General features: G+C 44.8%; 1 protein-coding gene and 1 long non-coding RNA gene across 3 annotated transcripts; both read left to right on the top strand.

The window, feature by feature from the left end:
• The first annotated feature begins 352 nt into the window (after window positions 1-352).
• Window positions 353-43,544, top strand: VPS45 (vacuolar protein sorting 45). 2 transcript variants are annotated; one of them, XM_087397352.1, is made up of 13 exons: window positions 353-586; window positions 862-1,057; window positions 1,137-1,216; window positions 17,002-17,229; window positions 17,428-17,553; window positions 29,018-29,098; window positions 29,512-29,653; window positions 29,763-29,944; window positions 41,598-41,753; window positions 41,848-41,955; window positions 42,446-42,567; window positions 42,671-42,802; window positions 42,912-43,544. In XM_087397352.1, exons 1-13 carry the CDS (start codon window positions 497-499, stop codon window positions 42,964-42,966), a joined length of 1,698 nt encoding a protein of 565 aa, XP_087253478.1. In that variant the 5' UTR covers window positions 353-496; the 3' UTR covers window positions 42,967-43,544. The 2 variants fall into 2 exon arrangements, 1 of the variants encoding a protein (XP_087253478.1); XR_015543541.1 differs by lacking the exon at window positions 42,446-42,567.
• Window positions 43,545-58,341: 14,797 nt separating this feature from the next.
• Window positions 58,342-58,958, top strand: LOC147884582 (uncharacterized). Its single transcript, XR_015543528.1, has 2 exons — window positions 58,342-58,420; window positions 58,543-58,958. It is a non-coding gene; the product is annotated as an uncharacterized LOC147884582 (long non-coding RNA).
• The last annotated feature ends 1,990 nt before the right edge of the window (window positions 58,959-60,948 follow it).

Raw genomic sequence — 60,948 nt, 5'->3', positions numbered from 1 at the left:
AGTTCTGTGTTTTCTTTTGCTTTTGCATATTCTAAATTCTTCTTTTTCTATTTGTGTGCCGAGGTGTTCGCAAGAAGGGAATGCTTAAACACATACGCCATTTGGTCGAGCCTGCTATTGTCAGCTTAGTTTATAGTCAGGTATTTTTCAAACACTGGCCTATCATCCTTTCTTCATCGTAAATTTATAATCAACATATTATAGATTACTCTCCTTATTCATTCGCCTTAGGCAGCCTACCGCACCCTAGTTCACCCATAGGGCAGGCCATAATGACAAAAGTCATTGAACTTGTTTTTAAAAAGTCCCATGTTCCCACAAAATTAGCAATAAGGCCATAAAAGACTTTGCCTGTTTGCGTTTGCCTTTTTGCCAAAGTCGTTTCACCAACCCAAGATGCCATTTTAAAATCGCCCAATTTGCGATCCGAATTGCAAGATCTTCCCGGATCCGTCCTTTTTTCGTGACGCCCATTTGCGCATTGCCTCCATTCGCCATGGTGCTTGTCTCTGCAGTGAAGGATTATATCAGTCGTATGCTTAGTGACATTGCTGGCATGAAAGTTCTCATCCTAGATTCTCACACGGTATTTCCGATGCTCTGTCTGCGATATTTGCAGCTTGCATAAATAGTGTAAGCTGAAAATAAAGACCATCAATCGCAGGGCAGATAGCGTTTTAAATTCGTATTTAACGTCCAGTTCCAACGTTCGCAGTTGGGCTGGGACTGGCTTTTACAAAGCTTTTTGGATGTACAGCGATCTAGATAGTGCATAACGATGGGTGATTAATAACCCGACATCACGATTTGACATTGCGTGGATACTGAGTCGATTTCTTTTTCTCAAATTATGCGTCACAGGTGAGCATTATAAGCGTTGTTTTTAGTCAATCGGAGTTACTTCAGAAGGAAGTCTTTCTTGTAGAAACTATTGACTCTGCAGCCAGGGAGTCCATGACGCATTTGAAGGCAGTATGCTTCCTCCGAGCCACGGCAGAAAATATTCAGCACTTGAAAAGAGTGTTGAATAGCCCACGATTTGGGGAATACCACTTATGTGAGTAGGGCGCTTGGTTATACATTTGTAGCTCGACTTACCATAGGTAGATCCCTGAATAACAAGCTGGGTTTTGCAGACTTCTCGAACGTCTTGAAGAATTCGTACATACAAATTCTCGGGGATGCTGATGAACATGAAGCAGTACAACAAGTTCAGGTAAACTTGTGCGAGCTCTTTCGTTAGGGTGCCTTCTAGCAAGCAACTTCAATCAAATTGCATTACACCGTATGGAAGGTAACTTACAAATATTGCTCTGCTCACGAAATAATCTAGATTTTCGCCATTTTGTTTTCATAAGGGGTAACTATCACCAGTGTCTCAAGGTGACCTAGCCTGTAGGGGAAAGAAGGCAACGTACATGGCAGGGATTCTGGTATTTATTTGTGAGGTCATCATGGAGTGTCGTCAGGCTACATACCGTTTAGGCATTCTGTGACTCTAGCGGATTGTCCTTCAACCTTTTAAAAAATGAACGTCATGGTCATCAACCCATTTTATCCCATTTTATCCAAAATTACAACGAGATTGTGACCAATTGAGATGGGCCAAGTTAGGGAAGGGATATGTTGCCCTCTATGCTGGAACGTCGGTGTTTTTGTGTACTGTTTTAGGATGCTGAGGCAAAATCAGAAATAGACCTTGGCCAAGATCTTGTATGTGGTGTTTAAGAGAGATTGGGCACCACTGTCGAGAATGTCAGTTCGATTACCTCCCTTCGGGATAACACAAATTCATCCGTGTTGAGATTGAGGTAGCTGGCCTGAGTCAAAAATCTGCTATAAGGCCAATTGTGACAGGATAACAAGATGCTTCTGGGGAGAGACCATCCTCCTCGGGGCATTTCTGCACCAGGAGGACCTTGAGGGCCACAAAAAGCTCCCCATCAGTAAAAGGGTCTCTAACTGATCATGTGTAGAGAAACTATCGAGGATGTGTGTGCCCACACCTCCTTGCTGGCTACCCTCACCTACGGAGTCTCCTCCTTTGCTTGGAAGAGTTGGCAGTAGAAAGCGGTGGACATCTCTACTAGGACTCTTAGCTGCTAGTCTCATCTCTCAACCTCTGAAGTTGTGCTCCGGTTGAACATGGACTGGTACTTTGAAACAAATGCATTGTCATATTGACCCCTTGCCATACCCAACAAGCTCACGAGGACGATGAATGGTATGAGTACTCTGCTTGTTTGGCCATGGTCTCCTGTAGGTTTCAGCAAGGCAGTTCTGCTCTTGCGCCCTCAGCCTTTCTATCGATACCAAATCTCACCTGAAGGCTGAGAGCTTTCTCTCTGATCTGGAGAGCCTGCCTGCGGCTCAAGGCCTGGGCTTGCAACTTTCCACTCCTCCTTTGGATTGTTTTTGTTGTCCTAGGAGCCCACCCCATTCCGTGGGTGGGCATCCTCAGCAAGCCAAATCTAGGCTATAGCGTGTTGGACCTCCTCCTCCTGTTGGAGCATGTCCTCAATCCTGAGTCCTTGTGGGCGGAGCCCGGCGGAGCCCTTGGCCGTGGCTGCTCCAAGTGTAGAGGAATGGCGGAGTTTATCGTGCCCACTAGAATGTGTTGGAGGTCAATGTCCCCACGTTTGAGCCCAAATGTGAGGACACGGGGGCCTTGGACCATGAGGGGGAGGTGATTTGGGGGGGCTGTGTGGGCTGCTACATGCGCAGCAGGGCAAAAGGCCAGCACTTGGGAGGCCATATATTTAGGCCTACCCAAGGGGGTTGGCCCAGCCAACCAACTTACCAAGGCTGGTTAGCCCAGCTAACCATCTGGTCGCCCCACTAGGGCGAAACCGACCTGCTGGTCGGTTATTTCAAGGGGGCAGCCAGCCCCTATATAAAACCCCCCTCCCCCCTCAGTTTTGCATCAGCCATTGAAGCCTACAAGGCAGCGCGGAGCAGGGGGCATCCTCAGTCTTTTGTCCAGCCCCTTTGCTGGTTATTTGGTGCTCACCTCGGAGCTTATTTTGCCCACTATTTGGTGGAGGAATATGATCTGAGTTCTCTCTTTTTTTCTCTCTCTTGTACACACTGTCTATTCTCTACTGTTTAAGTGTGGTCTTCATCAGTGAGTTGCATCATTAAGTGTGAGAGACGGAGCTGATCCTATTCCGCAGATGGTGAGTGAGACTTTCCTCCAACATGGTATCAGAGCCAAACTGCAGCTCTAGGCTTCACATTGAAGGAAGGAGTGCCTCTACATGAAGGCGACCCCGATTCAACTTAGTTTTGCACGAGAGTTCTGTCATATTCTACTACGGCAAGAGTTATTTGCAGACTTGCTGTGTGTTGCTTTAGTCAGATGCCGAACTCCACAACCTCTTCAGCCACTGCTCTTCCTTTCTCCTCCTCCACTCATATTCCTTCTTTTACTTTCCCTGACTTTGAAGAGTCTGGGAAACTAGACAGGACCAATTATCCCATCTGGAAAGTGAAGATCTGGAGTGGCTCAGAAGTTGTGGAAGCTCACAATAGGAACGGAGGCGAAGTCAGAGGACCAATTTGATGGCAAAGGGAGGATTCTTTTGCATGTAGATGCTCAACTCGAAGCATGAGAGGATAAAAAAGCCCAAGCCCTTGCGTTGATCATAGGGACAGACATGGATTTAGTTATTCCTCACATCCAGATGGTAGATACGTCAGCAGAGGCGTGGACCACTCGGAAGGATCTATATAAGACATGCTGCAACGTCTCGTATTCTGACTCTTCAACATCAGCTCTTGGATGAGAGAGATTCTGTTAATGACCACTTGACGAAAGTCGCCTCTTACTTTTGAAGAGCTTGGACCCTTATTGCTGGAGGAGGAGCCATGGCAGAAATTGTCCAACAAAGAGGGGGACAAAGCAATTCTGGCAAAAGACAAACCTGGCACGGGCAAGTCTAAAGACTCAGGCTGAAGGCGCAGAGAAAAGAAAAAGGTTAAGTGCTTCTACTGTGAAACTCGGCCATTACGCAAAGGACTGATGAAAGAAGAAGGCAGACTTGAACTGGAGAGGGAGTCCAAGAACAAGGGGAAGCCAAAGACAGATTCAGCCAATGTCAGTGCAAAGTGAGCTCTTCTTACTCATTGAGCATTGTTCTTCTTATGCAGTGAGTGAGGGCAAGGAGGGCTGGTATGTGGCCAGTGGGGCTTTGAAACACTTGTCCAACAAAAGAGAGTGGTTCAAAATTAGGAAGGTGCTCATCTCGATTCAAAGGTGATTGTGGGGGATAGTTGGACATGTCCTATGAAGGGTATAGGCAGCATACCATTAACTTCAACCTCGGGAGATGAAAAGGTGATTTCTGGTGTACTTTATGTGTTTAATCTTTGTTAAAATTTGCTCTTGATGAGTTAGATGGACAAGCACAAGATGTCGGTACTGTTTGAAGATTAGCAGGTCACTATCAGATACAAGGAGACTGGGCAGGTGGTGGCTCAAGGAGTCCAGGGCGAGGACAATGGACTATACCGACTTACACGATCCCGCAAGATCTGACCGTATCACTAACCTAGAATCTCGTCCTCAATCCAACCAGAATCATAGCGCAGGCGCCTCAATCCTCCCGACCACCCCTGAGCACGTGGGCTACAACTCGACTCATCCATAGGCCCGTATCTAACCCAGGCATCCCATACTACCTGAGCCCGTTCAGAGGACCCTCGATACACCACCTATGATCCGCCATGTAGATGGCCAGAGTCCCGGCCTGGGTCCAAGCCCCATCCATCAGTTGAGGAGCGCTCAACTGAACTCCACAATAGCACTGGCCTTCCCTGTATATAGAAAGAAACCCGCTATAGATAGCACAATGCTATGAATGGCTCCCTCCATATAAAGCGAGCACTATATATGAAGCAATCTCGGCTAAAAATAGCCATCCAGTCCTATGCTATCCCGTAGCCCACGTTACCTTGCTATCCAACCCTAGGTACACCATGCACATGACATCGACTCAATGCCTTAATAGTACATGGGGACCATGGACGCTCGAAGTGGTGGCATGAGAGAGTTGGACATGTCAACTATGGCACTTTGACAGAGATGCCGAAGTCAAGCATGGTGGATGGACTTCCATTGATTGCATGCATTGACAGAGTTTGCAGAGCTTGCTTGGAGGGCAAGCAACATCGGGAGAAATTCCCACAGGAGGCCACATCAAGGGATTGCTGGAGTTGGTTCATTTCGACATATGCATGCCCATGTCAAGGAACTCGTTTGCAGGTTCACGTTATTCTTTGCTATTAATTGATGATTTCAGTCGTAGGACTTGGGATTTATTTCTTGGCCAAGAAATCTCAAGCTTTCGAGAAATTCAAAGAATGGAAGGTTAAGGTAGGAAAGGAGACAAGGAAGGATGTCAAAGCTTTTCGCATTGATCGAAGGGGGGAGTTCACCTCCACTGCACTCAATACTTCCACTGTGTTCAATACTTTTTGCAAGAAGCATGGAATTCAGCTTACCACAGCCCGCACATCTTAGCAAAATGGAGTTGCTGAACGGAAGCACCGACAGTCACAAAGATGGGTTTGACCATGTTGACAGGAAAGAACCTCTTGAAAGCTTATTGGGGTGAAACCGTGAACATTGCCATTCACATTCTCAGCGTGATCAAGACCAAGGCTGTTGAAGACATGACTCCCTATGAAGCATACTATGGTAATAAACCGACCATTCTCATTCCAAAATTTTTGGTTTCGTCATCGTACATGTGCACAAGGATGAAAGGACAAAGTTGGATTCCAAGAGCAGGAGGTGTATCTTCGTCGGGTATAGTGAAGAATCCAAGGCATACGGCCTCTTCTACTTGGTGAAACGATAGATACTCATCAGCAGGGACATGTTCTTTGAGGAGACAGAGCCTTAGCTAGAAGAGGAGATCCAAGAAGTTCCCATTGTACCCTTGCCAAAGTTAACCATTTAAGAAGTAAAGGAGGCTGAAGACTGCGAGGAGACAAAGGCAGAGCTGGATGTGCCAAAGCCACCTTTGAAGACAACTTCCTTGGAAAAGAAGTTACCAACGTGGTGATTGAGATCCTTGCAAGACTCTCGGGTCACGGACATCCACGAGTCTAGTTCTGGAGTTCGGAGGTCTCAGCGCAATATGTCTACTCCCTCTGCAAACTTCGCCATGGTGGCTTAGATGGATGAACCTAGATCCTTTGAGGAGGCAAAGGATATTCCAGAGTGACAAGCTGCCATGAAGGCAAAGATGGATGCTATTCCGAAGAATGACATATGGGACTTGGTGGACAAACCCTACAAGCGGAAGGTAATTGGTACCAAGTGGGTATGAACATAAGTTCAAGTCTGATGATAGCTTGGACAAGTATAAAGCTAGGCTGGTGGTAAAAGGGTGCGCTTAGGCGGAGGGTCTCGTCTTCGATGAGACATTTGCCCTGATAGCTTGGATGGTGACTATTCAGACTGATATAGCCTTGGCTGCCCATCATGGATGGCCGATATTCCAGATGGATGTAAAATTAGCATTCTTGAACAAGACCCTGGAGGAGGAGGTATGCCACTAGGCTTTCATGTTCTAGGTTTTGCTTCCAAGGTATGCATATTAAAGAAGGCATTGTACGGGCTGAAATAGACCCCGAGAGCATGGTACTAGCAGATCGACGATTTTTTCTCCAAGATTGGGTTGGCTCAAAGTCCTTCAGATGCCAATCTTTATCTTTTTTCTGAGGGGAGGAAGAGGTTGGTATTGATCTTGTACGTGGATGATTTGACATTTACAGGAGAACACAAGGAAAAGATCTCTATTGTCAAAACGCTTCTGATGGAGGAGTTTGAAATGACCGATCTAGGAACTCTACTTGGGATTGCGGTCAAGCTGAGTAAGGGCAGCATATTCATCTCGCAAGAGAAATATTGTTGGGACTTACTCAAACGGTTCCAGATGGAGGACTATAAGGCGGCGGTGACCCCCATGGAGATTGGGCTGAAACTACGTGTACATGATTCATCTCAGCTGGTGGATGCTAGTAAGTATAGGAGGATGGTGGGTAGCCTGCTCTACCTAACAACACCAGGGTAGATATCTCCTATGCTATAGGGCTGCTCTGTCAATTTTTTGCCCAACCCAGGCAAAATCATTGGAGGGTGGTGAGGTACATGAAGGGCACATACACCTATGGCATCACATATACCACAGGGGTGGAGTTGGGTGGTTTTTGTGATTTTGATTGGGCACGTGACTCGGATTTCAGGTGATTGACCATGGGCTATTGTTTTGTGCTTGCATCAGGGGCCATCTCATGGCAAAGCAAGAAACAACCCTCAGTTACCCTTTCATCTACAGAGGTAGAGTACAGAGCTGTGTGCACAGCAACGTGCTAGACATTGTGGCTCAAATGGATTCTAGAGGATATGGACGTGCTTTAGGAGAAGGCCATGCTAGCATTTTAGCTATAGATTGAGCACAAGGGAGAGAATCCACGTAACAGGAAGACTCACAGATGAAGACTTTGTGTATACAAGGTTCATACCACTTGTATTTCAGCCTTAAGAAAGACTCTCTTGGGCTTCTTTAAATAGAGCCAAGAGTTCCACCAAGTGAGATAAGGTACCCACTTGGTTGTACAATATCCATACACTTGTTTCTATCCAAGCCCACAAGTACAAGGGGCAAGTTTCATGTGAGCCTATCCATGAAACCCATGTGCCCATGTGTTTAATAATGAGAATGCCATGTGATCACACCACTCACCATTTCACTCTAGTGAATGTTACAAAGCACAACTCTCAACACCCTCTCTCAATGTAACTTTTGGGAAGAGTTACATTGGCTTACATAGAGCTTGCTGTCAAAGTGGCAAGTATTTCACAACAGTGTAATAGACAATGTATTACAAGAGATTTTCATTGGATGGTGATTGTGTTACCATATTGCTGTCTTCCTTTTTAGTGTTGCATTCACGGGATAGATGACCAAGTTCCCCGCATTTGCCACATCTCTTTTTCTTTGGGTCCTTGATATAACATTTTGACTCAGTATGACCTTTCTTTTTTTAGAAAGAGCATTTTAGAGTCTTTGTCATAATCAAGGCTCCATTTGGAGTTGAAGTAGATGCCCCCTTGCTTCTTTGCCTCTCTTTTCTTCACCAAGTAGTGAAGATATCACATTTTCCAATGATAGATTAGGAACATTTTTTAATGTTGTTACCAAGGCTTGGATAAACTTTTGAAACAGCCTTAAGCAACACAGCGGTGGCATCTTCTTCATCAACCTTGGCATTAATTGATGAGAGTTGTACCATTAATCTTGTCATTTTGAGATGAATGTGCCCAAATCTTCACCACTTTTAAAATCTAATCCAAAGAATTCAATCTTCAAGGAGATTTTGGAGCTTTTACCTCGAGCGCCATATAACTTTTCAAGCTCGTCCCATTTTGCCTTTGCCGTTTTGAGTTCATCCACATGATGAATGACACTTTTATGGAGATATCTCATGATAATGGATTGCGCTCGCTCATCATCTTCCACCTCATTAAGTTTAGAAGGATCAATTGCCTTTGTGCCGGTAACATACGGCCAAAGACCTTTATACCTGAGGCAATATTTGACCTTCACGCCAAGAATGAAATCCTTTGCCCGAGAATTTTTCAATGTCGGTGTAGACTTTTTCGATGGGAGAGTATGAAGTAGAAATAGAACATAGAGCAGTTTAGAGAGCACCACAACTTTGGGTGCCAAAGCTAAGAAGTAAGCTGGTCAACTCATAGGTTGACTGACATTAGGGCCTTAGCTTAAGTCAATGTTGGTGTAGACTTTTTCCATGGGAGAGCATGAAGTAGAAATAGAACATAAGAGCAGTTAAGAGAGCACAACTTTGGGTGCCAAAGCTAAGAAGTAAGCTGTTCAACTCATAGGTTGACTGACATTAGGGCCTTAGCTTATGACTTAAAGGCCAAAAGAATTAAGGGACACGTGGCAGTACATAAAGCAATCTTCTTCAACCTTAAATTGTCAAGGTTTTATGGAGAAGGAAGGAAAAACGGAGCCGTGCGTTACGTGAAGAATTCGCAGGAGCCCACAGCTGCCACGAACCAGAGATTGGAGGCTGCAAGAAAGGGTTTTGGACCCTTCCGCACTCACTGGAACAGCTCTAAATGTGGTTTCAAACACATGGCTATTTTCGCGATTCATCTTCTCTGCTTTCACGTTTGGCTCCTCTATTGGTCTTGCCTTTGACTTTTCTGCCCTTAAACGCCTTCTCTCAGACTGCTCAAGCACTTGCTAAGGTGAGCAAGATTGAAAAATTGCTTGCTGCAATATTACTTGCATTCTGATGCTGCTGTCGGCCATGGTTGAACGCTCTGCTTGCTGAGAGAACTAACTCGATGTTTGCAGCTTCTCTTATTCTGTGCTTCAGCTGCTCTTCTGATCGCTTGGCTGCTCCACTGGGCACATCTGCCTACTAGTGCTTGACTTTGGCTCCCTACGTTGCTGGGCTTTATTGCTTTGTTTTGTTCAGCTAAGCACTGCTCTTGCTTGCTTTGTTACTATCTTGCTTTGGACACTTTTGCTACACTACATTCCTGATTTGAGCAAGAAGGCAACAACCAAGCTTGTAGGCAACAGTAGATAGAGTAGACGGCTGGAGCTAAATGAGTGACAGGACCAGAAGGAATTATTTCCATGGAGGCTCGAAAGAGGAGCAGGCTGCCCCAATCATAACCTCAACTAGCAATGGGTGAGGAAATAAGCTGCAGATTTTAGCCTTAGAAGGCTCTCATACCATGTTGGCATGTTAGCTAGAGATTGAGCACAAGGGAAGCTAGAAGCGAGAGAAGGTAGAGATGCAGAGAGAATCCACGTAACAAGAAGACTCGTGTATACAAAGGTTCATACCACTTGTATTTCAGCCTTAAGAAAGACTCTCTTGGGCTTCTTTAAATAGAGCCAAGGGTTCCACAAAGTGAGATAAGGTACCCACTTGGATGTACAATATCCATACACATGTTTCTATCCAAGACCACAAGTACAAGGGACAAGTTCCATGTGAGCCTATCCATGAAACCCATGTGCCTATGTGTTTCATAATGAGAATGCCATGTGATCACACCACCCACTATTTCACCCTAGTGAATGTTACAAAGCACAATTCTCAACAAGCTACAGTGGTTATGTGCGACAACGAGAGTTGCATTGCCATCGCAATAATGCCGTGTTCCATGCTCGGACAAAGGACATCGAAGTCCATTACCACTTTGTTTGAGAGCTCATCATGAATGGCATGATCGAGCTTACGTACTGTTTGACCACCGATAACCTATCGATGATACATTAACGAAGGCACTCCCACGGGGCAGATGGAACACCTCATTCGACGTATGGGGATTGGCCCACAATTGCGTCATTGAGAGGGGGTGTTGGAGGTGAATGTTCCTACTTGTGAGCCACCATATGAGGAGGACATGGGTGCATTGGACCATGAGGGGGAAGGGGGGGGGGGGGGGGGCTGCTAGATGCATAGCAGCAAGGCAAAAGGCCAGCCCTTGGGAGGCCATGTTTATAGGCCTACCCAAGGGGGTCGGCCCAGCCAGCCAAGGTTGGTTGTCCTAGCCAACCAGGCTGGTCCGCGAGCCAACCGCTTGGTTGGCCCACTAGGGCAAAACCGACCTTATTTCAAGGGGGCAGCCAGCCCCTATATAAAGCCTCCTCCCCCCTTAGTTTTGCATCAGCCATTGAAGCCTACAAGGCAGCGTGGAGTAGGAGTTATTCAATAGAGCCCTCAGTCTTTTTTTCAAAGAAAGGAACCTTCTATTAATGCTTGAAAGACTTCATACAAAACAGCAGCCCCGAAGATGTTGAGTATGGAAAAAACCGGAAAAGGTTGAAAGAAAAGACTAGCCTGTTGCAGAGAAACCCAGCTCAATGCCTAGGGGATCTCTGGTACTGGGGCTAACAGTCAGGTGGGGAGACTATACAACCAGCAAATCCCTCGTGGAGCGAAGATGTAGAAAACTCTTGCAGGCCAAGCCTTGCAGAATCGAACACGCCTCTCCATAGTGGCCCTAGAGCCTGGAGTCCCACGCTCCCAGGTGGAGCGTAGAGTGTAGATGATATTCTGCTAGATGGCGACCAGGGTAGCCGAGGGTGGAACCGAATGCTCACCCATCACGAGACTGTAGCGAGCCACCCAAATCTTCCACGCACTGATACTGGCTACCACCTCCCAAACGCTGTCCTCCGGAGGAGGAGGAGGAGCTAGGCTATCAGGAGGGACTGCCTCATGGAGCGCTATCCTCTGAATGCTCTGACCTGGATCCGGTAGGTTGGGGAGATCTCATCAATCTGGAAGGCGTGTCCTCCCTCAGTCAACCAGGCCACCATCCCCCAGGTGTAGTCCCTCTGAAGACTCTACATACAAGTCATGATCCTGAGGGCTCCCATCCAGATCCTCGCTGCGCTACGACAGCTCCAAAGGCAGAAACTAGTAGAGCAACAATGGCACTGCCCCTCCTCCAACCACGGTCCGATGGGCAAGCCTCCATGGGTGGCCAGCGAGACGAACTAGGATATCTTCCTTGGCCGCAAACTGAACCATAACCACGTTCAAAACCTGGAACGGACATCTCAGGGCACTCTCTGGGCCACCCAATGCCTCTCCCTCAAGGGGGTCCACCTCGAAGAGTTCATTTGAAGCCTTCTGCCAATCTGTGTGGTGTAGGAAAAGAAGGGCACCTCGTCCACCTGCTCAGCGAGGCTGCCCCTGGAGGCGCAGAACCACTCTCCCAGATCCCATTGGACCTCCCTCAAGGGTCTACCCTCCCACAACCAAAGGCGCCATGTGGGGGCATCTTGCTCTGATATTTACCTCTCGGGCCACAAGACATAGTTACCAAGGAACGGCGTTCCGACATGCGGAACATCTGGAACGCCGTTCTAGGTAGCAAGCCGGAACCGAAACGGCCCTGGAACGTTAAATTTTTTTTTTGGCACTTTGAAAATTTCAAATGGGTAATTTAGAGCTTGCATATAAAGTTTAAAGCTGTAGAATGTTAGTTTCTTTCATTTTCTAACATAGTTTTAAGCCATATGATGACGTGTCGTGCGTTCCGGTTCCCGTTCCCCTGTTTCCTCTTCCTGGGACGTGCCCATTCCGACACCCGAATTTCTGGAACGTTCCTGTTCCTTGGTAACTATGCCACAAGACCAGCTGGAGTCATCCTTTCTGTTTGAAAGAGCTGGCTGTAAAAACCTGTGGTCAGGTCTAAAATCTCTTGCGGGTCATTGTGCATGATGCCCTGCGGGTCTCGAAGATGTTGCAGTTGTGTGCCTACCGATCGGGGCCTAGTGGTATGAAAAAACTGCTTCGTCATCTTGTCCCCCTGCTGTACCCATTGGGCTCGGGAAGAGTGATAGGAGAACTCAGCCCGCCGAATCTCCGTGTCCTGAAGCTCAAGGCGAGCGCTCTCGAACCCGTCGCTAAGCCTCTGACCTGCTCCTTGAGCCGCTCTATGGAGGCGAGGTCTCTCCTCAAAGCCCGCTCGCACTCTTGAAGAGTCCTCCGCCTAAGGGCGTGAGCTTGCAACTCCTCACTGCTCCTCCAGATCGCATCGGCCACCCACGAAGCCCAAGGAGCTCACACAATATGCGTGTGGGGTGTGGAATCACAAACTTCTTAAACTTATGTGCATAGATGTGCAAGCCAGTAAATGGACAATGCTTAGAGACAATTATAGAAGCAACACTTTATATTTCCGTACGTCCACAAAGTAGGACATGATACAATACCAACAGGCTCTCCTACTAGATGTCGAGCACTTCTAGATCTCTGAGCCCGCATGCTCCACCTTGAGCAAATGTAGACTAGAGTGATCCTCTCCACCTTGCTGAAGGGAGAGCAGGGGCTGAAGAGGTTGTAGCGGTCGACATCTCTGCTGTTATACCACATAGCAAAGTCAACCAAACTCAATTTTCAGTAGACCAGAACTCTGAATGCACCTGACTGAACCTGAGTCATCCTCCTTCTTGTAAGGGCACTGTCCTCCAGTCGTGCAAGTCGATTCCCAAGAGCTTTTGAATCAGGGTCGTCCTTCGGCAAGGTCCCTGCCTTCAGGCTCCCACACTTGTGAGCCTCCTACTTGGGCTCTGATACCATGTTAGAAATTACCCAACAGAGGGTACGCACAGTGGAAGACTGATAGTAATGCCCAAGAGCTCACACTGTGCGTGTGTGGGGTGTGGAATCACAAACTTCTTAAACTAATGTGCATATATGTGCAAGCCAGTAAATAGACAATGCTAAGAGACAAATATAGAAGCAACACTTTATATTTCCGTCCGTCCACAAACTAGGACATGATACAATACCAACAGGTTCTCCTACTGGATGTCGAGCATTTCTAGATCTCTGAGCGTGCTCCATCTCGAACAAATGTAGACTCTCTATCTAGAGTGATCCTCTCCACCTTGCCGTCTGGAAACCAGCCTAGGTGGGCAGCCCTTCTCAACTTAGTCTACAGCTTCTCTGTACCTCCTTCACCTCCTGGATATAGGCCCAAGGTAGGTCTAGTGCTGCTCCTATCTGTTGGCTGAAGTGCTGCTGCAGAAGATGATAAATGAGGGCATGGAAGCCCTCCTTTTATAGCCCCCAAGGGCTGCTGACAAAAACCGACCAGCCTGGCTCAATTTGGCCAACCAGACTGGCCGACCTGGTTTGTCACAAAACTGACTTGGTTGGCTGGTCCAACCAGCCCTATATAAGGGCCCTAGCCAGGCCCTTTTGGGCTGCTGCTAGGCTGCCCTTTTGTTGCTGCTGGAGACCCTCTTGCAGGCTTCATACCTGCCCACAGACCCCCGCCATGCAGCCATACTGCAGCCGTACAGGTCCGCGCCCTGTTCAGGACCTGTTGCAGGCAATAACCCTGCGCACAAGCCTGCCCAAACAGGTCGCCATGCTGCGCTTCCAATTGTGCCCTGTTTCACCATTGTACAGCCTCTGCCAGGCCCTTCCTTGGCACTTGGATTCCATAGCTTTGTGCTGCCCACATGACAGCTCATGTGCTGCCCATGTGGCAGCCCCATTCTCTCCCCATGTGGCAGTCTATACTTCCCTAGGTCTACCTCCCCCATGCTCTCCTCATATGGGAGGGCTTACAGATGGGGAGGTGACATATAACCTTAGCTAGTTATTTGGTGCTCACCTTGGAGCTTGTTTTGCCCACTATTTGGTGGAGGAATATAATCTGTTTTCTCTCTCTTGTATACGCTGTCCATTCTCTACTGTTCAAGTGAGGTCTTCATCAGTAAGCTGTGTCATTGAGAGTGAGAGACGGAGCTGATCCTATTCTACTGAGGTTTTGAGGATTGAGTGAGTCTTTCCTCCATTTCCAACAGATTGCCAGTGGACCCCCCTTATGCTAAGCGCAATCCATGACAGAGAATCTGTGAAGTCTTTCCTACAGATAATCATGGTATCGCTGAAGGAGAAAGAAAGGCTGCTTGGAAGCTGGGTAAACTCAAGTTCCCGCCAAGCTTCATGACCTTGGATGTTGAATATAAGCAGCTCTCAAATGTCTCGCTCGGCCATTGGCATGATTGAGAGCATCTCCTTGCTTGTCCTCCTCAAACCTTACATTGTTGAAATCTCCTCCAACATCCAAGAGTCCACATCAGGGAGATTGTTCATGAGCTGTTGCTAGAAGGGCCTCCAGCATGATGTTGCATAAATATTGACAATCCCTATGTGGAGATACCTTAGCAGGATGCTCATCCACATTGCTCGGCTCCCTATCAGCTCTCCTTGGTCAAAGGCCTCTAAGTCCAAGGCTTGTCCAATAGAAATACAAATTCCAACACTACGGCCCATTGTCATGGACCAAATGTTGAAACCTTCTAAAAATCCAGTTGAAGGTCTGCGGAGACCATACCTTATGACCTGCTTCTACGAAGAGGAAACCTCAGGCCAGGTGGAACTTGCTGCTTAGGCCCCCAGCACACTGCCTTTCTGCAAACCTGCGAACTACATTGGAAACATTGATGTAGTTCCATAGCCTAACCCTCCAGAACTCCTCATATAAGGGCTGTCCTGCAATGAGATTGTGCGTTGACATTGAAGAGGAGGAAGCCGAGGTTGTGAAGTTAGTTGGGTGTCGAGCGGGGTGAAACACATCTTGGATACTTGAACTTACAGAATTAGGCCATTCCTGATTTTGAAGGTGGGACAGCTGGCCGGGCATCAGTCAGTTGGAGAATGGCTTTCTTATCTGTGAAGTGGGACTTGGAGGTGCAAGAGTAGTGGGAGTTTGGACCTGATAATAAGGACATCTTTGAAATTGTTTCGGTGTTGTAGCAAAAAGTGCCAGCATGAGGGAGACGACGAGAGAGACATGACAAAGGCCAGCTAGATGTTGGCCAGTGTCTATATAGGGTTGTGGGCCATACGTGGGCTCTGCTAGTACAGGACGAAGCCAACCTGCTGGTCGGCCTATAGCAGACTGGTTGGTCGAGCCTGTGGGCCCAATAGGCCATCGAGTAAGTGTAGAGCGGGGGATGCAGACCAGCCCCTCCCTGATAAATAGAGGCCATAGCCCTCTAAGCCACAGCAAGCCATTTACAGGAGAGCTCATGACAGGGGAAGGAAGGCGGACTTGTAGCAGCAGCACACTGCCCTGCCCTATTTTTGTACTAGGCTAAGCAGTAGAGTGCAGTAGATGCGAGGTGCGCTGGAAAGCGCTTTTGTTTTAAAGTTGTTTTACTTGCAGCAATATATTTGCATAGTTTTTGGCTGTCTACTTTGCTGTACTTTGTGTGTACACCTCATATAAGAGATCGTGAGAATTGCTCTGCGTAGTCTAACATGGTATTAGAGCTCTGACTGGTGCATGCTTGGATATTCTAATAAGATTGCCCAACCAACGATCCACAGGCTGTCCTAAATCTACATGGCAGTGACCTCCATGCTAGCTTAAAATAGCGCACAACTTGAGGTTTGCCCTATTGTGCGGTTCTCTTTATCTAACTTTATTGCATGTATTTGTGAATAACCAGCTTCCTCAAGAATGCAAATGTGTGCAATGCATGCAGAATTTGAATGCCAGTTGGCCCTCCAATGGGGAAGAGCGCCCTCGTGAGAGTCATTTTTCGACCTACATGCAAGGTGTGTGTGAGATGGCGAATGAATGCAATGTGAATGAAGAATGCTACATGAGATTCACAATGAAAGGGTGATACCCTTTCATTAATGTCCCTTGAGATCACTCAAGTTCCATCTTCCCATTTACACCTACCCTTAGCCTATGACCCATGCATCTACCATTCAATGCACCTTAATGCACCCTTCCCTTCCTATTGCCCCTAGGACCTAGACACGTGTGTGCACATTTTTATTAATAGAATAAGTATCACATGTCTAAATTCGATGCCGTCTGAAGTAGTGGCTCGAGCTCGACTAGTCCTATCTACTCAGATGATCCACCGCCATAACGAATCGGTCGGTGTCCATCATAAATACAAATACATGTTACACCATTGGTGTATAATATATAATAATGTTTTAATGTCTACTAATCACGGATTAGTGATTTCTCTTGTCATGACAGTATTTGAGTGCTCTAATTATGTACACTACAGTGACCTTGGGAAAACTGGCTTGTTTCCATATTATTAATTGTTCTTTGACGTGAGTACATCTGCAATGACATTGTTGTCAGCGTGCAGAAGGGCACAATGTGTGTTAGCTAGCCTTGAAAAAATTGACTTCCATCACAATCAAATATGCTGTTTCAGAATAAAGCATATTTTAGGTTTTGACAATACGAGACAAATTTGTTTCCTATGCTAAATAGTGTTTTGTTAATAAACTTCAAATTATTGGCGACTTTGACTTGTGGTCTCAGAGGAGCAAGCAAATGGAGATTGTATCCTTTGTGAGAAAGCTTTGCTTTGCTTTTGTGTGGAGAGCCAACTCTGATCATTATTAATGGTTGACAGGTGATGCTTGCAGGAGTTTTATGCGGACTTTGTTGCCATTGATCCATACCATTTTACTCTAAATCTCCCATCAAATTATGTGTATATGCTGCCAACAGTTGCCGATCCTCAGAGTATGCAGCAAGTATGTGATAGAATGGTAGAGGGTATATCAGCTGTCTTTCTAGCTCTGAAGAGGCGTCCTATCATTCGATATCAACGGAGCTCGGAAATCTCACGGAGGGTGGCTCAAGATGTGGCTGTAAGCTTCCTTTGATTCTCTGATATATCTTTGTAATAAAATTCATTGTGGCTCCCCCTAATATTTGTTAGCAACTATTTTTGTTCAGTATATCTTTTGGTTGTCTTATGATTATGAATATGCATCAACCTACACCATTGACCGGATAACTGACCTTAGATTGTTTTTGACTTTTGTTGAATTTGGACTTTTCTGCAGAGACTTATGTACGAAGAGGAAAGTGCATTGTTTGATTTCAGGCGAACAGAAATATCGCCACTACTGCTGGTAGTTGATAGAAGAGACGACCCTGTTACACCTTTACTCAACCAATGGACGTATCAGGTTCTCTCTCTCTCTCTCTCTCTCTCTCTCTCTCTCTCTCTCTCTCAGCTGTCCCACTCTGGGACAGCTATGAATGTACATTCTTCTTAATGCAAAGTTTTCTTTACAAAAAGAAAAAGAAAAAGTCTGTGTGTGTGTGAGAGAGGATGCTATTCACCAAGACGTGCTGAAGGGTGAGCACCCCACCCCTCCCCTATCAATGTAAACTACTGCAGCTGCCAAGGGCTCTCCTCTAGGGCTGTTGGGTTTCACACAGGAACCCTCTCAATAAAGCATCATACAGAGATCATCCACAGAACTGATCTGTTGCAAGGTTACTTGTGCAAATCCAAGTATTAATATACTGAGGGACAAGTGGTTAAAATGCGAATTGATGAATATAGCAAAATCAGCAACTGAGACATGATATATGCAAAACAGTGCAGCTATTTCCTTGCAAGAAAAATGCACACTATTCTACAACAGCTTGACCTGCAAACTTCAGAGAGCAAGCTCTTTGCAAAGCATACAGATCTATCATTTTGGAGGTGTAGCAGACAATATTGTAGCTCCAAAGGATAATTTTGAGATTAAAGGGCAGCTGGGCCCTCATGGAACTAGTATAAAGGGTAAGTATGGCCCTATTCGAAGAGAATGGATGCAGAATGTTTAATGTAGAAGGCATGAGGAGAAGGTTCAAAGAGGGCAACACCGTAAGAAGGCAGTAAGAAGCAGTGGTAGAACAAATGACCAGCCACACACAAGAAGACTCTTTCGAACCACACGTAAAAGGTCACAATATTGGGTAACATGGTGAACAAAGTAGAGAAGGTAGCCTTGCATATCATAGAGCTGTATCAGGTGAAGAAAAAGAAGAGATTGAGGCAATTTCAGTGAACTCTCACTTTGCCTATCATAGAGTTGTATCTGGTGGAGTGCCAAAGGAAGGAGAAAAAAATGATTCAGACGTGCTTGGTCAACTTTGAAGGTCATGAGATACAAAAAAAATCTTAAAGACAATGCAGTTTGGTTCAATGAAGATGTGACAGGGAATAATACAGCAATAGAATGACAGAGTTGGACAAGCTAAGGGCTGCTGACAAACAAGGGAAAAGTGCGGGCATGATAGATATTCTAGAGAACGAGATATGAGGTCCTGAAGGCCCTCCTTTTATAGGCCTAGGGCCTGCTTACAAAAACCGACCAGCCTTGCCCATTCTGGCCGACCAGTCTATGGCTGGTCCAGCCCTCTAAGGGCTCTCAAAACCGGGCCCTTTGGCCCGCTCTTCTAGGCCTCCAATCAAGGCAAGGGCGCAGCCCTATATAAGGCATGCCACTGCCCACTAGCAGCCCCCCTTTGCTGCTCCACCTGGCCTCCATGTGGCCGGCCCAATCTGCTGGTCTGCCCCGCCCTTCTGCGCCATCTTCTCTGCCAGACAGCCCACCACGCAGGCAACTCCAGCCTGCTCATGCCACCACGTGTGCGCCTCTTTTGCAGGCCCATGGCCTGCCCTTTGCCGGCGCCTTTTGGCCTGCCATGATGCTCCTCTGTCAGCCTGCTGTGTGCTGCCCACATGGCAGCCTGTTTGCTGCCCATGTGGCAGCCCCTGTGGCTGTCCTGACCTTGTGAGGTGGTGCCCATGTGGCAGCCCCCTCTCTCCTTTTCTCTTGGGCACATGCTTGAGGTTTCCCTCCCCCACGCTCCTCTCATATGGGGGCTTACAGATGGGGAGGTGACCTTTCCAGCATTAAGATGGATGGTTTTGAAAAGGCATACATCTAGAAGAAAAAGGATGACATAGGAGTCAAAAGGATGCAAAGGAATCACAAGCTACATCCGAGAAAGATAGATAAAGAAAGTGTATTAAAGTCTTCAGAAGACCGATGGGTCTATGAGCTGATAGAAAACCTGATACAATCAAGCAGAAGGTGGAGCCACTAAAACGGGCATCATCACCCATGTTGACTGCTAAGTCCTAGGTAGTACATAGTCGTATCATAATTGATGAGATCATCATCATCCTCATCATCATCAGCATAATCACCATCATCATGTCAATCGTCATCACCAGGTCATGCCAATGCAACACAATGTGGGGACCTCACAAGGGTGTAAGAAGTTAGGGGAGGATCGAAGGGGGGCGAGGCTGTGCTGATGTGTAGCTAATGATGGACCGCTAGCGATTGTTGATGAGTGTTGCCCGCCTCGTTCTCCTAGTTGTGACTGTACTCTTGACAAGGGCTATGGTAACCCTTATGGGTCGTGTTTCAGGTTTGAACATGGATGGGAGGTTGCTCAATGTGATATGTGTGTCCGTCCACTGTCAAGTATGGTGCGACTCAGGTTCTAGGTCTCTACTGCGCCTGCTATTTGTGATCGTGCGGTCCGTGTGGTTCGATTGAAAGAACTTTGTGATCTTGATGTGGGACGGGTTCGACGGTAAGCCCAAGGTCTGTCTCTGTGTCTTGAGTAAAAACTCTCTGTATCGAACTACCTCATGAGTGAAGGCGGCGAGGCACCCCTGGTTTGGATATGAGAGAAGCCTGGAAACGGGTCCGAAACTGTCCCTAAAGAGACAGTGATATTGACCGCGGATCTCGTAGTATATGGGGCATTCAAGTGCGAAATGCTCCTTTGACTCATCCTCCAGCCGATCACATAACACGCATAGGTGGCTCTTCTCGGGTATCCTCTCAGCTCGTCCACTCTCGATACGCAGTCGATGTGATGAGACTTGAAATTGTCCGATAAAGATCCCAGTGAATGTGGTAAGTGGATCTGGGTGTACTCTGGCAGGACTATGAAGCCCTCCTCAGAGATGCGTAGGCAGTTGTTTCTATAGAAGCTGAGCTTCACTAGAAGCTCTCTTGGTTCCAACCACTCTCGGTTCCAACCAGGTCCTGAATGTGTGTAGCTATAGGAGATCCTCTCGAATGACCTAGCTGACCTCGTGGTACCCGAGTGGGATAGATGGAGCATCTAGGCTGTACTGAAAGGGGGGCAGTCTATCCATGTGGAGCCTCGATCTCTCAAACCACCTACGAGTCTGTGCATGCCAACCTCTCGTCTCCATCCGCGAGGCCCATGGATGAGGATAGGGCCAGCCATGGCAGCCTATGTCGCCCCAATGTGCAAGATCCGTACCGTCTGGCGTGGTCTAGATAAGTAATGGTCTGAAATGCTGCATCTAATTGTAGTGGAAAAGCGGCAAAGTCGGCCTGAATGATATTAGGGATGGGAGAAGCTAGTAATACTTTGGTTGTTTATTAGAAACAGAGAGGGAAGGTGTGCCATGTGGCTTGCTACTTTGCGCCCCCCAATCCTTCATTTGTGGAGATGAGTGGCAGCACCTGCCTGTGAGCCCCCTTTGTGGGGACAATAGGGCTGCCTAGGGTGTTGTATGGTGTTATTATGCTCAGATTTAGAGCAGTTGCCAGGGCTGGGTAGAACTCGCTGTTTGAGTTATTTTCAGGGACATGAAGCCCTATGTGTAGGTGCAGCCAAGGCTGCTGGAGGCTGCAGTAGGCCGTATTTGGTAAGCTAGCGAGACCGTGTCTATGGAGAAGGCGTGGCCCGCCTCTGTAAGCCAAGCTGCCATACCCCACGTGAAATCTATCTGCGTGCTCTGAAGCCGTGCCATTATCCGAAGCGCTCCGAGCTAGATCCTCTGAGCTAGTGGGCAGCTCCATAAGCATTGAGGAATGGTCTCCATAGCTCCGACTGTACATCTGTGGTAGCTGCCATCCACCCGCATCTGCTCAAGCCACGGGCCCACTATGAGACCATCGTGTGTGACCATCCAAAAGAAATAGGATATCTTCCGTGGACACAGGCTAGGGCCCAAAATTTGGATCTAACCTCTTCGGGCACTTCTTGTGCACTCCAGTGTCTCTCCCGCGAAGGGGTCCAGGCCATTGCGTCCATCTGGATGCGACGTCCTATTCGCGTGGTGTATGAGAAGAAAGGCACCTCCTCCACTCTCTCTGAGAGACTTGCTCTGACCGGCCATAACCACTGTTCGATGTCCCACTGTATCTCGTTGAGAGCGCATCCCTCCCATAACCAAAGTCTCCAATGGGGGGCATCTAGGTCTGTGATGCAGGAAGGGTCGATCGACCACTCCTTGCCCAAATGTGCCACTACTTTGACCCTCTGCCAACCCACCTGGCCTAACACCCCGTCTATCTCTTGATCCCCTATGGTCCAGGGCTGCAGTAGTCCGCCCGGTCTCACATCATAGAACTGCGCGCTCGTGGGACTGGCGATTGTGGGCACAATTGAATCCTCAGAGGTACACCCGTCCTAGAGAATTGTCCTAGCCAGTGTGCCGGAGTGAAAACGTGCAGTCCCTTCCTAGGAGTCCGAAATAGCTGCCTTTATCTCCACCATCCTCTGGTCGGCCCCTTTTAGATGAGAAAGGACCTCCAATCGTGCCTCTGCCTCTGCTGGGAGTCTAGACCATGTCCGCAGGGAGCGCGAGCCGGGCGGTTGTTTCACTGTGCCTAGCCAATGTGTAGCCGTTGCCCTAGCATCAAACCATCCTGGTCTTTGACATCCGGGTGCCAGATAAGCGGCTGGCGTGCAAACTCCTCCGCGTATCGGGGGTTGACTCGGATGAGACCTTTTGAGATCCGCTGCCCCTCAAGAGACTCCTCATCAGGGGTGAGCCCTTCCTCGTGAGAGGGGCCTCCAAAAAGATCCACCTGTGGGACGGCTGCCACTGACCACCTGTGCAGGGGGTGTTCCTCAAGAGACCGCGTTGCAGGAGAAGTTTCCAGGGCTCCATGCCTGGAGTGAGACCCCTAACTATCAACTTGCCCAATAGGGCTCTGCTCTGCATCTCTGGATCTATAATACCCAGGCCTCCCTGTGCCTGTGGTAGTATCACTGTCTGCCATGTAACTCTAGCTCTGGTGTTGCGAGTGCCATCTGATCTTGCCCAAAGGAAGTTATGCACCAAGTGTCTCAATTGTCCCATGCAACCCCTGTGAAAACACCAGCAAGAGGCTATGTACCAGGTTCTGTCCAACAGGACCTGGTTAGCCACCAAGGCCCTGCTTGCTAGAGAGAGTTTGGCTGAGCTCCAGTAAAGAAGCTTGCGCCTCACGCTCTCAAGGATTGAGGCTATTTGTTGCTCTGCGGAGATGTCAATGTCCACACGGCATCCCAAGTACCTCGTCGACTGGCCACTTGGGATCCACCTGAAGCCTACCAATGCACCCCACCAAAGAATCTCCTGGGACTCCTCAGTTATTGAAAGAAAACCGACTGATTTGCCCGAAGTTGATCCTTGCCCCTGAGGCGGTGCAATAAACCTCAAGAGCCCCCCTGACCATATCCAGGCTCTCCTCCGAACCCTCCACATACAAGGCCGTATCATCTATGAACTCCGAGTCCAGAAGCTCCTCCCCCTGTCTGATTGGTAGCCTCATCCCTCTGAGGCCAACCATCTGCGACCTTAGGAAATAGCTCAATGCCTCCGCGAGAAAGAGAAAGAGGAAGGGAGCCAGTGGGCAGCCCTGTCTCACGGAGCGGGTAAGCGGGAAGGCCTCCCCGGTGAACCCACCAATCAACATCTGACTGGAACTTCTTGCATACAAGGCGGAGACCCCTTTGATCCACTTGTCTGAGAAGCCTAATCTCTGCATCGTACCTCCAAGAAGGACCACTCTACCCGATCGTAGGCCTTCTTAAAATCCAGCAGCAGGATCGCAAGGGGCTGTGCCTCCTCCTTGGCCCAGTCCAACGCCTCCCAAAAGGTGAAGATGTTTTCGAGGATGCTACGCTCCTAGACAAAACCTGTCTGCGTGTCGTGGATGATGTCGACTCAAGACCTTGGCTAAGATCTTGTATGCGGTGTCTAACAGAGTGATTGGTCTCCACTGTCGAATGTCTGAGCGGTCCCCTCCCTTCAGGATCAAAGAAATCCAGCCTCTGCTTAGGGACGATGGGAGTGCTCCTGAGTCAAAGATGTCCTGAAAGGCCAGCCAAAGGGGGGTGCGCACAAAGGGCCAAAAGCTCCCGAAGAAGATTGGGGACAGCCCATTCTCCCCTGGGCACTTTTGAGTCGGAAGTGCCTTGAGAGCTTCCCGAAGCTCGTCATCTGTGAAGGGAGAATCCAACTGGCTGCTCATGCCCTGAGAGACCACAAGTGGGACATGCTCCCATACCGCCTCGTGTTTGTCTTCTTCGAACTCAAGATTGTTGAAGTCCCCTCCAACAATCCACTAGTCTACATCCAGGAGACAATCGGTCAAGCGCCTCCAGAAGGCTGGACGCTGCTGCCTACAAGCTGGGGCATACACGTTCAGGATCCCAATCTTGGAACCTCCCATCCAGACTGCTTTACTTGTAATGAGCTCCCCTTGGTCATACACCTTTGATGCAACCGCCTGCGAGACTGAAATGCAAACCCCTCCACTCCTTCCCAGTGTGGGAGACTAGATCTCCGGGCCTCTCCCAGGGAGGAGGTGGCGTCTACGTTTGATGTCTGAGGCATAAAACATATGCTCCCGTACCAAAAGGAAATCCATTGCCCTACCAACCACTGGTCTCTGTAACTCCTGGCGAAGTAACAAGTGCTAGGGTTGCTGACGTGCCCAATCATGGAGTCCGTGCACGTTCCAACTCATGGGGAGGCGGGGGGTGGTGGAAAACAAGGCTCTCCTGTGCGAAGGAGCTTGCACTACAACTTCTGACTTTTGTGACTTCGCCGGTGGTTTGGAGGGGGAGTAGTCCAAATCCACTCGGCGTCAAACTAGTGGCGTAATTGGCTCGATGCCTACCTTGATGGCCCATTGCATCAAGAAGGAGGCCTCGACTCCAAGCCTATCTGCGCAATGCTGTAGCGTCTAGTATGATGCCTGCTTAAGTTGAACCTCAAGACCTAGGCGAAGCACACAAATAGCTGCTCCTAAGTCTCATCTATCTGTAGAAAAACCCAATTGAAAAGTGGCGCTCTTCCCATGGGAGACCCACAGTTCCCTCCCCTGCGGGCCTAACCACTCCTAGGAAGGGCGAGAGGCAGGCGGGGGGGGGGGGAGGAGGCTGCTGTAAGGGGGGGACCGGGGGGGCCGAGAAGGAGAGGCGGGCGGGGGGGTGGGAGGTGAGAGTAACAACATCTGGGGGGAGGGGGAATAGGATCAGGGGGGGGCAACGGGGGGGCCACCTCGGAAGGAGGGGGCGGGGGAGGCGGAGGGACCTTCGGAGCCGACTCTGTTGGGGCTCTAGACTCCCGCTGAACGGGAACCTGGGTACTCTGCTCTGCTGTCACTTGCGGGTCCAAGGGGAGATCAAAAAAGGTCTCCTCCTCCTCCGTCTGTGTTCGGTCCGAGGACTCCGCTGGCACCTTCCCCTTTCCCTTCCCTGTGTCCTGGGAAGAAGAAGTCTGCGCCTTCTTGCGCTGTTTAAGTCTGACTCTCCTTCTTTTGTTTTTCCGAGCTGATTTGGAGGGCTTCTTTTTCTCCACCTTGGTCCAAGTCCCTTGGGAGGGCTCGACCCAAGGTGTCGAGTCTGCTGTTGCCTCGCCTGTTGCTGGGGCTTGGACGGCTTTGAGCCTCCCTATGCTCCTGTCTCTGGTGAGGGGCCCTGCCCACCAAACAGTCCTGTGCTAAGTGACCAATCTCTCTACACCGAAGACACTGCCCGGGCAAGCCATAGATCTCCACACGTTGTTTGAACTCACCTCCATCTAAGGTTTCCAAGAGGATCTCTTGTGGGAGGGACTCTAGATGCTCTGCGATAACCCGAAGATGGGGGACCCCGTCGTCTACCACTACTGAAACCGCTATTTGTGGCGGAGATGCTAGAACTGTGCCAAAACAATTCCCTATGGAAGGAAGAATAGATCTGTACTCCTGCGAAAGCCCCGAGAAGCAGAGCGTCACTGGGAATCGTGGCACGCGATGAGTCGAATCCATGTCCTCGACTGTGAAGCCATGGTACCAAGGAAGGAGGTAGACGACGTGAGGGCCTACTAGGATAGGGATCTACTCAACAAGGGAGGTTGTGGTGTCGGGGGAGTTCAGTTGCATGAGGAAGACTCCTCTCCCATAGATTGTGACCTCCTGGATGTGATGAGCCCCTAGGGCTAAGCTCACCTGAAGCCAATCCCTGTTTCCTTGACGGGGTGAGCCCAACAATGTGACCCACCAGGGCCTGTCTTGCAAAGCCTCTACTTCACACTTGACCTGCTGCTTGTCTTATGGAGAGAGCATAATCTTAACCACCGTGGGGGTTGAAGGTGCTGCCATGTGAACCCTTCTTGCCAGGCCAAGGGTTGCTGTCAAGGTTAGTTCTTTTGAGAAACAAACACTACCCTCCAAGTAGTGCTAGAGCTATGAAGCTAAAGCTGCCTTGCCCTTTTGCTATGCAAAGGCGTGCAACTTTTGTCCTCAGCAAATCTCAGAATTTCTGCTGATTTTTTGACAGTAGAACGACTGACAGATGGGTGGAATCTGAAGGAAAAAATTGACTCTGCAACTGTCTCTTCCTTCCTTCCTTTTTTTTGTTTTTTGTTTTTTTGCGACAGTAACTAGATGAGTAACCGACTTGTTACACTAACTAGACTGATTGGCTCTGGTCTGGTTAGTCTAGAACTGAGCTCTAACCAGATTGATCCCAGTCTAGTTACACTAACCAAATTGGTCTGATTAGGTCAGACTAACTAGACCAAGGTCAAGCTAACTAGAGCAAGGGTAGGCTAACTGGACCAAGGTTAGGCGAGTCTTGGGTGTTAGCAGAAGAGATCTCGACTGATGGAGAATGCTCAGGATGGCGAGTTGCTGCGAGGGAGCTTGCTAGGCTTGCTAGGTGCAAGCGATGCCCTTTGAAGCCTTGGTCGAAGGAATTGTTGGTGTTTTGGAACCCGTACGTTGCAGCATCACCAGCCCTCAAGCTAATAGCCCGGGCGACGAGCTTCTGGGCAAGCTTGGCAACGACAAGCAGGGCGACCTTGCAACTCGTCTTGGTGGACAACTGCTAGATCTTGGTCTTAGTGCCTTCAGGAATTGAACCGGCACCACCTACTTCACCCACACACAACCACATGTAGAAGGCTTCTGCAAGAAATCACTGGAGGAGGGTGGCGATCTCGGAAGGCGACGTCGCAAGGCAAAGCAAACGCTGTGTAGAGGGACGCTCGGCCCTTCTAGTTTTCAGATTTTGCTTGCTCTATGTGCCTGAGCCCACAATACCTTTGCCTCATGGCCTGCGCCACATTAACACGCATGTGTGTGACAGATCTGGCCTCATGGGTGTCATGTAGCCATCGTCAATCGACTTTCATCACGAAAGGGAGAAACGTTTCGTTATCTAGGACCTGAGCTGCCTTTCGTGACGCCAAACCAAGCCTTTACGGCAAATGAAGCATGACCCAGGGCACTGGACCAGAGAGCACCGATGAGGTGCGTGGATAGGAGCAGTGTAGAACGCCATTTAATCGTCAGTGGTCATCCATAGCACCGGAGCTCGATTGGCTTCACGTCCATCACGAATCCCATCGGAATCCTAGCTCTCCAAGTCTTCGTCAAGGAACATCTTCCTCTTCAGTCCTCAGGTTGACTAGCTTTTCCGTCACTATGTGATGATCCATTGCTTTGTCTTCATATCATATGTGAGAGGGAGAGAGTTTGATAAGTTAGTTTCTCTCGTGATTTTGTGTGGAAGGTTTGTGCTCTACATGCACTGCTCCTTGTCGGTTTAGCTATCAGTAGTCTATGTGAAGAGACCCGAAACTGCCCAGTAGAAATCCTCAGTGAGTGGGGTAAGTGGATCTGCGTATATACCGGTGGGTCAATGAAACCCTACTATGTGATGTGTAAACAATGATCCTTGTAGAAGCTGAGTGGGAAGGAGGTGGAAAAAGGGGGGAGCTGAGGGGGAGAGGAGACGAGAGGGTGGAGGCTAAGGCTGAAGGAGGTAGGAGGAGGCTGGGGTGGGAGCCTGGGAGGAGCAACAATTTCCCCTTTGTTCTTTACAATTCTTGCTCCGAGGGAAGGAATGTTATGCTCTAGTTGAGGTAACATGACCTTGGAAGGGTCAGTCGACATTTTCCTTTAGAAGACCGGACTTATATTGTATGTTATTGTGCTTTACGTAAGCGGTAAAAGGAATCAATGTCAAGGTCCTTGGTGAGGGTGGCATGTCACAGACTAGATGAATCTAAGGCTGAGGGACTAGGGGCACCTAAATGTGGGAATTTCCAAGGGGCAAATGGAATTATTGTTTAACCCAAGAGAGGGGTAAAAGGATGTATGCTAGGGGCGTTCAAATTTGACATGTGGTATCTAGATTCATCTGGGGAGATGAGGGCTCTAGAGAAAGCATGCAGGAGGCAAAACCGTACGTAACATCTTTTGAGCTTGCTTGACCAGAGGCTGGCTGGGTGGAATAATCAAGTGCCATCGCCCGAGATTTATCAGAGATTTCAGATTACGTGGAACTTTGTGCTCTAGTTTAGTTATTTTTTTTCATCAGCCCCTCATGATCTTGGGCTCAGCCATTATGCAGCTTCAGGGCTGCGTGTTTGATGTCATTGGTGGTGAACAATGCAAATGGGGTGGGGTGAGGTAGTTGCGAGAGATTAGGTGACGGATGGCGAGGATTGTCATGTAGTGTGTGTGCATGGCAGTGCCAACGTTTGGTGTTGGTGAGATGTTAGATCATTGATTGCCCAATTTCTGTAAGCCCCCAAACGAGGAGGCATCAGGCAATACGAGGTATATAATAGGATATTTTTGGGAGGGCTGATGTGCTGATCTATTGTTGAGAACGAGCGTAGACATTGAGGCGGGTGTTGGAGGTCAATGCTTCACTCTCACCATGTCGTGGGCAAGACTTGGTTGTGGTTCAGCCAAGTTTCCATTCTAGGATCCAATAAGAGCCACTATGGGGCCACCTCTATACTGTGTGGTTTCCTGACCAGACTAGAGATTAAGCAGCAGAGCCTGCCTCATAGTTCACTGTTTGGTGCCCTACTTTGGTGTTATAATTAGGGCTAAGATCTCTGCTGACCCTAAGGAATAAAAGCTGAGAAGTAGCACATAGTGAGGTGAATGGTCAAGATTGCACTTGCAGCTATCCCTGTTTGGGGCCTTATCTGTGGATCTGCACCATGCATCCCGAGTGTCTCTTATGCATGTAGGTAATCTTCTAAGTCCAGCTGTTCTGTGGCTTCTACATTATGCTTGCGCAGTTACAACATAAGACTTTTGTTGGTCCCTTATGGCAGTCTTACTTTCTCCAATGATTCCTTGTTTTGAATAAGAGGTAAGCAGTGATAGCATTCTCTAGCATCTTTTAAATAAGTGGAGTAGACAGCATTTCGTATGCTGTATCAGAATTGACATGATCACATATGTGGTTTTTATGTGCAAATGATACTTGGCTTTTCCTTTTCTCTTTGAATTTGTATAGCTTGATTTATTAACATGACATTTTTCTTCTCGTTTGTGTATCCTAATACCTGGATCATTGTGCTGTCAGGCTATGGTTCATGAGTTGATTGGAATAAGGGATAATAAAGTGAATTTGACAGAAACTTCAAAGGCTCCAAAAGACCAGCAGGTTTGGATTCTCTGTACTGTTTTGTTTAATACTTTTTAATATTCTATGATAGCTGATTCTTTTCTTACATGGTAAGCTCCTTCTGAAGTTCATCCAGATTAAAAGAGAATGAGTAGTTCAGATGTTATGGAAAATGCTGAAAGTGTGTCTTGCACAATGGATGACTCGCTAACCCTGTTGAAAATCATGCATCAGATGTGAGCTTGTGATAACTTAATCGCAGCATGTATTCTAGATGAAGACGTTGGTTTGTAAATTTAGAAGTTTTCTTTCAAGAGTGCTTCCCTCTCTAACCAGATGTATCAAATCAACAAAATGTACGTTGATTATGTGTTTTAAATACAGGATTTCTACAATTTGAAATTTGTTTTCCATTGTTTATTCTGATATCTGTACAATTTGTTTGGCCCCAGGAAGTTGTACTATCATCAGAACAAGATGTTTTTTTCAAAGCAAATATGTACGAAAATTTTGGTGATCTTGGTATGAATATCAAGAAAATGGTAGATGATTTCCAGCAGAAGGCCAAGAGCAACCAGAATATTCAAACTCTGGGTGTGTCATACCTTTATAATTCTTTTTTTCCTCAACTCTTAGTACTGAAGTATATGTACAATGAATCATCATTGGCTTGTAATGAGTTTCACTAATCTCATTCTAACAGAGGATATGGCAAAGTTTGTGGAGCACTACCCAGAATATCGGAAGATGCAAGGGAACATTTCGAAGCATGTCACAATGGTGACAGAGATGAGTAGAATAGTGGATGAACGGAAATTAATGTCAGTTTCCCAAACAGAGCAGGATCTTGCTTGCAACAATGTGGGACAGGCTGTAGCCTTTGAGGTAAAATTTGCCAAATTTGTGGGTTCCAGTGAACTAAAGTTTCCAATAATACAGACTTGGTTTACTCTTTAAGAATCTAGATGGTTTAAGAATAGTGGATGAACAGAATAGATGCTCGAAGCTAGATGATACATCTTTTGGGTGGTCTACTGTCATGCTATGGCACACCATGGAAGCTATCCAGGAGAGCATTCAAATGCTTTCTTTTGCATTAGTTTAGGTGTGGTGGTTGAGCCAGTGTGCTTGATTGTTGGTTAATTTTTTATAAAATGCCTTAAACAAGAGGGAACTCAGACAGAACCCCTTAGTGGTGCCAAGGAGATTGACCGTTCGAGACAAAAAGATGGACAGCAATGTCCATCATTGCAGGCAATGCCTAATTCTACACTTGTTCGAGTGCAAAATTTTCAGGCCAGGGGCTGAAAACCCTTGAAAGACAACTTCGAGGTTAGCAACACAACATTGCAATTGAAGAGTCCTTAGGGTAAGAGAAAGAGTTCACTCATCTCACCAAGATTCTGGAGATCCTTTCCGCGATCAATGATAAAATTGAGGACAAAAACCTTATTCTGATAATTGTGGAACTCCTTGATGCCTTTCAACAAGAGATTCATATATATTTTAGCATGACAGCTAAATTTGCCATGCCTACTGTGCAGAATATGAATTCGGATGCTCTATTGAGAAGAGCGGGTGATGCAAAACTGGAGGATACAGGTGGCAGTTTTAGCCTGAAGCCACGGAAAAGGCAAAGAAATTGTGACACCACCTTCAGCAAACAAGCACTAAGGTAAGTCACCAAGAAAAGGCTCTGTTTGCTGATCCTGCTGCTGTAGACCTCTCCTAAATCACCGCGTGTCCTCAATGGACTTCAGTGGCTGCTCTAGGTAAGTCTGCTACTGCTCTTGTGCACTGTGATCCGCCCTTCTACAATGGGGAGATTTGCCCTTTTGTGTGGTCCTGGACTGTCCAAACGCTCCTGAACTGTGAGAACTTCTTCTGAAACCTTCATTGTACGCCAGCGTCAAATTCCTGCGCTTAGTTTACTCTTTCAAAATCTCTCTCTCTCTCTCTTTCCCTCACTCTGCAAACAGCTAGGGCCCAGGACATGTCGGGCTGGACCCCTCCGAAGGATTTTATTACTTGAAGAGAGAATTCTGAGTGCATAGTTCAGTGTAGAGCTGTGTCTCTAAATTAAAAAACGCGAATCAATCTTACAATGCATACTTTGGTTGGCTGAGGATACAAGATTGTCTAGTGATTGGATGCCATTCACCGTTTGAAGTTCAGCAGGAAATTACAAGGTGGGCTGAACGGGGAGTCTGCGGGCGTTGGTTTGCCTGTGGTGCAGCTTCCCAGAGACCTTTGTAATCAGCCGCTTAGCTTCAAATGACTGTTAAATAAATACCGCAAGGGGTGCCAACGTTCGGGGCCAATCGGTGTCCTTGTTTCGGAGTAGGAGCGCTCTAGCTCCCCTGTGATTTGTTTTGTGGTGCATATTTACTTGTCTATTTACTCGGTATGCTGTAATTAAGTGGATCCTACCACCCTTTACGTTGTTGAGGCTGGTTTCATATGATGTGCCAATGCCAGAGGCACACTCGTGTACAGCCCGAGAGAGAGAGATCTCATAGGGGACGGTCTCATAGTAGGAAGAGATCAAGGCATCATCACCGATCTCCAAGCCCTTCACTGTCCACCTCGAGCTCGACTTTTGTATCTTCTTCTTTATCAAATAAACCATCAGGGAAAACACAAGAAGTCTAGGAAGAGCAAGTCTTCCAAAGAGACCAAGGAATTCAAAGATGGAGGTAAATCTGTCAAGTTTATGACCTATAATGGACAATGTGGTCATACAGACAAAGCACTGCAGTTCATTAGACAGTTTGATGCTGCATTCGGTATTGAAAAGTTTTTCAGAAACCTCCAAGTTGAGAATGGTCAATTTGCACTTGACAGTGGCAACTAGTGCATGGTGGAGTGCACAGACCACAGATGGGTCAGCCCCAAAGAGGTGGAAGGGCTTCAAGAAAGCCTTCTACCAGCAGTTCATGCCTAAACAGTTTAGAGATCATGTTCTTCAAGATTGGGACTGTTTGCATATGGATGCAAGAGATACAGTGGATGTGTATAACCAAAAGTTTTGGGATGCTTATTTGCAGGTTGCACCTTTCAAAAAGATCTCCAAAAGAACCCAAATGAGAAAGTACGGAGCAGGTCTCAATCCAAAAATTCAAGCAGTGGTGAATGCTTTGGGAGCAAAGAACATTCAAGACATTACGCATTCAGCTTCAGGAGCTAGTCTCATGCCATTACAAGATCCATCCACAGTGCTAGCCTTGCATGCAGGAGGTGCTGAACGGAAGAGAACTGATTTGTTAAAATCAGAAAAGAAAGAGTATCCTAAGGTTGAAAAGAAAGGGTTTCAGCCTCAGAAGCCGAGGGGTACTCAGCTTTCAAAGCCATATAAAGGCAAATCCCCATTCATCCTAAACAGATTGCTGAATTCCGCAAAGATGGGAAATGCTTTAGATGTGGGAAAGAGGGGCATATGGCTGCCCAGTGCCATGAGAAGCCTTCAAGTTCTAAGGAGCAGAAAAAGCCACAAGTACCACCGAGACCAATGGTGGGAGCGGTTCCAGATGTTTTGGGTAGTACCTCAGACCCAAAGGAAAAAGAGCTTTTGCTATCATGGGGAAAGATAAGAGATCAGCAAGCATTAATCCTATTTGATCCAGGGTCTACAGACAATTTCATATCCGAAGATTTAGCCCTGAGATTAGGGATTAAAATTGAAGAGCTAGGCAGAGCTCTTGATGCTGATCAAATGTTCCAGGGAAATCCAATGCAAGTTACCCTTTGATTGGAAAGCTTCGTGTCTATGTGCAGAGCTATGTAGATCAAGAGGACTTCTTAATTTCTCCTCTCAAGCAACATGAGGTTGTACTTGGTACACCGTGGCTCCATCGAAAGGAAGTAAAGATAGAATACCCTAAGAGGATGCTGAGTTTTATCCATAGGGGAAAAAACCAGCGTTTAGTTGCCAGGAATAAAGGGGAAACTATCCCCCTTGTATCTGATGTTACTTGTGGTAAAGCAATAAAGTCTGCAATTTCCGCATACATGGTTTTTGTAAAAGAAAAAGAGAATGATATGCATGCTGAAATGAATGATGCAGACAAAGATAAATTTCAGTTTCTTGTAAACTTTCAAGATTGTTTTTCAGATGCTTTGCCAGGGGAGTTACCCCTAGAGAGACCAGAGGATCATCAGATAGAGTTAATGCCTGGTAGTGAGCCACCAAATAGACCACCTTATAGAGTCAGTGCCACTCAGAGAGAGGAGATTATGGCTGAGGTGCAGGACTAGCTGTCCAAAGGGTTGATTCAGCCCAGCTCGTCCCCTTTTTGCTCACCAGTACTTTAGTATAGAAGAAAGATCATTCTTTTCAAATGTGCATTGATTACCGTGCATTGAATAAGATGACCATCAAAAATAGATTTCCGATACCACGTATAGATGATGTGCTTGACCAACTCAGAGGAGCAAGATAGACTTGAAGAGTGGCTACCATCAAGTCAGAATACAACCACAAGATGTGCATAAGACAGCTTTTCGCACTGGGTTGTATGAATACTTAGTGATGCCTTTTGGGTTGACAAATGCTCTAGCCACATTCAATAGAATGACGGATCACATCTTTCGAAAGTACAGGCACTTCACAGGTACTTTCTTTGATGATATCCTAGTCTTTTCAAAGACAGAAGAAGAGCACAGGGAAAATCTTGCTTTGGTATTTCAAGAACTTCGAAATCATCAGCTTTTTGCCAATAGCAAGAAAAGTGAATTCTTTTTGTAAAAGATCCATTATCTAGGGCACATAATATCCAAGAATGGGATACAGAGGGATCCTGCAAAGATCCGAGCCATCCAAGAATGGCCTGAGCTGAAAACTGTGCATGAAGTCCGTAGTTTCTTGGGACTTTGCTCCTATTACAAGAGATTCATCAGGCATTTTGCTGATATCGCAGCTCCACTACATGACCTTACTAAGAAAAATGCAGCCTTCACATTGGGAATGTCACAAAAGAAAACATTCAATACACTCAAGGAGAAGTTGACTCCAGAGCCTATTCTTGTAGTCTCGGATCTTTGTCAACCTTTTGATGTTGATTGCGATGCCTGTGGAGAGTGTGTTGGGGCTGCATTACATCAGAATGGACATGTAGTAGCATATGAAAGCCGAAGATTGCGTGATGCTGAAAGATATCTGGGAATCTATGAAAAAGAATTGTTGGCTGTAATTCATGCTGTGAATACATGGAAGCATTATCTTTTGGGTGCAGATTTTACTATTAAAACAAATCACCAAAGTCTGAGATATTTTCTAACTCAGACAAAACTCTCCGAGAAGCATATGAAATGGGCAAATATGCTGTCAATGTATCATTTTCAGATTGTCCATACTCCAAGAATTCGGAACAGAGTGGCACATGCCTTGTCCCGAGGACCCCAGGTCAACAATGTGACCTTGCTTATCTGGGAGCAATATGCTAATGATGCAAATTTTGGTGAGATTTTACAGCAAATGCAAGAGGGGCAGTCCACCAGTCACTATTCCCTGAAAGATGGGTATTTAATGAAAGATGACTGCCTATGCATCACCAGGAGATGAGGAAAAAGATTTTGGAAGAATGCCATGCGCCTCCCTATGCTGGACATAGAGGAATTACAGCAACAACTCTAGCACTAGAGAGGTATTTCATTTGGCCGGGGATGCGGAAAGATATATGTCAGTTTGTTACTGAGTGCCTTACGTGTCAGAAAGTTAAGTATGATAGACGGAAGACACCTGGCCTACTTATGCATCTTCCCGTGCCTTAGGCACCGTGGGAAAGTATTACAATTGACTTCATTTTTTATTTGCCAAGATCAAAGTCAGGGAATGATGGGATTTGGACTATCATTGATAGATTCAGCAAGCAAGCTCATTTCATTCCGGTTCGAAAAACCATAAAGGCAGATCATATGGCTAAGCTTTTCATGGCACAAATCTTTAAGCACCATGGTATGCCTAAGTCCATTGTCAGTGATCGAGATCCCAGAATGACCAGTCTATTCTGGAGAGCTTTATTTGATAATATGGGGACGAATCTGAATTTTCCTTCTTTCCATCCCTAGACAGATCGTCAAAGTGAAGTAGCAAATTCTACAGCATTGGATATGCTGAAACGCTACGTGGGTGACCAAGGTTCAGACTGGGAAAAGTACCTACCATTGGTAGAGTTTGCTTACAATAATACAGTACACAGCTCTACAAGGAAAGCCCCCTTTGAGGTCATCTATGGGAAGGTGAATTTGCCACCTATCCTGAGGACCAAGGACAAAATATTTGCGGCTGATCAGTTTGTGAGAGACCTGCAGACAGCTTACAGCCAGGTCCAGACAGCAATTGAAAGGTCTCAAGAGAAGCATAAAAAAGCTGCAGATAAGCATAGGAGACAGTTAGATCTCAAAGAACGGGATTGGGCACTTTTAAAGTTCGAGAAAGCTAGGCTCCGCAAGTTTAAAGGCAAACAAAAAGTGTATGCAAAGTTATCTCCCAGGTACTATGGCTCTTTTAGGGTTACAGAAAGAATAAATGAGGTTGCATACCGGTTAGAATTGCTAGAGCATTGGAGGATTCACAATGCATTCCATGTGAGTCTTCTAAAGAAATTTCAGGGGCCAGAGCCTACAGAGGCAATATCAAAGGATCCACCAGAAGTGGATGCGCTGAAGGAGGTCCTTCAGCCACAGTCTGACCCACACCTGCAATCGCACAACCAAGTGTCCAACCAGCCAAACACGGCTGAACAACTGCAAGACAAAGCCCTCAACAACTAAACTCTGGTGCAATCAAACAACCAAACACTTCCCAGCGGGTTGCCTCAATCTATAGCCTCCCTGGCCATGCCCAACATCATAAATCAACCCTTCTTCGCGAGGAAAGAAACCCAAATGCAATAACTAGCCAGCAACCAATCAGGGAATGGCAAAAGCAGGCAAAGACAAGCCTTCTTCTACTCGGAATCCACAGAAGAAAGGTCACGTGGGCTGGAAAACCCTAGATCCTGCGGAGATAAGCTGATTCCGCCCTGGCACAGCCCAGAAACAGCTTGAAATTGAACACCCACGCCTGGAAAGATACCAAAACCAGCCACAACACCCAGAAAGCTCTAGAAAATCAAGTCGAAATCTCCTGCAGAGCCTGAAAGCTTGAAAAAGCAAGCCAGGAGCTGCTAGAGTCAAATTGCTTTTTACCAGGAGGTTCCAGAGCTTGCCAGGGAAATTAATTTTTACCCAAGGGCCAGTTTTAGGTGATCCAGAGCTTGCCAGGGAAATTTGTTTTTAGCCGGGGGCCAGTTTCAAATGATCCAGAGCCTGGCAGGGAAATTCGTTTTTACCCAGGGGCCAGTTTCAGGTGATCCAGATCCTTCCAGGGAAATTTGTTTTTACACAGGGGTCAGTTCCAGGTGATCGCAATTGATCCAGGAGTCTGTTGCAGGTGGTGATATCTGCTAGGGTGTGTGTTCCAGTTTGCAATTTTCTTTTGGGCTCTTCCAGGATGTTCCATGTGCCTGCGATTGGTTCTAGGGCTGTTCCAGGAGTTCTGGACTTGACCAGGCTGCTCCGGGTGAACTACAGGCTTTGGCAGCTCCAATTGATGATCTGGCTCCTTTGGAATTGATTTGGCCAACTGCCTCTAAAAGAAGGGCTCCCTCCCTCCTTTTAAAGCCCTAAGCTTCAAAAAGCAGTGTTTTTTAATTGCACCACTCTTTTGGCCTCCCTGTTGCACACTTTGCCCCTAGGAATTAATTGCCTAGTAACTGGGCGCACATTCACTATTTCCAAGGGCCCACTAGGAATTTTAATTCCCCAACTCGCGCTTCATGAGCGGACCCTCGTGTCCCAAAAGCTCAAGGCAGCTACGTGCAAATTACGGAGTCACAAATCAAAGGTCCCATAATTTCACGTCCTCGTGACAGACCCCCCTCTTGAAAGAAGGCAAACGTCCTCGATTGCTTGCAAAAGAAAACCAAGTGGAAACACTATAATGTTTGTTAGGCAAAAGACAAGCAAACATTTCACATACATGCATACACAAACAATATGCTCCTCACGATGTCCGATCCACCTCACGTATGGCCATCCTTAAGGACCCACTGCCAATGGTACATCATGAGCATATGCAAACACTTAATGCATGCACATAGATACTCAGACTGTACTTCGTAGGGATAGTTCATGCATGCTTTACCCACCTATGGCCTGTTGGGATATCTCAAGGTGTATGCCTCAGGCACACCTTGGTTTCTATGTGTGTGTGCTAGAGGCACAGTTAGGTGCCCATAAGCACAGTAAGTTGGTGGTAGAAGCCACATAGGATGATTGAGAGAATCTAGGAGCAGATTGAGGAGATGATTGTGGAGCTCTGAAGTCATCAGTGATGTCAGTGAGCATGTAAGAGGTGCCTACATAGGGACCTCACTCTTCTTCATTCTATATGAAAATATTCCGAGTTTGTGTTCACTCTATGCTTTCCTTTTAGTTTACCAACATGGTATCAGAGCCCTTTGATCCCCCTTGATCCCATGTCTGCCACATCATCATCTTCTTCTCCATCTTCTTCTTCACCATCTCTTCCCCTTCTTCCCAAATCTTGCTAAAGCCTGTTCTCCTCCGTTTCTCTGCCATTCTCCAAGCCCTTCCTGCTGGAGATACATCTCGAAGGGGCGAACCTTTGGCTGCAAGGAATTAAAGTATCTTCGTCGCTGCAAGTCGCCATTTCGCGCAGATCGTCGAACCTGTCTTCCACGATTTCTCTGAGACTGCTCCATGTTTCTCTAATTCCTTTTAGAGGGAGCTTCTCCATACCTTGAGCTATCCTGTGCTGAAATCTGAGCAGCAATGGCTGCATATTCAAGGCGAAAACAGAGAAAAACCAGTCGAAATTGAAGAAGCAAGCTATGGCGATCTGACGCGGATTTGCACCCCTCCTCCTCAGTGGACCTTCTGTGGTTTATGAGCTTTCTTTTGCCTCATAAAGCCCCTTTTTCTTTGCTTTGGAGAGTGAGATACAAGCCCTCCAAGATCAGGCCTTTGTTTTTGACAGTTTTGACAAGGTTTTGAAAGTGATGCTACATTAGATGCTACTTTAGCATTTTTGAGGTTTTGAAGTTTTGAAAAGCATTAGTACAACTGTGGCTACAACTTTCTTTTAAGTTGCTATACCTGGTTTTGATTGGAAAGCTTTCATTTAGCCACCTCTGTGAAGCATATAAGTGAAAGCATCATTGATTGAAATTTGGTCACAAGACTTTGCTACATTAAATGCTTATATTGAAGCATTTCAGTTGTTATTCTAGCCTTGTAAGAGAGAAGACACTGCCCAATTCCTGGGTTAGACCCTCTCATGGCTTGCTTATGCAAAATATGTAAAAAGCCAAAACATAAAGCAATGTCTTGTTATGCTACAAAGGAAGAGAATGCCAACATGGCTTCCTTGTTGAAGATTGCCAAGATAATGGTTGCCAAAAAGGAAGCAACTTCAAAGATAGAAAATGCCAATCTACTTTCAGTTGATGTGCCTCCACAAGATGAGGCGTCCTTTGAAGATTATGCTTTTTAAATCATCTCTATGTATGCTCCAGATCTCTCTTTTTATGTTGAGTCAAGATACTCAGCCTGGATAGTCCTCCAAAATGAATGAAATAAACTATTGTGTTTTGTGTGTTTTGTAAAACACCTCTGGTCACCTTATGATGTAGGCCATGTGTATGTGTTTTGCTCCATGGTACCTCCTGCAGACATTGTGTGCATGTACATGCAGGGGAGATAACCATTGGAAGATCTTTTGTATCCCTTTTGTTTACCTTACACCCATGGGAACCCTTGCTAGCTTGAGATCCTAGCCATTGATAGATCCATGACCACCATGAGATGGCATGTGACACCTTGTGCTAGATGTATCCTTGACATAGCCTGAGGCATTCCCTTGAGGGGGGGTTTGTTGGGATATCTCAAGGTGTATGCCTCAGGCACACCTTGATTTCTATGTGTGTGTGCTAGAGGCACAGTTAGGTGCCCATAAGCACAGTTAGGTGGTGGTAGATGTCACATAGGATGATTGAGAGAATCTAGGAGCAGATTGAGGAGATGATTGTGGAGCTCTGAAGTCATCAATGATGTCAGTGAGCATGTAAGAGGTGCCTACAAAAAAGGACCTCACTCTTCTTCATTCTATATGAAAATATTCTGAGTTTGTGTTCACTCTATGCTTTCCTTTCAGTTTACCAACATGGCCATCCCTTCAGACCCACACTAGTGGTACATCATGAACATCCGAAGTACCTGAGACATCAAATCCAAAACTGAGTGGACAGCTAACCATGCCGCCAACAGATCACCAACAATGCATATACGATTTCTAGAGCTGCAGATAACAAATACGTATAGCATTGCAAACCAAGCGACTAGTACACCCACTGTGACTAGTACACCACGTACATCGTGGCCAACGATGCACGACATAGACCACTTCCAGGAATTGCGCATCTGGAACCAAGGTCTAGGGGAATCCATTCTCTTTTTGTCGAAACCACATGACAAAAAAGAGCATTCCCATCTTGTCGAATCCTCATGACAAGAATAACATGCATATTTTACGGAAACCTCATGGCAAAAATAGCATTCTTATTTTTGTCGAAACCTCATGACAAAAATAGTAATCTCATTTTGTCGAAACCTCATGACAAAAGAGCATCCAAAAGTAGTAGGGAAAACACCACCCTGCAAACCGTATACATCATCCAGAATCGGATGCCAAAAAGAGTGGTAGACTCTGCCATATAAAATTCTTTTTACAAGTACTTGTATACCGCGCTATACAAAACCAGCCATAAACAACCCGTTGTGGAATCAGGAACTCTTGCCCTTCGGAACATTCTGTGGCTCATCCGTGTCACTAGTCGGCTCCTTCCTTTTATGGTTGGGACAATCTCTAGACCGATGTCCCTTCTCTTTGCAAATAAAACATTTTGCCAGCTTTATATAAAGCGCGTCGTTCCTCTGGAGACAAACGATTACGTTCATCCTTTTGACGATTAGCTTTTCTATCAGACTTATCCCCATGAGATCCATTCTTAGATTCCTGCTTCTGTCCACCTTTGAACCCAGAAGTCCTCCCCTGTATCAAAGCATATGCCGTGCTAGCATTCTTGATAAGCTGAGACATATTGGAGACTTGAGTCTTCATGCAGTAGTCTCTCATACTCACACTCAGGAGTGTCATTGAGGAGGCCAGATCACGGAAGGAGAGGGCATATTGATGCTTTGTGGATTTTCGCAAAGCCTTTGACACAGTACCTTGAGCTCGTCTCATCACACGCCTATAGACACTGGGATTTGATCAGGAGATCATCTGGGCAGTCATGGCAGAGCCTTTCATGGGGGCTTCCGGAGGGACTGGTTGCTCACTTGCCGGGATCATCATCAGGATCCTACTCTATGTAGATGACGTAGTATTCCTGTCATCCACACTCGAGGGGCTCTAGCGACACCTAGATGCACTGCAAGCTTTTCGTTTATCCCATGATTTGGAGGTCAACCTTGGCAAGACCAAGGTCATGATCTTTAACACCTCTCGAGCAAACATGCAATGGAAGCAGTTTACTTTTACTTTCGGTGGGTCACCAGTTGAGATTGTATCCTCATACACTTACTTGGGCCCGATCTTCACGATGAGACCAGCGATGTAGGCCAGATTGAGTAGGGGATACGGTCACTGGCTCGGCTAGAGAGACAATGCTTTCACTCCCACTTTCAGGACCCTTGGACCAAGGCTCTTCTCTTTGACTCCTTGGTCCGACCAGCCGGTATGTATGGTAGCCCTTGTTGGGGACCTGACATTTCAGAGATAGGGCAACATGACAAACGGAGGATTCCGCTCCGCTCCAGTCTTTTTTCTTTTCATTGTCATACCCAGATGTATTTGGTTATGTATGATCAGACTTAGGATTCAGCACGGGTGATGATGCTCGTTTCAGTAGCTCCACCCTTATTGTGATTTGTATCAGGTTTTCTTTCAGTCTCATAGACCCATCGGTCTTCCGAAGACTCTAATAAAATTTCTTTCTTTCTTTTTTTCTAAACTCCTTAGGCAGCCCGCAACAATATTTCTCAGCCTGCTTAGTGAAAGGAATGGAAGCTCAGCCTTGGGTTATATAGGCAACCTTAAAAAATGTGGGATGGATTCTGAACTCTTCTGCAAGGCCGTGTGACATATTTGTTGTTCTGCGACCAACGATACAAAATGAAAGACTAGAAGCTGTTGTTTTTTTGCACTCCAAAAACCTAGCAAGGCTCTGCAATGTTTACAATGCTGTGTGAAAAGTGCTGCTTCGTCTTTAACCTGCAATGATTACCTGATAGACAAGCTCACACAAGTCTTTGAAATGCCATTTGGAATCGCCACAATTCCATGTTCATTGTTGCAAGGATTCAATTGTGCAAAAACTTGTAAATTGTGACTGGAAAAAGGCGGGGAAAGGTCAATGATGAACAGTGCATTCCTTCAAATTGCTACAGAAGATTGATTAGTCTTGTTTTGCAGGCTGTCATGAATCAACTAAACAATGACAATCTATCAGAGGTAGATAGATTGAGGCTAGTGATGCTATATGCTCTACGTTATGAGAAGGAAAGCATGCAACAGTTAGATCTTCTTTTGGGCAAACTGGCATCTCGATCTAGCAAGTACAAGCCTGGAGTAATGTTTCATAACACCCTTTCAAAATTTCTTGCGTATGTCTAAAAGTGAACCCGCAGATTGCTGAAATGAAATGCCATGGTGATGTTTGCAGCTTGTACATACTCTTATAAAGCAAGCTGGGATTGATAAGCGTACTGGAGATCTATATGGGAACCGTGACCTCTTTAACAGGGCACGTAACATGGCCCGTGGCCTGAAGGTAATGTTTTTATTGAAAGTGTCTTCCGACTGACTTCTTGATGAGTTCTACAGATCAGTGCTGATCGTGGCTTTTACTAAAAATGATGGAAGAACATACTTGATAAAATTTGTCAAGGTCGATAAAACTGCTTGCGTAATTGGAAGATACTCTACTTACAACCATTGCATGTGCATATCTGCATGTGTGTGCATGGTTGTGTTCGCGTGTGCATGGGTGCCTGTTTTTAAATGTACATATGTGTTGGAAGACTTGATGTATTTCATGAAGTCAGTAAGTTGACAGGATCCACTCTTGCTGCAACAGAAATGTAGGTGGTTTGTCCATTCATTAACTGTATGGTCAGGAGCATGTGATGAGGATGGATGGTTACTTGGAGCATTTCATTTGATTTGGATATGTATCTTACCATTGTGATACACGACAGGGTTTTCTGTTCATATTTAAGCTTTTAATAGTGATTCCCATATACAATGGTTGTTTTTGGAAGGGGGTGGAGAATGTCTATACACAACATCAGCCTCTTTTGTATCAGACAATCGAAAGTATCGTGAAGGGGCGACTACGTGATATAGATTACCCTTTTGTAGGGAATCATTTCCAGCATGGAAGGTTGGACTTCTGATTCATAGAGGAACAGTTTTTTCTGGCTTTTGCTTTTAGTTTAGACATGTGATGTAGCTTGCTCTTATTGATGGACTGGGGATGGGGACAGACCCCAGGATGTTGTAATTTTTATTGTAGGTGGCTCAACGTATGAGGAAGGTCGCACAGTAGCTATGCAAAATTCCGCAAACACTGGAACTCGTGTCATTCTTGGGGGCTCAGTGGTTCTCAATTCAGCTAGGTAATCCATGGAACTGTTCTATTGATATTTCTTAATGGTAAGTACTTTTTGAAACTTGAAATCATTTGGGGGCCATTCAAGTCGTTAATCTTCAGCTTGTCTGTTGCAGTTTTCTAAGAGACTTGGAGGAAGTTCAGCGCATTGGACGTACAAGTGTAATCTAAATCCTGCTCGTTTGCAATGTTCATAAAGGTGATTATTTTAACCTTTCAACAGCTGAGTGTCAAGGTAGGAATGAGGAAGGGCAACAAGAGGAAAAGCCTGCTATCTTTGACGCATTAGATACCATCAACAAGCTCAAGGCCAGCATGCCATAAATTCTTGTCAAAAGAGGGGGACTGAGCTGAACATCAAGAAGAAGGTTATACCTGGTAATGGCTGATTGATAAGTTTGTGGAGGAACAAATTTTCTTTCTGAACTTAGAAGCCCTTCATGAAGAGGGTAGGAGAGGGCAAAGTGGGGATAGTGTTGGCTTGAGAGGAGAGGAATTCTAAGGGGAGTAGAAGGGCGACAGCATACTAATAGAGAATTGAAACAAGGGTAGCCTATATTTGGACTTGGGGCTCACACTAGATGATTAGGGGCTGTGCGGGGAATGAAGGGAACATAATGCTAGGGTTAAGAACGAAGTCAATCCATATGATATTGCTGATTCAAGTCATGATGATGTTATTGGAAACCAAGTTTAAGTCAAAGATAAATCTTTAATTTTGGAGTGGAGAAAGACACATGCATGATGTGTTTCAAATATAAAAGGAATAATTATTAAAGTGTCTTATTTTGGATAAGGATTCAGTGAATTCTATTCATCTCCAATTCTTGCTAAGCAATTGATTTACTTTAACCACATTTATTTTTATGGTGAAAATAATGTGTATTGTCACCTCAATCATGTCAATGAAATTTCTTTGTGATGGCATGTGATATATAATGTACATACCTTTTTAGGTTGGAAAGGATCACTAATCTATATTCATTGTCATTCGGGTACAATATCTTGACACGATAGCTAGATATTGCTAATACATACAAGTCATTGCTTAAAGGATCTACAACACCTAATGCACTACAAACATGTAGAGATGATTATATATTTGCATCAATTGACAAGGCATCATATAATAGAGCACTCAATCTATATGGAAGGATGCATGCTTGTCATCTACTAAGTGCATAGAATTTGTTGGAGAAAATCCTCCACAAATCATCCAATGCAAGCCATAAGCATATGAAATGAGATACTTATTATGTGAAGTTCTTGTGATAAGACAAAAAAAGTACCCAATACCAAGCTTTAGTGCAAGAAATATTAAGGGAGTTTGCAATCTTTTATCATGTGTTTTGTGTGAGGTATTTTGGAAGGCTCAAAAAGTTTCTATAGATTGCATTATCCATAACTTGGAATAAATCGCACGCCACTTGGTCACACTTTTTTACATTCTAAAGTTGGGGAGGTGTGAAAATCACATCCTTTTGTTGATCTGTATTAAATTGTTGATGAATTTTTTGAGGTAAGGAATGGATTACCTTTGTTCAGGAAATAGAAATGTGATTGTTCATTTTTCCATTGTAATGTACCTTTGGATTGTAATTGTCCAATGCACTTTGTTTACTTGATGCATTTTCTTGGGCCATACACATATTCAACTAAATGATCTTAGAAAGCACCTAGCTATGGGAGGCAAATTGTGTTGTTGCTTTGAAGCACACGTGCAAGGGAATAGGTAGTTGCAAACAATGCTTGGAACCTTTAGAGGGTGGTAATGTGGTGCTCCAATCTAGAACAATGAGATCCTATGTGGAGTTGTTAAGCTTAGATAATCCATTTTAATATCCTTTGAGGTTGAGGGTAAGGTCTGTCTATAGGTTTACAAGTGTCTTCCAAGGTAAGATGTATTCATGGATTTTGATGCAATGGTGTAATTGTGTATGTGTTCGCTCTATGATGCCATCAAAGATTTTAAACAAAAGTCGAGTTTCGACCTTGTAAGGGACTTCTCATTAGAATGCACGTGTCGGCTCCTTAGATTTGTCTCTTGAACTCTTCAAAATTTTCCAAACATAAGCTATGACACGAGTGAGTGTAATGGGTGAGAGTACAAGGAGCTTTTTGGGCATTTGGTTTGACTTTTTGCTTGTGATTTTCATTTCATCACCTTGTATGGTCCAAATTGAAAAGTACAAGCACTTAGTTCATTGTGAATCAGCTTGATTCTAGCTAGCTCACCACCAAGTAGCTTTCACTTCTACCCTTGCATTATAAATGATTTCAATTGAAGGGTGTTGTTATTGAACCCCTTTGCTAGTGGAAATGTACTCTAGGATCCTTATGTTAATGTATAGGATATTGAGGACATACACATGAATGAGGTGGAACCAAGGATTGGCCTGACAATGTCACCTAGATGGGGAACTCGTATGCTCAAAGATACGGAATATGCTTCTGAAATGAAAATAGATGTGGAAAAGGAATGCCATCTTGTGTGCATTGGTTGTCAAAGAATGTCTATATGAACTTTGAGTATATGTTCGTAGAATGTGTAGAGCAATTGGAGAGGAAGCCACTTAAGAGGAAGATGTTAGTGTGAAAAATGATTTCAATGAATTGGTAGATTATCTCAAGGTATGTAAATTTTTTAGGAAAGGCCATGATGGAAGGACTGTAGAATAATCATATCTTGGGCATCATGTGCAATGATTTAGTTGTCTCATTGACATCTTCACATGATAGAGTTATCATTCTAATCTAAAGGTTTGTATAATGTGAGTGAATCATTTATGCTTGTCTCTCACACACCAAGCCTTTTAGCCCCATGCGATGCTAATAGATTTAACATTAGAGCTTTAGTATACTTTAGCCATCATCATCCACATCCACATCCAGATACTTCCACTAAATGCTTGTTGTCCTTTTTCTTAGAACATGCGACAGTTTCTTTCATGTAATGTCCTTGTGATACATGTGCATCATTAATAGTTAAGCCCTCGTTATCTTGATCTTTTCTTGTTATTTATTACTTTTTGTAGCTTGACATTTACATTTTGGTGGTCATGCATTTTATGTGAGGGAAATCCAATTGCTCTAGGCATATATCTTTTCATGTGCTTGAAAATGAAATGGAAAAGCTTAAATTTTGTTTAAATACATTGAAGATTGGCTAACATTTAAACAAGTAGGACAAAAGATAAGAGCAAGTTGCAAACAAAATGTCAAAAAAGCTAAAAAAATATAACGTAGGTGAAAGAGTCTTCACCTATGTAGGGTTGTCTAAAAGGGAAAGAAGATAATCCCCATGAGATAATTATGTGGCATCCCCTACACATGAAATTTCTTGAATTCGAAAACTATGACAACTTTTTGAAATATCGAAACTATGGAAAAGTCTTCTACAAGATATTGAACCCACACAAAATGTGTTCCTTCCAGTTTTCTTCAAAATATCCTTCATCATAGCCTTAAACAAGGACATCAGCAACATGATGATAGGGATTGGTTTTCTAGAGTGATGGACCACCATGCAAAAAATCATTAAAATTGAAGCCATAATGAAAGTAATGTGCATAAGCCAAATCAAAGGGGTTGGGAGCCAAACCTTGCTCATGTCAAAAGTGCCTTCCCTTGTCTCGATTATTAAGATGCTTAGTGTTATTTGTGTGTTGCATAATGGGTTGGAGGAGCCTCTGGAAAAGTCCACTTGTGGGAGCGTTGCCATTGACCTCTTGTCTAGGGCGTGTTCTTGAGACACCTTAACTGTACACAAGGTAAAATGCATTGAAAATCACAATCATAAGAATTGCATGTGTGTGTTGAGTACCAAAAAGGTTCCGCTTGTAACAAATCTAGCCTTAGAGCATATCAAAGTGATGATAAAATTGGCATAGCCAAAACACTTCTAGTGTGCATCATGATACTTTTGTAGATTTTTACTTTTATGTTCTAGGGAGAGAATACTACATCTAGTGAGGGAATTGAACAAACATGAAGAGGCAGAGGAGAAGAGTGGAGATGATAAGAGACGGCACAACTAGCAAACACAACATAAATGAGTTACTATACCTTTATTTGTTAAAAAGAATGAATATATACATATGTTTTATAGGGTTAAGGTTTCCATCCCTTGTGCATTTTTGGCACTCTTTTGTGCGAATGCCACACACATTTTAAACATTATGTTGAGATTAACATCATGGATCATCAATATGAGGAACCAAAGTTACAAGGTGAAGACCTGCATCCCTTTTTAGGAGAGGATGGAGGATGACTTGTACGGGACAGCCTATTTTCTGCCCCCCTCCTCCCCACTTGCAAGTAGGATCAATTACTTAGATATAGGTTCTCAGACTACCAGAAGCATGGAAATGACAAGGGTGATGTGACCTCTCAACACTCTTTTGAGACAAGAAATTCTTCGAGACTCCTCATGATTCCATTTTCCTGGGAGAAAAAGGTAGGAGACTTGTCCTTTTTCCCTTCTTTGCCTGATAACTCGTTGGTCTTCTGGCATGGATTCCCTCGACATCTTACCAAGAAGCTCTCTAAGGCACAATCCTCTTCTCCCCCAAGTGGATAGGATGTTGCCACCAAAGGTCCCCTAGGTGGACAGTCTAAGGCCCTTGCTTCCACAAGGGGACATATCCCTACCTCAGACAGGTTGCAGCTTTTGTTTAGGCCTCTTAGGCAGGGGCGTTACAAGACTCTAAAGGAGGGTTCTTTTTTTCTCCTTGCCTCAAAGAAAAATCTTCGCTCCTTTCCCAAAAAAGAAATCTTCTTTAGGCACTGTCGGACCATAGAAGTCAAGCAACCAAGTAGCAACAAGCTTCAAAAGAAGCTCTAAAAATTTGGAAAAAAAGGATGAGTCTAGCTGCCTTAGAACATCGACCCATCCTATTTCCAAATCCAATAGAACATTATAAAGACATCGACCAATCTCCAAGAAAGATGATGACCCCTGATCTAGGTCCTTACATTTTCTAGAACTATAGACAAAGATTTTCGCAACAATTCAACTGAATGGCTTCAATCCCATTCCTTAGTTGGTTTTTCTCCTCGGTCTCGTCCACAAGTTGCCGTAATGGAAGCATGGTTGAGAAATAATTGGGTCAAAAAGGGTCTCCTTGTGATGAATATTGAACGGTTCCTTAGGAGGGGACATTATGTTTTCCTTTTGAGAGACCAAACATGGCTACTAGGGTGCTCCATCAGGGCCTTTGGACAACTAGAAATCAATCCTTGTATCTAGAAAGATGGTTCTCGAGCTTCAACCTTAACAAGCACAGATCCACAAAAATGCCTATCTAGGTGGAACTGCCAGACTTGCCCTTCTCTCTTTGTAATCAAATAGTTGCTCTCTGTAATGGGCCAGGGGAGGTTGTAGGAATTGAGAAAGAGTGGTGGATAAACCCAAGGAGAAACCCTATGGGAGCCCTATGGTTTGTGTTCAGCTCCACTTGGCTGAGGACTTGTCCAACCCTTTAGTTATTCTCAATAGAAGGGGGGATGTCTTCGAGGAACAACAATTGATTTAGAAGAACCTTGCTAATTCCTAGCCTTGTGTGGTTTATCCAACCACATAGTCAAAAAATTGCCCCCAAAAAAGACTCAACCCAAGCCCATGCTTGTGCCAGTGTCAGGATTCCGGATGCTTTTTATGCAGAGGAGAGCCTCACGGAGGATATTTTACATATTTGGGTTTCTCAAATACAGGGTGGAGCTATCCACCCATCTTAGGTAGCTGCAGCCTTATCCGGAATTAGTGACTATTATCATACAATCCCTAATTCTAGGAGACGTGAGATTCTCAGATGATTTGGATGTGCCTCCGAGTGATGGTTCCAGTTTCTTTTGAAACAATCCTTGTGTAGAAGGAAAACCCAACCAAACCCTTGCTCTCTTTGGACAAAGGCAAAGGGAAGCTTGATGACATTATATTTCTCAACAATGCCTTTGACACCCTAGCAGAGAGTGAAACTGAAGAGTGGATAAAGAAAAATCAGAACTTGGATCTTAACTCTCAAATAGAGCCAGGTTGGTCAAAAGATTTTGAAGAGGACATAAACAGAGAGGATGAGATGGCCTCTTTTGAATTCAGTGAGGAAGACCTAGAAGTTGATCAAGACATGGGTGTTGAAAAGGATACTATTGATTCAAGGTAAGGCTTTTACTCAGGTACAAAGCAAGAGAAAGCTCTCTCAAGGAAAAAATGCTTCCCTCCAGATCAATAGCCCCAATCTGAAGGCCAGAAAGGGAACCAAGAAGAATGTCAAGTAAACCAATAGCCATCCTCTCCCTCAATGTCAGAGGACTTATTGACCATGGCAGAGGAGAAGAGTTAGCTTACTGGGTGGCTGAGAACCAACACTCTTTCCCCTACTTTCCTTACTTTGCAAGAAGTTAAAGTTCCCGGACCCTCTTTGGAGAAGAAGAGACTTATTGCTATTGACAAGAGAAGGAAATAGTTCTTCACTCAGCATGAGGAGGGAAAGGGTGGGTTAGCAATTGGAATACTCTCTAACTATGCTCATGGAATTCTTGATGTGGAATTGGACACACAGAACAGTTGGATTATGATTAAATGTATTATACATGGGCGGCCTTTCACAGTGGTCTCCTTATATGCCCCTAACAGTACACATGAAAGAATGATGAGCTGGGAGTCACTACTTTTAGCAGGAAATAAATGTTTTGTTGTTGGTGATTTTAACATGGTGGAAAGTTCCAATGATAGATGGATAGGTAAAGGAATAGTCATCAGAGGTAGAGAATTAACCCTTTGGGAGGATTTGAAAGAAGACCTAACTCTAGTGGACATGGGGATGAAGGGCACCTTCACTTGGTCAAATAGTCAAGTAAGTGACAATAGAAGAGAGGCTAGATTGGACAGGATCTATGCATCTCAAGAACTAGTTAGAAAGACCAACTCTTGTCAACCCATGTTTTCTCCTCTTTCTTTCTCTCAGATCACAAGCCAATCCTTCTCATATATGATTTTGGCTTGGCGGCCAAAAAACCACTTAATGGTTTAAGGTTGATCCTAAATTCTTTGACTTGAGGAGAGTTCAAGAAGGTGTTAAAGCTGTTTGGCTTAAGGCTTTCATTAATTTTCCCTCAGCCAATGATTCGTGGTGTACTGCAGTTGATCAGACTCAAAGGCTTCTCAGAAAAGCTAGAAGGGATAGAGCTAAAATTAGGGCCAAGAGAATGGACATCATTCAGAACATGATCACTTCCTTGGAGACCCTAGCCAGGTAGGGGGACCCACAAGCTTAGGCTGACCTGGTTCTCAAAAGAAATGAATTTAGGATTCAAGACCAGATTCTTTTGAATGACTCCAAAATATACTTTAGAGATTGGTGGGCTAGTAAAGCTGAAAGACCTACCAAGGAGTACTTCAAACTTATTAGAAGGAAAAGGGCCAATGAAGAGTTCCCCCTTCTTAGAAAAGTTGACAACTATTCTGCTCTATCTATTGAGGAGAACATTGACCTCATCCAACTTCACTTTTAGAATTTATTGTCTTCCACCATTCAAGTAGATATTGAAGTGATCAAAGCTAGGGAACTTTGAAAGGAAGCTAGAAAAAACACTATTCTCAGCTTTGACAACAAAAACCTGGAAAAACCTCTGTCTATAGATGAGCTATTTGAAGCTATCAAGGTGATGGCAGATGCTAAAACACCAGGAGAGGATGGTCTGCCAATTGAATTCTATAAAAAATTCTAGTCCATTGTTGGCCCATACCTCCTTCTCTTATGGCAAGAAAGTGTTAAAAATGGGAACTTGCCTACTCACATCAATGGGGGTGTCATTACACTTATTCCTAAGGAAGGAGATAAGGCTGAGTTAAGAAACTGGAGACCTCTCACTATGCTTAACTGTAGCTATAAAGTCTTTGCTAAACCTTTGGCTTTGAGAGTAAAAAACAGAATGGTCAAGTGGATATTCCTAGAGCAGAAAGGCTTCATAAAGGGCAGACATCTACTGGAAGCCATCATCAATATTTGGGAGGGTTGTGAGTTTGCCAGAGAAATAAAACAAGACATATGGTTTTTGAACGTTGAATTTGACAAGGCATATGATAGACTTAAATGGGACTTCATCATCCAGGCTCTGGTTGACATGGGCCTTGGCCCCCTGTTCATCTCTTTTATCAAACTCCTTCTCACTAATGCTACAGCCAAGATATGTGTTAATGGGATCATGAGCCAACCCTTTGATCTTAAAAGATCTATAAGATAAGGGTGCCCTATTGCTCCTCTACTCTTTGCAATTGCTACAGACTCCTTGGGGTGGCTTCTACGGTAACAAAGTCAAGAAGGCAAGGTGAAAGGTATTGAGTTACCTTTTGGCAGGCACCTTATATGCCAATAGTTTGCTAATGATACAAACTTAACCCTAAGGAATGAGACCCAAGATATTAAAGTGGCTATGGAGTCCTTAGAGATATTCTGCAAAGCTTTTGGGTCCAAAATCAACCACTCCAAAACTGGATATGCAACCCTCAGAGGGGATGAACAACCTATTTCGGAAGAGATGGGATGCCAGAGAATCAAACATGGCATAGTCTTTAGATTACTGGGTATCCCCATGCGTTTTGATATTTCCCTCAAGCAGAGATGGGATTGGTTCCTGAATAAATTCCAAAACAAGATAGAGAAATGGAGAGGATTCCAGGCTAGTCTGGCAGGAAGAAGAACTATTCTCAACCTCTGCATATAACCTATTGTCATCTTCTACCCCACAGCATGGTCCCCCTCCAAAGCTGGAATTAACAAATTCATAAAAATGTGCAGATCTTTTCTTTGGGGAGGCAAGATAGTGAAGGTCAGATGGGACTAAGACCTCTTAGAGCCCTCAAGTGGAAAAATTACCCCATGCTGTCAGGTGTTTGTAACCTAGAACCCTACAAATCTAAAGGCAGCCAGCTTTGGGTCTCTCTATGGATAGCCTTTGAAGGGATCAAAAGCCAAATTGTCTTTTCAGGCAAAGGAGCTTTTATGACATTGGACTCAATTTGGATTTTTGTTATCTTCAAAGAAGCTGTGCTGTCTGATGAAGAATTAGCTAAGGCTGCTCTTCTCTTCAAAAAGGGTTTGCAATGCTGGGGGCAGCTATGGAATAGAGCTGAACTAAGGTGGAAATCTTGGGCTGAGATTAGGAGAGAGTTCAGTTTAAACAATCAAAGCCAGTCACTTGTTATGGATAGAATTCAACTATGGAATGGCAGTCGGCAATGAAAGGGTGGATCTTTGCTAGTCTATAGGAGAGAGTTCAGTTGGGTGGAGAGTACCTCTTTCTTCCCTATCCCCACACCAAGTAGAGACATGGGAGATCTTTGCAGGGTTCTTAATGTTAGGTGGAAACTTCAGGACTTCAAAGAGAAATGGAAATTCAGGTTCTGTGCCATATGGTCATCTGCAATCCCAGACAAAATGTCTACCCTGATGTGGCTCATAATGGATAAAGCTGTGTGGACCAACATTAGAGTACTTAGGATTGGGAAGGGTAATGGCAAATGCATGAACTGCCCCTCTACCAATGAAGATATTTTCCATCTCTTTGTTGCTTGTCCTTTGGCCAGAAAGGTTTGGAAAATAGTCCAATTGGAGACAGGGGAGCCAGTAAATTGGAAGGCCATTCTATTAAGAGACTCTGCAAGGACAAAACATGACATATGGTCACCCGGTTTATGTGGATAACCAGAAATAATTTCCAATTTAATCAAGTTGTATTGCAAGCTGACCTTATGTTTGTTAACTGGCTGAATAGGACCAGAAGAAAATCATAGAAATGATACACAATTTCAGAGCAAAGGCTACCCTCTTCAATGCTGACCTTCAAGAACATACTCAAAGTTGTTTTGGAATTGACAATTCCACACCTTTTGAAATCCCTACTAAGATCACTGATTTTCTTAAATTGGTACCCTCCACAACTATTAAAAAGGAGCTAGACTCACCTTGTGAAGCCCAGGCAGATGGCACTGACAGCTCTGGGGACTCAGAGAGCTTCAACTACTCTGACTATTTCCATGATGATAATACAGATGACATAGATGACTCCTATGTTCCTCTCTTTTGATTCTGTTGCTACTGTTTTGACTCCAGGACTATTTCTCAGAAATGTTTTGATGAAGAAACTCTCCCCTTGGGGGCTAGTTGTTCTTTACCAAAGAACATGTAAATAGTTATGTTGATGATGTTGATATTCTAATATAACACAAACCTTTTTTGCCAAAAAAAAAAAAAGATCTTACATAAGGACTCAAAAGACATGGTTGGAATAGGGAAAATAATTAGTTTGGATCATTCAATTAGAGTTCATACTTTACCAATAGGAGTTGGTTATGTAGCAGTATGAGTTGATGATGCAATCATTAAGGATGCTTGGATATTTAAAGCAAATGATGAGATTCAGACATTGGGTAGGCTTGAATGTTGCTTGGAAAACTCTTCAAGTAATGTCTTTATAATTTTATATTTTATTTTGTTATGTAAAAATTGTATTATTTATTTCTCAATCAACTATCGAATAAGATTTGTTATCAAGTAAAATGTGTGTGTTATAAAAGGTAAAAGTTATTCCTTAGAATTTTAGATGACTTCTTCACACTATGTACTATGAGTACTGATGCACTTAAGACTTTTGATTAATCCTTGACTCTTAGACAATAAATTTCATTCATGCATACCAAGTATCAAATGTAAAATTTTAGTCATTTAAGATTCCAATGTCATGTAACTTTTTGGTGCATTTTAAAAGCTAGTAGAAGTTAAATTTTTTTTTCCCATTTTGAGTGCTATTGTTTATAAAATAAGAAATGGCAATTGTGATTCCATTTCTTGCCATTTGTAACATAATAACGGGCATTTTGTATGTCACTTTATTTCCATTTTCGACATGAAAACTTGCAAATTTTAAGTCATCTTTTGCCATTTTGAATATAATAAGTGACAATTTTTATGTCACCTTTTGCCATTTCAAACATAACTTCTATGTCACCTTTTACCATTTCTTTCACAGTTCGTCTCAAATGTAGTGCCATTTCATGCATTAAAAATGGAAAAAATATATGGTACTTTGGAAATGGCAAAACTATATGGCACTTTTAGTTGCCATTTCATACGTAAAAATGGCATAATATATATGGCACTTTTAGTTGCCATTTTAGACATCGAAATGGCAAAAATATATGGCACTTTTGGTTGCCATTTTGCATGTGGAAATGGCAATATTATATGGCACTTTTGGTTTCATTTCATACATAAAAATGGCAAAATATATGGCACTTTTGGTTGCCATTTAAGACATGAAATGGCAAAAATATATGGCACTTTTGGTTGCCATTTTGCATGCGGCAAAACTATATGGGACTTTTAGTTGTCATTTAATATGTAAAAATGGCAAAATATATGGCACTTTTGGTTGCCATTTTAGACACAAAAATGGAAGAAATATATGGCACTCTTGGTTACAATTTTGTATGTGGAAATGGCAAAACTATATGGCACTTTTAGTTGCCATTTCATATGTAAAAATGGTAAAATATATGGCACTCTTGGTTGCCATTTTGTATGTGGAAATGGCAAAACGATATGGCACTTTTAGTTGCCATTTCATATGTAAAAATGGCAAAATATATGGCACTTTTGGTTGCCATTCTGGACATAGAAATGGCAAAAATATATGGCACTTTTGGTTGCCATTTCCAAAAAATGGCACATGTGGAAATGGCGGCAAGAAAGTGCCATTTAATATTGTAGAAATGTCACTTTTGGACTGCCATTTCTACCTAGTTTTGTAGTAGTCTATATAATCTACTGTGATAAAAATGTGACATGAAATCACAATCACTAGTTTAAGAAATTACAAAAAAGTATTCTTTTCATGTAATAAAAAAGAGAGTGCTCAGAGACTTCCTTGTTCAAAATGTAGCTTCTTTCGGGACATCTATAGACATTGTTGTGCGACTAGGATACTCTCACAATAGCATTTCAATCATCATGGTCATCTTTGCTCAAATTCGAAACGAGAAAATAGTTTTCGATCAATTCTTCATTTGATGGGCGAGAGAGTATTCAGTAGTAGAAACAAGGCTTCACGTTGCTATAAGAAACAAGGTTGCTTTGAGTGATGCATTGTGGATGTTGAATGCTAACCTTATGAGTGTCGCAATAAGCAATAAGATATGAATCAGTATTCCCAGAAAAGCTAATGAAGCCGGCAACACTCTCGTTTTCAGTTTGAAAAAACACTTTGTATATTTCGTAAAATTCGCAAGATTTTAGGCAATTTAGTTATATTTAACCTAAAAAATCTTCAATTTAGTTATATTTTGAAGGAAAAACTTCCAAAAATGGATCTCTTGAGAAAAATGTTGTGTGAGAGGTGAGATGCTCTTGCCAACCGCAACATTGAAACACAATTCTCGAGTCTCCTCGGCCCTGCCCATAGCCATCATTCCTCTTCTTGCTTCTCGAATCGTTATCACGACACAGCCTACTCATTAACCTGTAACTTCTTTCTCCATCGCCCGTTTTATGACCTTCAAGTTATCGCTTATTACTATCGTTTCCTTCTAAATAGTGGCTGTTGCCAGCTTCCAAGTACCTGAAGAAACTCCCCGAGCACGTCCTCTCGTAATTTACATTCAGAATGGTTGCCAAATTTGCCAGGGTCTGAACTTCTACTCATATAGACTATTATTATGGAGATGCCCGGCAGCAGCTGCAGCACCATGCCATTTGTAAAAGGCTGTGAAATTGTGATGATAGATCATCACCCATGCCAAAACTTGGCAACTTATTTTGAAGTTTGCGGTTGTCAAAATGAAAATCATGGCGAACTCTACGAGGAATTCTCGAGCGCCTGCCGTGCTTGATCTCGCGATCTCTCTTTAGACAGCACACGGACAGCCTGCGTAATTAGCAGCACGAATTGATAAGCGTGTACGGTGTAAACTCTTAACAGAGTCCAACTAACTTGAACCAAGCTCTAACGCGGCAACGCCTAGCTTTAACACGGTTTTCAACGATCCCCTACTCCCGAGAGCTGAATCCTGATCCGTGCAGGTTATAACAAGTGATAGATATACGGATGCGCCGAGATTCAGGTCGTGGAGAGTCGAGACTGGTGGGTGGAGTGGTGAAAACATTGTCCGAGTATAAAGGATCATGAATTTTTGATCCGTAAAAAGGGCTCGCCGTCGGCCGACACTGATATATAGTAGCAGCATTGCATACGCGCAGCTGCCATCGACTCTTGAAGAAACAGCTTGATGAAGCACATCTAAAATCAACAATGATTGATGAAACGTCCGCGGTTTTCGTTATAGGGACACCGCGCACAAGCAGGAGGTTGGACCTGGGAAGTTGGAGTCCTTGTTCAGCCTGCAGACTGCACACTACCTACAGCCTTACAGGCTACAACAGAACAGAGCGTTTTGACGGAAGTTGTAGCTGGATTGGTAATTTGGTACTGCTGCGGCAGGGCTTCCTGCACTCTGAACTTGAAGTGTGTACACCACAGTCTACGGGGAGACTCGAGAGGATGGAGTAGCGAATTTGGCAGCAGAAATTATGCGAATGGGGGACGGGGAAACATTCGAGTACGAGAAGCATTTACGCACCTTTAACAAAGACCACTCACCTTCAGGGCAGGTGAACGGGTTCCTTCTATGTCTGCATTGTGCAACCTCATGAGTCATGCCTCATGCCACGGGTTCATTGCAGCCAGCCCGCTGGCACAGCTCGATCTCGTCCTCCATCCTTGATCTTCTCCCCTGAGTCTGTGCGGATCATTCTTTCTGCAAAGCTTTACTAGTAGAAGATTTGGCGCCGGCTCCCAGTCTGCCGTCTTGCGCATGTTTTGCATGTTACGTACGTTTTTGCTTGTAGCCTACCACTCCAGCGTGCCTAGACCACAGTAGACCCGTTCACAAGATTTTGTGCTGAATTGCGTCCAGCCTCCATGCTTTGCATGCTAGAGATTTGGTTTGGCCTCAGCTTGCAAAACATCAGCTTCTGTGCTCTTCTCTTCCTCCCCTCCTTGTGATCTTCCCACCGACTTCAGCTTCTGCAAATTAAACACAAGCCAATGGCTGCGTCCAATACGACAGAGTCCCCCAAGAACCAAGATTATGCCTCGGTTTCTTACCCTATTCTACGAGTCGATAATCCGGGATATGGCTTCCAACCGGCCAGGCCACAAAGGAGCAGAAAAGGGAAATATGTTCAGAACAAGCAGCCACAGAGAGGTCTAGGTGTCGCTCAGCTAGAGAAACTCCGGTTAGAGGAGGAGAACAAGCAGGAAGCCATTGCTCGCATTGTTGCCTTGCATGGGAATCGGCGGAACGCGCCGCAGCTGAATCCTAGCTCTCGGTGTCCTGTGCCGGTGCAGAGGCTCAGCTATAGTGATCGGCATAGCATGAGTTCAGCGTTGTGCATTCGCTCTTTGGTGAAAGAAGGCAGTCTGCAGCCGCCGGAAAGATTCCAGTGCTCCCAGGAAAGGTCTGCTGCAGATGACCATATGAGGATGAGCGGGGTGGAGCTTGCTTTAGAGGTCCATTTGGAAGGTTTATCAAAGAAAACGCGCTACCAATCGTTTGGCGTCTCTCCTACAGACCACGACGGTGATCGAGTCACGGACTGCGAGATTTTGCCTGGTGAAGAACTTTATGAAAGCGAGCAAATTACAGAGACCCACTTCCGTTGTGGGAGTAGTTCAACGTACGGGCAGGACATTAACGCTGTAGCTGAGGATCGTTCCAGGCCCAAGATCTCAACAGCAGTAGGACAGAAATTCAGGTATTGTGCGCGAAGGGAAGGCAGCTGCAGTAGGAGCTGCGCACCGGTAGGTTCAACTATTCCATTGTTGGATATTCGAGATGGATGAATTGTGTGATTAAAGAGTGTTAGGACGTTATATTTAGCAAGTCGAGGGAGAGGGAGACTGTGTAGATGGTGTAGTTTGAGCATATCTGAGACAGGAGAGAGGCACAATTACAGAGAGAGATGGCATTGACGACAAGGATTTCACGTGATACAGAACAAATCTACGCCAGCTCGAGCTCGGGCTTTAGATTACAGCAGCATTATCTTGGATTCTTGCTTTTCTTTGATGGCGTGATCAACAGCAGATCGCTTTGGATTGATCCATTCCGATTTATAAATCATTCCGTTTCTTGCTTGGATCACAAGTTTGCATCATTTGCCATCCTCGTGCATGTCTCATAATTTTTCTCTGTTGCTTCACTTTGCAGGAACTATCACCCTCTGCGTCTGACAAACTTTTGGAGCTCTCTTCTTTCCAAAGCACCTCCCTTGTTGGCGCGCCCTCCATGCCTCGCGAGGTCCTTTCCTCCTCTTCGTCGCTTCGCCGTTATTTATTTTCTTGTATTGGACCTCTGATAGATATGTCGAACAGCGGAACTTCATAATGAGGCAGCGTTTCTTGACTTTCATCAGGGAATTTTGTTCAAACGCCGATCTTGTGCGCCAGTCCTCAGCAGCTCACCGACGCTTGATTTGGACCTTCGTATTTCTCAGCAAAATGCCGAGGAGCAGAAACAGTTGCCCTCTCTTTTCCAGGCATCGGATTCATCGTCGCCTTGCTCGGTCAGGTACACACTACACACAAGTGGCCCGCAAGAGTCGAAATTCTCGTCTTCCTGCGCATGAGCGTCCTCGCTACTGCAAGGTTTTTTCATCTGATCAATAAGCTATGGCCTTTGTCTGGATGCAGGCATTTGCTGGCCGATGATGCACCGTCTAGAGCGTTGCCATGCTCCAGCGGATACTCAACAGGTCATCCAGCTAGGACTGATGATTTGCCAGACGTACGATTTGGGCAGCCGTCGTCCGAATCCGATTTAGCCAACAGCAGCAAGGAGCACTTCTCAGAGGCGGATCGGAGACGCCCGATCAACACTGTGACTGTACTCCCTAATCCGTTTCTTCCGAACAACAAGAAGAGGTGCCTGGATCAACATGTAATTAGCCAGAGCCCGGCAGCAGCCAGCTGCAGGCTATCCTTGAATCCCCGAGACTTCTTGTTCCTTCGGCACTCACCGCCTTGCTATCCAAACTCGACAACCTGCGGTGCCAGTGGAGTCATCAACGACGCTCAATTGTTGCTGAGCCCGTCCATCTGCTCAAACGTTATGCATGCAATACACAACAATTCATCGCAAGGCGTAGGCAAACCAGCTAGCCAGACCCTCTGCAACACGGCCATGAATGACGTAAGTCCTGCTGAGAACTTTCAATTTTGACATTTCGTCACTAGGCCGCAAGTTTGGCTTGATCAAAGGTTAAGCTGGACGTTGCTGAACGCTCTTACCATAGCCGTTTTCGATACTAATCGCTTCCAAGTACACACGCATATCTTTAAGAGTGTTTCAGCTAGAATTTGCATTTGCAGGGCAGTGCAGTTGCTGGTGAATTATGTGCAAGGCAGCTCGGTGAGCTGCAGCCATTAATCGGGAAGGGTAGCAGCAAATTCCCCATACAGCTGCAGAAATTGAATGAAGATGATGCAGAAGGAGCTCTGGACCTCAACCTGAAGTTATCACTCTGAAACCGACTAGGAAAGTTGTCACTCTGAAACTGACTTACATGACTTTTGTTGGATTCGTTGAACGTTCCTTCTATTCTCACTCCTGAGTACTCCTGAGGATTATATCGCAATGAATTCCATCTCCTGAGTACTCCTGAGGATTATATCGCAATGGATTGATTTCTATCTTTTCCATGCCGATTGTTGGAGTAAACACGTCTCAAAACTGGTCACTGTCGAGTGACTTGAGTCTATAAGACGTCTGCTTTATAGTTGTAGCCTGTCTATTTTCACTGAGCAATGCATGAAAGATTATTTATTGTTGCATTGGGAATTGCATGCCTTCATTCCCAAAATCCATTCGTGTGGTTAATCTATCCCATCCCAACATTTTTGGGCTTTCGAAGTGTCTCTCATCTACCTAAACAGATTCTCCCAATTGAAAGTAACCAATAGGGGACCACTCGCTGCATGAAATGCTTTTTGAGCTCCGAGGAAGTAGTACCGATGAAATGGCCTATTCAGTATTTATAATGCCAAGTTTCTCAAAAATCCTAGCAAGCTCTTGTTTGCTTGTTTGGTGACTCCTATCAAAGGTCTTTGCGGAGTGTGCTTATTATTGGCTGGCAAGATGGGACTTCACCACTTCTTCGTTTTTTAAAAACCCTCGTTTCTAAAGGTATGTGTAGAGAGAGAATACATAGAGCGTAGCATCAATTTTATATAGTATAAATCTAAAAGTGGATTAATTTGTGGAGAGGAAATGGTGTGTAAAGAGTGGTTAATGAGGAGTCCCTTTAATTATAAGGAGAGAGACCCTTGCCCTCTTATTTATGAGGGTAAGAATTTGAAACCTTTTATTATATACATTTAAAAACAACATCTTCATGTAATTTAGTGTAAATACTTATGAGATCTTTAGTTTAATTACCCATTTCACATAAAATTGTGAATCCATCCCTTTGATCTTAGGGACCTTTTTACTTGAGGAATCAATTTAAATTTATGCATTGAAAAATAAAGGCTTTTTCAATTACATTTCTCCTTCTAGGTCAAACTGTATACATGGCATAAATCGCCAATATTAAGGGCCTTTAAAATAGGTCCCCCCAATTGAAAGGAATTCAAAAATCTATTAGTTATTGGAAAAATGAGGAGAGAAGGGGCCTACAGGCAAGGGGAGGAATAGAGAGGAGAGTGATTAATAAGGGAGTCCCTCTATTTACAAAGGGACAAGACGAATAAAGAGGAGAGTGATTAATAAGGGACTCCCTCTATTTACAGAGGGACTGGGCTTACTCTTAAAGGATATCTTTATGACTGGAAACTTCAAAGAATAGAGCAACAAAGTGACTTGATCTAGTGGATAGTCACCAATTGTTAAGGGGACTTGAGCTAGAACAGTACCAGGATGGGGGACCTCCTGGGAAGTTTCTAACAGCAATCTCCCAAGGCTTCCTCATGTGCAACCAATGGTGCCTTCAGTGCTAGGTATGCCAAGGACTATTCCTTGGTTGCCGCCTTTATCGTACGCTTGGAGGAGCTAAGGCGCAGTGTGCATTCACAAGCTTCGACTTTTCTTCATATGACTGA

Source organism: Dipteris shenzhenensis, chromosome 26 (assembly GCF_047967505.1).
Source record: "Dipteris shenzhenensis isolate YYH24624 ecotype China chromosome 26, Dip_SZ_1.0, whole genome shotgun sequence".
Taxonomy (NCBI): Eukaryota; Viridiplantae; Streptophyta; class Polypodiopsida; order Gleicheniales; family Dipteridaceae; genus Dipteris; species Dipteris shenzhenensis.
This window is presented reverse-complemented; position numbering and strand designations above follow the sequence as displayed.

What these genes read in the sequence shown, in the direction of transcription:
- VPS45 (XM_087397352.1), top strand. Translation starts at nt 497, where the DNA reads ATGGTGCTTGTCTCTGCAGTGAAGGATTATATCAGTCGTATGCTTAGT. An exon ending in TCAACCAATGGACGTATCAG is followed by an intron (nt 17,554 to 29,017) that starts GTTCTCTCTCTC and finishes TTGTGCTGTCAG; the next exon opens with GCTATGGTTCATGAGTTGAT. An exon ending in CTAGCAAGTACAAGCCTGGA is followed by an intron (nt 41,754 to 41,847) that starts GTAATGTTTCAT and finishes TGATGTTTGCAG; the next exon opens with CTTGTACATACTCTTATAAA.